The sequence below is a fragment of the Selaginella moellendorffii genome, unplaced genomic scaffold, assembly GCF_000143415.4.
Source record: "Selaginella moellendorffii unplaced genomic scaffold, v1.0 SELMOscaffold_52, whole genome shotgun sequence".
Classification (NCBI taxonomy): Eukaryota; Viridiplantae; Streptophyta; class Lycopodiopsida; order Selaginellales; family Selaginellaceae; genus Selaginella; species Selaginella moellendorffii.
In genome coordinates this window covers 316799-384572 of record NW_003314313.1, presented here as the reverse complement: position 1 = coordinate 384572, position 67774 = coordinate 316799, and the positions used below count along the sequence as shown (strand labels likewise).

General features: G+C 46.2%; 9 protein-coding genes and 2 non-coding genes across 17 annotated transcripts; 6 read left to right on the top strand and 5 right to left on the bottom strand.

Moving 5' to 3' along the window:
• Positions 1-903: 903 nt before the first annotated feature.
• Positions 904-5661, top strand: LOC9635613 (AP-1 complex subunit gamma-2). 5 transcript variants are annotated; one of them, XM_024687196.1, is made up of 21 exons: positions 904-1219; positions 1275-1327; positions 1388-1507; positions 1566-1902; positions 1970-2272; positions 2331-2472; positions 2531-2704; positions 2757-2933; positions 2982-3136; positions 3207-3297; positions 3346-3509; positions 3561-3615; positions 3667-3789; positions 3844-3939; positions 3989-4116; positions 4164-4268; positions 4329-4606; positions 4660-4851; positions 4914-5080; positions 5143-5247; positions 5299-5661. In XM_024687196.1, the coding sequence occupies exons 4-21, from the start codon at positions 1886-1888 to the stop codon at positions 5392-5394; spliced, it is 2568 nt and encodes an 855-aa protein (XP_024542964.1). In that variant the 5' UTR covers positions 904-1219; positions 1275-1327; positions 1388-1507; positions 1566-1885; the 3' UTR covers positions 5395-5661. The 5 variants fall into 5 exon arrangements, with proteins under 5 accessions (XP_024542964.1, XP_024542965.1, XP_024542962.1 ...); XM_024687194.1 differs by having other exon boundaries at positions 920-1062; positions 1127-1219; positions 1388-1902; XM_024687197.1 differs by having other exon boundaries at positions 917-1219; positions 1388-1902; positions 4660-4848.
• A 26372-nt stretch (positions 5662-32033) lies between these two features.
• LOC112350653 lies at positions 32034-32735 on the bottom strand. Its single transcript, XM_024687228.1, has 2 exons — positions 32277-32735; positions 32034-32210 (listed from the first exon to the last, which is right to left on the bottom strand). Exons 1-2 carry the CDS (start codon positions 32551-32553, stop codon positions 32179-32181), a joined length of 309 nt encoding a protein of 102 aa, XP_024542996.1. The 5' UTR covers positions 32554-32735; the 3' UTR covers positions 32034-32178.
• On the bottom strand, positions 32556-33390 carry LOC9635195 (50S ribosomal protein L29, chloroplastic). Its single transcript, XM_002982011.2, has 3 exons — positions 33278-33390; positions 32986-33212; positions 32556-32927 (listed from the first exon to the last, which is right to left on the bottom strand). The coding sequence occupies exons 1-3, from the start codon at positions 33279-33281 to the stop codon at positions 32760-32762; spliced, it is 399 nt and encodes a 132-aa protein (XP_002982057.2). The 5' UTR covers positions 33282-33390; the 3' UTR covers positions 32556-32759.
• Positions 33358-38212, bottom strand: LOC9635194 (protein transport protein SEC31 homolog B). The gene is made up of 20 exons (XM_024687225.1): positions 37993-38212; positions 37317-37927; positions 37206-37266; positions 37031-37153; positions 36885-36972; positions 36792-36828; positions 36635-36743; positions 36526-36583; positions 36385-36479; positions 36205-36324; positions 36105-36147; positions 35941-36050; positions 35759-35889; positions 35217-35706; positions 35075-35167; positions 34829-35014; positions 34472-34783; positions 33890-34424; positions 33618-33841; positions 33358-33557 (listed from the first exon to the last, which is right to left on the bottom strand). Exons 2-20 carry the CDS (start codon positions 37607-37609, stop codon positions 33465-33467), a joined length of 3201 nt encoding a protein of 1066 aa, XP_024542993.1. The 5' UTR covers positions 37610-37927; positions 37993-38212; the 3' UTR covers positions 33358-33464.
• Positions 38213-38334: 122 nt separating this feature from the next.
• Positions 38335-38408, bottom strand: TRNAI-AAU. Its single transcript has one exon. It is a non-coding gene; the product is annotated as a tRNA-Ile (tRNA).
• Positions 38409-38506: 98 nt separating this feature from the next.
• Positions 38507-38578, top strand: TRNAW-CCA. The gene has a single exon. It is a non-coding gene; the product is annotated as a tRNA-Trp (tRNA).
• Positions 38579-40421: 1843 nt separating this feature from the next.
• Positions 40422-42114, top strand: LOC112350620 (pentatricopeptide repeat-containing protein At4g02750-like). Its single transcript, XM_024687100.1, has 2 exons — positions 40422-41942; positions 42055-42114. Exons 1-2 carry the CDS (start codon positions 40422-40424, stop codon positions 42112-42114), a joined length of 1581 nt encoding a protein of 526 aa, XP_024542868.1.
• On the bottom strand, positions 42040-44244 carry LOC9635612 (probable arabinosyltransferase ARAD1). Its single transcript, XM_002982008.2, has 3 exons — positions 43091-44244; positions 42775-43034; positions 42040-42694 (listed from the first exon to the last, which is right to left on the bottom strand). Exons 1-3 carry the CDS (start codon positions 44199-44201, stop codon positions 42140-42142), a joined length of 1926 nt encoding a protein of 641 aa, XP_002982054.2. The 5' UTR covers positions 44202-44244; the 3' UTR covers positions 42040-42139.
• LOC112350619 (UDP-glycosyltransferase 72B1-like) lies at positions 44214-45629 on the top strand. The gene has a single exon (XM_024687099.1). It carries the CDS (start codon positions 44214-44216, stop codon positions 45627-45629), a length of 1416 nt encoding a protein of 471 aa, XP_024542867.1.
• Positions 45630-45641: 12 nt separating this feature from the next.
• Positions 45642-50658, top strand: LOC9635610 (photosystem II stability/assembly factor HCF136, chloroplastic). Of its 2 annotated transcripts, none has more exons than XM_024687227.1 (8): positions 45642-46240; positions 46294-46529; positions 46605-46735; positions 46806-46938; positions 46997-47119; positions 47181-47255; positions 47313-47428; positions 47486-50658. In XM_024687227.1, exon 8 carries the CDS (start codon positions 47582-47584, stop codon positions 49319-49321), a length of 1740 nt encoding a protein of 579 aa, XP_024542995.1. In that variant the 5' UTR covers positions 45642-46240; positions 46294-46529; positions 46605-46735; positions 46806-46938; positions 46997-47119; positions 47181-47255; positions 47313-47428; positions 47486-47581; the 3' UTR covers positions 49322-50658. The 2 variants fall into 2 exon arrangements, with proteins under 2 accessions (XP_024542995.1, XP_002982170.2); XM_002982124.2 differs by having other exon boundaries at positions 47486-47726.
• A 9318-nt stretch (positions 50659-59976) lies between these two features.
• On the top strand, positions 59977-61489 carry LOC9635608 (protein BOBBER 1). 2 transcript variants are annotated; one of them, XM_024687267.1, is made up of 6 exons: positions 59977-60434; positions 60531-60703; positions 60761-60809; positions 60866-61053; positions 61117-61200; positions 61264-61489. In XM_024687267.1, the coding sequence occupies exons 1-6, from the start codon at positions 60002-60004 to the stop codon at positions 61300-61302; spliced, it is 966 nt and encodes a 321-aa protein (XP_024543035.1). In that variant the 5' UTR covers positions 59977-60001; the 3' UTR covers positions 61303-61489. The 2 variants fall into 2 exon arrangements, with proteins under 2 accessions (XP_024543035.1, XP_024543034.1); XM_024687266.1 differs by having other exon boundaries at positions 60531-60809.
• Positions 61490-67774: the final 6285 nt, after the last annotated feature.

The window sequence follows — 67774 nt, the reverse complement described above, 5'->3', positions numbered from 1 at the left end:
GCCCAGACTGTGGAAAGGAAGAGGAGCAGTCCTCTGGGGTAGTGACCAAGGACACAGTCGTGTGGTGAGGAAGTCCCAGAGGACCGTGGGACTTAGTGGTCGGGCCTGTGGGTCTCGGTCCAGTGGCAGTGTTGGCAAACATGGCCAGGGGCAGAAAGGGACTTAGTGGGGACTGACAGAGGGATATTGGGGAAGGCTATTCCCCTTGTCGGTGGGCATCCTAAGGATGCTAAGGAGTGGATCTGAGATGACCACTCACGGATGGTTTGCCTAGTCTTGGGGAGCCAAGACTGTGATGCAAGTGGTATTGGACTACCAGTGTGGCAAAGGTGATTGGGCATGGCCTTAGCGTAACGGGCTGCTATGTCGGTGGTACCTTTGAGTGTCGGTCATGGGATCGGACACGTGGAGCACTTGGACCAGTTGCTTGTGTTGAGTGGCATGGATGCCATTCTCGGGGCTAGCAAGTCCCAAGTCCTGGATTGGACTTATGGAGGTTGTGAATGAGACTCCTCCAAGTGGTCGGAGGTGTGGTTAAGTGACTAAAGTAGAATGGAAAATTTAGTCGCTTACAATATACTAATATTAGCATACTGAAATTTTAATAGCCATTGGATTAGTTTCAAACTACACCTCTTATATATAAGTTAAAGTTTTTAAGTTAATTGATATACAGATGTTTTATATTCTTTTTCTATATTCCATGCACTCACAACTTTAATGATTTTTTTTTGGTAACAATGTCAATTCCACTAATATAAATGTTAGTAATATTAATGCCTTAATTATACACCATTTCCATCCCACTTTGCGTGCCAATAAATACAACTAGAAGTACAACCTTTTTCATGGATCGAGCACGGGATTCCCCGATTTGCCTGAAAGTTTTCAGCTGGTGGCCAAATCCTCTCGCAACGCGGCTTGTGGAGAACAGGCCCGGATAGACAATTAGGGACGTTTGCTACCTAGGGCTTGTTTGCCCTGGAACAGGGGAGCTCCATGAATTTCAGCGCGGCTCGCCAGCTCCTGGGCCTGGGCGATGGCGATGCTACCGCCGCCGAGGTCTCACTCTCATACTCTGCCAAGAAATTCCTTCCCTTGCTCGCTAGAATTTCTTCTCTACCAGGTGAAAGCCGCTTACCGGAGCAAGGCCATGGAATTCCACCCCGATCGCGTCGATGCGTCGCGGAAATCGGCCGCGGAAGCTCAGTTCAAATCGGTAGGGTCTGATTGATCGAAGGAAATCCCCCAAATTTCACTCGATTTTCACCTAGGTGACCGAAGCGTATAGATTTCTTCTCCTCAATGGCACAGGCAGCAGCGCCGGGTAATCAATCTCCTCTCTTCTCATCGATTCGAGCTTTTTCTCATCGATTTCCCGCGGCAGGAGATCCGCGCACGCCACCAGAGCCACGATCATGAGCCGGAAGCAAAGAATTTTGCGAGGGCTTCCATACATCACCATGGTGATTGGCACTGTCTCGTATGGAGCATTCGTGGCGTCCAGGTCTTTGCAAATCAGAATCTCTCTTTCCTTTTGTAGCTAAAATCTATGGAGTTGTCAGGAAATACCTGAGAGAATGCGAGGCCGCAAGAGCCAATCACCCCTTTCTACCATGACAAGGGGAAGAAATCTCACCATTCTTACACAGTTCTAGCGACTGTGGCCATGGATTCGCTCGTGATCCAGCTCCATTGCTTGCGTTCTCGCGCATTTTCTTTCTCTTTAAAATATATTTCTCTTTTCTCTGTTGAGCCCTAATTCTCTGTTCTTCAAGCGTCATGGACAGGGACGTAGGGCGCCCGTGATCTCCCTCCTCGTCGATCGCCGCGGCCAAGCGGAGCAAGGCGCCGACTAGCTGAGATCCACACTGCGGCCTCCAGGATGGGATCTAGGCTCCGGTTTGTTCGATTCGTTGTCTCGAGCTTAGGGTAATCGTCCTCACTCGTGCTCGTTTTCTATCGCCAGGGACATGATTCGGGCAGTCCGTGCTTGTAAGACCGCCGCCGAGGAGCGCGCCGTGATTGCCAGAGAATGCGCGAATTTGCGCACTGCGTTTAAGGAGGACGATCATGACTACAGACATCGCAATGTGGCCAAGCTTATGTTTATCCATATGCTCGGCTATCCCACGCACTTTGGCCAGATGGAGTGCTTGAAGCTCATTGCCTCTCCTGGATTTCCAGAGAAGCGCATCGGCTACCTCGGCTTGATGCTTCTTCTGGATGAGAAACAAGAGGTTTTGATGCTGGTGACGAACTCGCTCAAGAAGTAAGCTTGTGGATCCATTCCCAGATGCTGACTTTGGCTTCTTTCCTTTCGTCGGCAGTGACTTGAATCATTCCAACCAGTTTATTTCTGGATTGGCACTTTGTGCGCTGGGGAACGTCTGCACAGCGGAGATGGCTCGGGATCTGGCACCCGAGGTGGAGAAGCTACTTCAAAACAGCAACTCCTACATACGCAAAAAGGTAAGAGAAAGAAGTTTATGAAATCGAAAGGCAGGCTTTTGATTCTTAAGCAATGCAGGCAGCTCTGTGTTCGGTCCGGATCGTGCGTAAGGTCCCAGATCTTATTGAGAATTTTCTCAATCCTTGTACGAGCTTGCTGAATGACAAGCATCACGGTGTCCTTCTCGGTGCTGTAAAGCTTTGTACCGAATTGTGCGAGGGGAGTGTGGAAGCTTTGGAACATTTCAGAAAGGTAACGTTTTGGCTTTTCTCATCCGGAAGTTTTGAAAGTGCCGCCCTTGCAGCATACCATGACACTAGTACGCGTCTTGAAAAACCTGGTTGTGAGTGGCTACGCTCCGGAATACGATGTTGGAGGCATCACAGATCCCTTTTTGCAAATACGAGTTTTGCGTTTACTTCGACTCCTTGGGAATGGAGATTCCGAGTCCAGCGACGTTATGAGCGATATTCTTGCTCAGGTATCTTCTCATACCAGTCCCGAGTAGAATCTCATTTTTGGCTGGCAGGTGGCAACTAATACAGAGTCCAACAAGAATGCTGGGAACGCAATCTTGTACGAATGTGTGCAGACGATTATGGGTATAGAGGCCATTGGCGGTCTCCGTGTTCTTGCTATCAACATTCTTGGAAGATTTCTCGCGAACCGTGACAACAATATTAGGTACGTTATCTTGTGCGCCAGGTTGATTTCTCTTTATACTGGACCTCCAGATCTCTTGTTTTGCGTGCAGATATGTTGCACTTAATACGTTGGTGAAGGTAGTCTCGGTGGATACGCAGGCTGTGCAGAGACATCGTACAACCATAGTAGAGTGTGTGAAGGTAAATGCTGTCTATTTTGGATATACTAAAACGAGCAATCGTGTATAGGACTCAGACGTTTCAATCAGAAGGCGGGCTCTTGATCTGGTGTACGCGCTGGTCAACGAAACCAACGTCAAGACGCTGACGAAGGAACTGCTGGAATATCTAAAAGTTAGCGATCCAGAATTCAAAGCCGATCTTACTGGGAAAATTTGCTCTCTAGTTCAAAAGTACACTACACCGAAAATCTCTTTTGTCGCCTGCTGATTTCCCACTTACAGGTTCTCTCCAAGCAAAGTGTGGTACATTGACCAGATGATCAACGTCATGGTTGAGGTAAAATACGTTATTTTGTCTAAATTTTGAAGTTAGTGTTTTTTTTGTCAGGCGGGAAAATTTGTGAAAGACGAAGTTATTCGAGCACTTCTATTAGTCGTGAGCAATGCTCCTGATCTGCACGGTTATACTGTTCGTGCGTTGTACCGGGCATTTGCTCATTGGGACGGTCAGGTATTCTGTGGTTTTGAGATTATGTTATTAAGCCTCTGACTATATGGTGGTCAGGAAAGCTTTGCTCAAGTTGTTCTTTGGTGTATTGGAGAGTATGGTGAAATGCTCGTCAACAATGCGAATGAGCTGGAGGGAGAAGAACCAATCACGGTAAGCTGGATTACTGGATGTGACATAAAGTGAAGACACTGACTCTCAGGTTACGGAGTCGGATGCTGTGGACGTGCTGGAAAATGTTTTGAAAGATTTCCGAGTGAGCTCCAGTACGCGGGCCTTCGCACTTACAGCAATGCTAAAACTTTCTTCTCGTTTTCCCTCATGTGCAGAGTAAGCACCTTTGATTTCAGTTTGTAAGCTCAATTATTTCTTTGCAGCCGGATCAAGGAGGTGATGATGCAATATAAAGGAAACTTAATACTTGAGCTCCAACAGCGAGCCATTGAATTCACGTCCATCCTCAGCAAGCATCAAAACATAAAGTGAGTGCAACAGCAGCCATGCGTTTGGTAGACTTACGGGTGGTTTCTACCGATTTGCAGAGGGGCGTTACTCGAGAAAATGCCAGCATTGGATGCAACCGCCTACAGTACCAAGCGAGCCGATGCAGCCGGAGTATCGCTTGCAAATGGAAGAGCATCAATACACGAAACTGGTCCAGTGTCCACATCTAATGGACCAGGCTCACAACCAATCCTGACAGATCTGTTAGACCTCAACGTGGACGACACTCCAGCTCCTCCAGTCCAGCGGAAATCAGCTGGTGATGTACTCTTGGATTTATTGGGAGCTAATCCAAGCGCACCCTCTGCACCTCAAGGTCAGACTTACTACATAATATGTTAGTAGCATCTGACAATTTTGAAAACGCAGAACAAACTTCAGGAGGTGGCTCGGATGTGCTGATGGATCTTTTATCCGTCGGCTCTTCTTCACGACAACCTGTGATCGCAAGCAGTGGCCTGGATTCGCTCTCTCAACCGATTAAGCAGTCGTTTGTCGAAGCAAGGAAACCCACTGGTATGGATATGGACCTTCTTGGGGACCTTGGAGACAGTAATGGTGGTAACTAATCAATTGCTGTTTGATTATGTATGTATTAACACCACGTTTGTGTGTGTTTGCAGCTCCTATGTATCCGACCATCCTTGCTTATCAAAGTGAGGCCTTGAGCGTAACTTTCGAGTTCAAAAAAGTCCCTGAGAACCCCCAGTTGACCCTGATTTTGGCATCTTACGCGAATGCTTCTGGAAAGACATACACGGACTTTGTTTTCCAGGCAGCGGTTCCAAAGGTGAGCAGGAATTCGGATTGTGACAAGCCAACAATCTTTCCTTTTTGTGTTGGCTTTGTTAGTACCTGCATCTCCGGCTGGAGCCTGCAAGCAACAGCGAGCTTGAACCTAAGGGTGGAGAGAGAATCACTCAAACAATAAGAGTCGAGAACAGCATGCTTGGACAGGTTTGCTTCGTAATCTTCTGTAGAGATTTGTGATGAATTTGGCTGTGACAGAAACCTTTGGCCATGAGAATACGAATCAGCTACAAAGTGGATGGCCAGGACGTCCTGGAGCAGGGCCAAGTGCACAACTTCCCTGCTGGTTTCTGATAGGTATGGAGAAAACAATTTTGGTTCGTCAATAAAGTATTGTTTCTTTTATTTGATGGTTTCTGAGATGGTGGGCTCGTCCTTGAAACAAGGAAAACTCGAAAGCTCACCATTGAGAAGTTTTCACTCGAGGACGACGACTCCCACGTATTAGCCATGTTACAAACGAATTTGTGAAATTGAGAAGATGAGCGATTGCAAGCCAAGCCTTCATCACCAAGCGCTCTATGGTTTGGTCATTTTGCTCAATCTCCCGCATTCTCTCGAGATGACATAAAGAGGCTCCTTGCTAGCCATATTTGTCACGGCGCTTTTATTTTGGACGAGGAAAGATGGGAGTTTGTACGCGTTCCTGGATCCAAGCTGCCACTAGAGCTTGCGCGTATACTTCCTGCGTTTCCACAGCTATTCCAGCAACTGGTATTTCCTTTTCTTACTTAGAGCTGGTAGCTCTAGAAGCATGCAATGAGCATTCATGGGACTCTCTCGCTATTCCTTTGGAGCGGATCATGGACACACTGACTGTCAGCTGCAGCGTTGTCAACCATCTTCAGCACATGAAAGACTCAAAGGAGCTTTGGGTTGCAGTAGGTGACATTTGATTTCTTTTTTATTTTACATAGGCTACTTTTACTTTTTAGAATTATCTTTCTATATGATGAAAACACTAACTCATTAGCTTTTAGCTTTGTATATTATCACATTTTTTTGTAACTTACTCTGGATTGGTGTTTGAAATGTCAATAAAATGTTACTGATTTTTACTTGAGTAACTAAGGTTCTTTTGTAGGAAATCGAGGTATCTCTAGAGATTGTAATTTTTGTGCGAGAGACACCAAAATCTGTTTCTTCTAGGCACAATGAAAAGATTTAGATCTCAAGCTTGTCCAAAGCAAGCCTCTCTTTCAGAACTTCAAGGCACCTCGAGAAGGCCCGAGCTTCCAGGATTTCAATGACGCACAGAAAAGAACTGTGGAAAGCTACGTTAAGAAGGCAATTGTAAGTGGGGTAGATGGACAAAAGAAGCTCTTCAACCAGTATGAAAAGGTATTCTTTGCATTGATCATGTTTTTTTCTATAATACTACATCCAGGAACTAATGGAGCTGACTAGAAAATTCAGTGGCAATATCCTCGATTCCGTTAGAAAATATGGCAAACTAGTTACTAGTGTGGAAGAAGTTGAGGGATTGCCAGCAACATCTCTGGCACTTGCAGCAAAAGCAGCAGCTTCAGAGGTGGTTACTTCTAAACCCAATATAAAAGCTCACATATTTTTTTGTTTCTCAGGGCTATGAAGCTGCAACTCCAGAGCTTGGGCCTTGGCTGTTCAAGACCGATAAATCTAGTTATTTCTGAGTGATGAAGCATCTGAAAAACAGGAAAGCCCGAGAGGAGTTGTATGTGGCTTACAGAAACAAAGCTTCTTCGGGGGAGTTCAACAACACTCCTATCTTGACACGGATCTTAGAACTCCGAAATTTGAAAGCCAAACTTCTTGGTTACAAGAACTATGCCGAGGTGATTCAAGCTTTCCTTGTTCTTCTTTTGGTCTTATGATTCTCTTCCAGGTTAGTATGCTTTTGAAAATGCTAGAAAACCTTCGAAGTGGTACATGGGATCACGCTTTGCAAGGTAAAAGTTTTGGAAACGTTTAGTTTTTTTGGGATGATATGAAACTTTACTCCATGAATGTTCCAGAACTGGAGGCTTTGAAGGCTCTCGCAGCGTCCAATGGTGAGAATTATGATCTCATGCCTTGGGAACTTCCATACTGGATGGAAAGGCTACGAGAAGCTTGACATGAGCGTTTACAATTAACTGTCCACGAATTCATGAATTATTTGCAGGAAGAGTTCAGGCCATTCTTTGCATTCCCTCAGGTATTGGAAGGCTTGTTCTTGCTTGCAAAAAGACTCTTTTCAATAGAGATTGATGCTGCAGACAACCTCGTGGCACGTAAGTGTTTTAACTTTCGTGCACTTCAAGAGGAGTTGTGTGTCTTCTCCGTAGATTTGGCACGGCGACGTGAGGTTTTTCAGAGTGAAAGATATGGATACAAAAGAAACGCTTGTCTACTTTTACATAGATCCATACTCAAGGCCGCCGGAGAAAAGAGGTGGTGTGTGCCAAAGAGAAGTCGAGCTCTTGCACCAGAGGGTTGTGACATCCGACTCCCAGCTTGTATCATCTTTTGCAATCAGACGCCGCCTCTCGGAGACAACCCAAGCTTGATGACATTTGACGAGGTATATATTACATTTTATAGTCATTTTATAGCCATTGATTTGATTTCATGGTTGTATAGATGAAAACACTGTTTCACGAGTTTGGCCACGCTTTGCAACACATGCTCACGACGCAAGACGTGATATTCGTTTCAGGTATGCAAAATGTAGAACGAGATGCGGTAGATCTCCCCTCGCAATTCATGGAGAACTGGTGCTAATTTAGAAGGGTTATATAATAAATTTCCATTGCAGGGACACACTATCAAGCTTTGCCAAGCATTACAAAACAGGCGAGCTACTTCTTGAATCGCTGTTTCAAAATATAAAATCATCTAGAACACTGAGAGCTATAGACATGTTAAACCAAGTATGCTTGCTTTATATTTTTTTCTTTTTCTGATATTTCTGTTGAGTTGTATCAGGTTTTACTAGCAGCAGTGGATCTAGAGCTCCACTCCAACTTTTAGCGTAATAACTTGACAAGAAGTATACGTGAAGTGTATAATGAATTTTCACAGAAAACTCAGGTTCCACAGTGTATGCCTGGAGAACAATATCTCAACAGCTTCTTACATATTGTGAATGGTATGTATGTAGGATATGCCTGGGAACCATCTTGAACGAGCAAAGTAGCTCCAAGCTTCCCAGTGTACCTGGAAGCTAGCATGTTCATGTAAGTACTTTCACACAGAAACAACACGATAAGGTTGCTCTTGAGATGAATGAGATTGGATTATGCAGTGTTGCCAAATTTGGTCAAAAAACTCTTCAAAAGAAATAACACACAGGGAAAGATCACTCTAGTGTCTTTAATTTGTTGCATTTTTTGCATCAATAGATTGTCAAAAACAATTTGTAATTTGTTTACATTTGGTCCTATCAACCACATAGTGACGGCTTTTTTTATTGTCATAGATGCTCTGTCTCACAAAAGAGCATAAAGAATAATTTCTTGAATGCCTGCTTAAATATTCTAGTGTAATGTTTGTAAATACATACATGTATATATATGTATTGCTCAATAATACACTAATTATAATATTATAGTATATGGACAATCCATTTGAGATTGAATCTAGTCCATCCATTCTTGTATATAAAAAAAATTCTAAGCCCCAATTAGTATACTTATTTCTCAAGCACTTATATTGGTGGGGATGAGGGGCATTGCAATTTGTCCCTGAAGAGGTAATGCTTTGCTTTAGTGTTTAGGATTGTGTTTTTTATTCATATTTCTTCATTTTCTTTTAAATCTAGATTTGTATTATCTTTTTGCAAAATCTAGAATTCTAGTTATTGTTATACTTAGATCTACTCTTCTTTTGATATTCATTGCATTTGTATTTTTCTACTATGCCATGTTGTCATTGATTAAGGAGTATGTTACTTAAGGTTGTTAATATTACTCTATTAGATCAAACTTTTGGTGTTGTGGGGTGTGATGATATTAGTGTTACACCTATCTTTGGTGTATTACTGTTTTCAACTTCCATAGGACTTGATTATACAACTTATTTTATTCTCAATGTTCTACCATCTTTCATTGATATGGAGCATGATTGTGACATTGATTAGCAAGGTATGGATAATGCAATCTGATTCTTAAAAGAATATTCAAGATCAAGTTTATAGGAAGATAATGTGTATGAGCTTGAGTGGATTTCAAAGTGTGATAATGAACTTGATTATTATGGAGATAACTTAAAGATCAAATGGAGATTTTACAGGGTAGATGTCAATCCTTCAATTTACCATTTGTTCTTTTCTCTTTACTTTTTACTCTTTCCCAACCTTTTCTTATTTCTCGGTCTAAACCACTTTCTTATGTTCTTAGTGTTCCTTCTTTGTTTGTAATATTTCATTCTCTTGACACATTAATCATTTTTGACTCTTATGATTCTCATTCTCAATCCAATGTTGAGTTAAGTGTTTTTCTATCATTTTAATATTAATCTAAATATTGAGTATATGCATAAAGTTAAGAATTTTGTTTTTGTTTCGTTAGTAAAGTCTTTGATTAGTTTTAGTGTTGAATATTCCTTTATTCCAATGGTTCAGTCACTTTAGCTATAATTTCAGGTTGAGTGCATATCTCTACTTATGAATGCCACTGAGAGCCTTTGTTTTATCATTATTGCCAAGGAATTTATATTTCTCTTGAGTGTGGACGTTATTATGATTTTCCCGTCTTAAGTGTTGAATTGTGTGTTGAGGAAGTTGAGCAGTGTGAATATTTTGTTTATATTATGGTGGCCAAAGTATTTTATAATAAAAAATCTTTTATTTTCCAAGTTTTGAGCTCATATCCTTCTTTTGATTTTCCCATTTTTGCATTGTCAGCTATTGCAAATTCCTCTTCTGATATTTCTTTATCCACTTTTTCTTCTTTCACAATTTTTTTTCCTCAATTTTTCTCATTTTCTCCTTTTTGCTTCGACATTTCAACCTTTTTTTTCTTTGAAGGAGGGGGTAGAGGGGATGGATGGGAGTTCAGCCCTGATGATAGAGTGAGGACGAGGACAAATGATATGGATTGTAGAGTGAGGATGAGCATAGTGAGTTTGAACAAAATATCTAGCCTAACATGAAACCTAACAGATGCAATAATGGAGTGAGCCCAAATGTAACGCACCTTATCTCTCTCCCCTTAAGCCAACTGGAAAAGGGGCAATTGCTTGATGAGAGAACCCTTAGTGGCTATTTTATCCCCATTTATCCCCCAAGGTTCCAAGGATCCACGGTGACAGTATATCCAAATCTCATCCTTTAAGTCAACTGGAAAAGGGGCAATTGCTTGATGAGAGATCCTTCCATTGTGTAGACCAGCTTCAGAGATGTCAATGTCCTCATTGACTACTGACTAACAACCCCTACTGAGCCAAGGGGAACCAGTACCTCCATTTTCGCACTCAATCTACCAATCCTTCCATTACCTTCATTTTCGCACTCAATCTACCAATCCTTCCATTGTGTAGACCAGCTATTCCATGTGAGGCAACTAGTCATCCACCCGTACCGTAGTCCCACGGTGGATACCTTCGTCTGGGATACTCCTCAAGAGGAAAGACGTACGCATGGATGCCTAATACATACGATTTTCAAATTTAGGGGTAGGAATATACCTTGCTCAAGGGTATATTATATTTTAAGTAGCCACTAATCAATGGGAATCGAACCCGTGCCATTTGCTCTGATACCAACTGTAGCGCACCTTATCTCTCTCCCCTTAAGCCAACTGAAAAAGGGGCAATTGTTTGATGAGAGAGCCCTTAGTGGCTATTTTATCCCCATTTATCCCCCAAGGTTCCAAGGATCCACAGTGATAGTATATCCAAATCTCATCCCATAATCACATGCGCTACACCAAATATAAATGGTAGAGTGAGGAGAAGTATAGCAAGTCTAAATGGAGTTGGTGCTTCCAAATGTTTTTTCCTTTGAAGGGATAAGGAAGATATGAAGGGTAAATGGAGTGAGTTCAATTTTCCATATGCAATGCTAAACAAAGATGAAGAGACAAGTTCTACATATGGTCGTAAGTTTGAGTTAACAACAGTCTCAAAGAATTATCAACGGGTAAACTTAAATATGGGATGTATTATTTATTGCAATGGCATTTCATGGATTACAATGGTTTTTGAAGTTCTTTGCTTTGGTTCAAAATTATGGTTTAAGATTAGTTTAAGCATTTGGCATCTATACACGAAATTACAATTGGTTCATTAGGATTTTATAAATGACTGATACTTATACCTTAGCTTTGGGTTTTGTTTCAATCATGGTTGTTAGCAACTTTGTTGGTGGTTTTATGGGAGTTTTAGATTCTTGTGATAATTTATAATCGTCCAATAGAAGCTCCAGATGTTCCACCTGACTTATTGCCATCACCTTTTTTATCTTTTGGAGGGGAGGATAGTGTAAAGTTTATAAATATATATATATGTATATCTATGTATTACCCTTAATTATAATACTATAGCATATGAACCATTCATTTAGGATTGAATCTGGTCCATTCATTCTTGTAAGAGTCTAAACCCCAATTAATATGCCTATTCCTATATCTTGGGAAAAACCTTTACAAACTCACAATTAGAATTTAATCTTTATTTATGTTTACCCCAATGCTTTCTTTTTGCACTGCCTAGTTGTTCTAGCTAAATGTGGGAGGGTTGAAATGCAATCACTATTTACTAGTTAGGAAAAATCTGACTATGTTTTAACTAGGATCTAGTACTTAAATATTTATATTTTAGCATTTGCTTTTTACTAGAGCTATCAAAAGTATGATTGGACATAGTCATATGTATATATATGAGTAGGATATATATAAAAAACAATTCTACCTAGCATGATTATAATTATAATTGCAATTGCAAAAGTAGATGCCCACAAACAAAAGTTTCCACACCCATATTAAAACAATTCTAACTTGAGTGTCTCAAACATATTTAAATATGCATGTGAATAATTGTATTAATTAGATTTTAAACCCTTGCTTAATTAGTAATTAGAAGTGGGCTGGAAGAAGCCCATTGTTTGCTGTGTCTTCACTGCATTGCCACCACCTAAGAAAGACAAATAAAGTGCACCTAAATATTGAGCAAGACATGTGTTGCAATTTAACTTTTACCTACAATAGTAGCCTATTGATTTTAAAATGCCACACTAGATTGTTTTGATGTGTAGACACGTTTAATGTTTTGAAACTAGGAACATTTGAAAGGAATAACCTAATGCTAAAGAAGTCCTATCAACCTCCTATAGCCGAGGTAGATGAGAAAGAGTCTTTTTCTTTGTAACTTTACACTATCAAAAAGACATATGGCTCTAAAACATTTGGGAGGAATCTCTCAAACATAACTTTGGACTTCAATTTGCAATAAAGAAGCTTCATAAATTTGGAAAATACAAGTAAGATTTTTACAATTTTCTAATTGATCTCTCATGCTTTACTTAAATAGGTTGAGAAAGTTCATTATTCAAGATTCATAGAAGAAGTGTGCATTCCTAATGAAGAAGTAAATATTTTATTTTGTATATCTTCCTAAGTAGAGCAAAAGAAAGAAATTTAAGCAAAATGGAGTTATGCCTAAATGCTTTATTTCGTTAAAGTGGGACTTATTCAGTAAAGTGGGACATTAATTAGCATGTGTCCACATGCCATTTCCTAGTACTTAATTAATATTTATTAATATTTCTATCAGTTTTTTAATTTATTTTTTTATATTTCACAATATTATAACAAAAAATCATATGAAAAGTTTTTAATTTATAAATTATAAAGCTAAAACTTCAATTTTTTATTGTTGTTATAAAAATGGCATGTGGCCACACACCATAAGTGGGATAATGAAAAGTTCCACTTTAACGAAATAAAGCATCTAAGCTTAGGCATCCAAAGAAGAAAAATTCAACATAAGCAACACTCATCATGGACAAGTATAAAACAATTAAAAACAGTTATAAAATCATGTAATATATAAGTAACACTTAGATATATTGAAAAATCAAGCCCCACTCATTATTGTATGCATTTATGTTGAATTAACAATTTTTTTTCCTGCCTATGAATGTTTGTGCTAAATAGAGTTGAGAAAATGACATATGCTTATCCTTACTGACACCTTTGGGATTTGAAACTAAGTTATCTTTTATTCTCTTTTTATTCTACTCTTCTTATTCTCTTCTTTTTCTCTCCTTCTATGTTTTTGTCTTTGTTATTTTGTCATTGTTTTATAGGTAGGTGTGAGACACAACAAAAAATGTAGATGCTTTTTAGAGAATAAGGTGTGACTAAACCAGTGTATAAGTTCCACAAGATGGTGTTATTCCCTGGCATGGTGTCAAAGAGTCGCTAAGCTATGCCGCCAGGGCATATGCTGTGGCAATGGTGTTCCAGGAGAGATTGTTGCACAACGGCATCGAATCAAAAGTAGGAGTGGAACTCTAAATGAAGTGTTCAAGAGATGAGCACAAAGAAATCGGTGAATGAGTCTCTAAAAAAGGACACAAGAAAGACTGACATATGGCAAGTGTTGTGACATATAGAAGTGTTAGGAATGAGTTCAAAAAAGAGTCCAAGATGGAGTTCAAAAAGGAGTTCAACATGAAGTCTAAGATAGAGCCTGATATAGACTCAAGATGGACCCGAGATGGAGTCCAAGATGGAGTCTGAGGTGGGTCCGAGATAGAGTCTGAAGTCGAGTCTGAGATGGAGTCCGAGGTCAAGTCCAAGATGGACCCAAGATGGACCCAAGATGGAGTCCGAGATGGACCCGAGATGGAGTCCGAGATGGACCCAAGATGGAGTTTGAGATGGACTTGAGATGGTGAAACGAACAAAAGAGTGAACCCTAGGCCAACCTCCCAACCCTTAAGGCGTTATGGCCTTAAATCCCACAGGCCATGGAATGTTCTTGGAATATTCCTGTGGTTTGTGCCTTGCTCATGACCCAGCCATATACGGCAACCTCGAGAAGCTAAATAAGCCTCACATGAAGGGAGTCCAAGGTAATACGGCCATGGAGAAAAGATGTGCAAACGGCAACACCAACATTGCAACAAATGGTCACGAAAGAAAGAAAGTAATATGGCTTTCTCACATGACAATACGGTCATGGAAAACAAGAGAATGAGAATAGAACAAACGGCTCAAATCATATAATAATACGGCTATAAAACTCAATTCTCCCCTTCCTTAGGAATGTCATCCAAGTCATAACCAAAACTCGGAAACACTCTCTTCACGTCATCTTCAGTTTCCCATGTAGCTTCGTCCATGGAATAACCATTCCACTGAACTAACAACTCCTTAGTTGTTTTCCAGCGTGTTTTCACCAATCTTTGAGCAAGAATGTTGGCCGGACCAGCCTTCTCTACATCAATCTCTGGAACCTAGATGATGGACTAATCCACGATATCACTAGAGTGCAAACACGCTTTAAGCTTACTTACATGGAACGTTGGATGAATCTTCGAACTAACTGGCAAGTCCAAAGTGTATGTAAGATCCCCCACACGCTGTAAAATTGTCCAAGGCCCACAATACCGTGGAGATAACTTAGCACTGCCACCTCCTTTTAGAGACCGTTGTGCATCCGACAGCTTAAAGAAAACCTTGTCACCAACTTTGTACTTTTGATGATGACGATGCTTATCAGCCAATCTTTTGTCTCGCTCTTGAGCTTGCCTCATGTTCAATTTTGCCAACTCAAGCTTGTCTTGTATATCCTCTAGGAAATCACAAACATGAGGAACCCGAACCAAAGCCAAATTCAAACTCATAGGAGATCTAGGCTCATAGCCATACATTGCCATAAAAGGAGATATGCCAATAGCCGATTGATGAACGCTATTGTGAGCAAATTGAAGCAAAGGCAAGTACTTCTCCCATACTCCCTGTTGAGTCAAATTTCCCACAAAGACCTTAGCATATCTTCTAATAGCTAATTCATGCACTCTATCTACCCATCAGATTGTGGATGCTCACCACTACTCATGCTCAGCTTAATCTCTAGCTTCTCAAAGACCGTTTGCCAAAACTTGGATGTGAACTTGGGATCCCGATCACTCACAATGTCACTCGGCAAACCATAAAGACTGAATAACTGGTCTACAAACAACTGAGCAAGTTCAGAAGCTTTTATCGTTGTCTTCACAAGGAATAAGTGAACCATCTTCGTCAAACGATCCACAACAACCCAAATAGCATCATTTCCTCGAAAGGTTTTGGGCAAACCAGTGATAAAGTCCATCGAGATGCTATCCCACTTATTCTTGGGTACACGTAAAGGATGATAGAGACCAGCAAGCTTCTGATGATCAACTTTGACTGCCTAGCAGGTCAAACAACCACGTACGTACTTCTCAACATCTGACTTCATCCCAGGCCAAAAGAAATGCCTCTTCACCAACATATACGTTCTCAATACCCCCGGATGCCCAGCACTTGGCACATCATGACACTCAACCAAAATTCGTTTGATGAGTTTGTCAACACGAGGAACCACTAAATGTCCCTTCTTTACTAGGATTCCATCTCGTATTTCGAATGACACAAACTTGTCACCCTTCAAATCCGTAGAGGCGTCCCTCAACAAAACCTTCACGTGAATATCAGTGATAAAGGAGTCGAAGTCAGCAAACTCCTTAAGCTCATCCAAGAGATCGTTGGATAGCTTCACGAACGAGATAAAATTTACCATCCTGGATAATGCATCAGCCACCTTATTGTTACCTCCATGCTTGTACCGAATCTTAATAGACATTTCCTGCAAGAACTCTTGCCAACGAGCAAGGCGGCCTCAAAGATCCTTTTGTCGACTGAAATATTGGAGAGACTAATGGCCTGAATTCACATGGAAGTCCGATCCATATAGATAATGTCGCTATTCTCGAGTAGGTCAATTCCGCTGTGTGGCATCAAACCTGTGGCTCATGAATGTAAGAGAATGCCTAACTTGAAGCAATACGGCCCCAAAAGCACTATCACTCATATCATTGCCTATAATTTCCACCACAGTCACTTTAGCATTCATTGACCCCTTCAGAACAATCCTTGCTCTGATGTCTAGCTCTATGGCAACGAAAACAATTGCTCTCTACCTTGTCTTTCTCTCGGTGGTCCAAACAAAGTTTCTTAGCCTCACTCCCATCTTCATGTTTTGAGCCACAACGGAATAACGACTGTTTCTTCCCCGAATATGAAGAATCAGCAAGCTGGTCATCACGTTGACTACTCCATAGACTATCTCGTTGACTAGAGTTGACTGAGTTGACTGGCGGTTCGGGCGAAAAGATCTGAGCTTTAATGATAGCATTAGTCAATATTGCTGGAAAATCCTTCTTGACCTTCTGTTGCACATCCACCAAGCTCAAGCCTTTGATGAAACATTGCACCTTTAGCAGTTCATTATAGGTGCTCGTGAGATTAAGGCAAAGATCACGAAACTTGTGGGCATACGCATCCAAAGACAAAGTCCCCTACCGGATGTTTAACAATTGGTTCACGAGATCAACCTCTTCAAAATTCTTGACAAACGAAGCGCGAAAAACCTTTGTCAAATCAGTCCAAAAAGTTGGCTTTGGATTAGCTTTAATGTAGTTCTTCCACCACGAAGAAGCATGGCCCATAAGTTTCGTCACAAAGAAATCTATCTTCACCTTATCTTCACAAGAATTGTGAGACTAACAACTTTCCCACAATTCCAACCAAGAATCAACCTCTTGACTATCACAAACATCTAGTGATGATTTCCATACCATAATACCATAATCCTTGACGTACTAATGGTAATCACGAACATGAGATCGATTAAACCCTTGAGGGTCCATGTGAAGCAAGAAATCTTTAATGAGATTGACAGAATCCTTAACCTCCTTTATATCGCTTTGAACTTTAGAAATCTGGCATCTTTGCCACACAACGACATCATCAAGAATTTCGTCTTCATCATCATGGCCATCATCACTAACGCCATACTCCTCATCAAGATCAATATCTTGCTCACTTGCCATCCCCAAAAGAACGTGTTGCTCCGATACCAATGAAACGAACAAGAGAGTTGTCAAGACCCCCGACAAGATCAAGACTGGAAAATGCAAAAAGACAAAGAGAAAAAACTAGTGGAAACAAAGAAGAGGCCTTAGACTGGCATTGATTCAGATTGTGGAGAAATGGAACAAGGCTAACCTATATATACTATAGGTTGATGAAGCTCCACCACTCTTGGATCGAGGACGGCCTAAATATAGCTGAGGTCGAGGAGGCGCCACATCATCATCAGGAATATGGCTCGAGACTCAGGAATCGGGAAGTGTCTCGAGAGTCAGGAATAGGGAAGTGTCTCGAGAGTCAGGAATAGGGAAGTGTCTCGAGAGTCAGGAATGTGGTCTGCAGGTCAGGAATCCGGCGAGAGTCAGGAATGTGGCAAGAATGGGGGGATTCCTGACAGCACCCCCTTCTCAAGAACGAGTGGAACGAGGATGTGAACGAGAACGAAGAGGAGGATGAGATGAGCGGCGAGGGATGGGAGATGGAGAAAAAGAATGAGGACTGGGACGAGAAGGATAGCGGCGGTGGAAGTCCTGAACAAGGTCAGGAGAATGAATCAGGTTGTCCGCAGGTTCCCAAGTGCGTTCCTCAGGTCCGTAACCCTTCCAGTCGACCAGATAGTAGAGTTTAGACCGTGAAATCTTGGAATCAAGGATGTCCTGAACCTCGTACTCAGACCCATCCTCGAGCTGCACTGGTGGAGGCGGAGGAATGACCCGATTTGGAATAGGACTGGGAATATAAGGCTCAAGGAGAGAGGAGTGAAAAACGGGGTGAATTTGATATGAGGAGGGAACTGCAAGGCGATAAGTGACGGGATTAATGATGGCAGTGATAGGAAAAGGACCGAGGCGTTTGAAATCGAGTTTTGGACAGGGCCTAGTGGTGAAGATATTTCGCCTAAGGAGCCAGACTTTATCCCCGATATTGTAAGGGGGACAATCCTGACGATGGACATTGGCAAATGTTTTGTGAGATTCCTGAGCACGATGGAGGTGGAAGGAGATGGAGTTGTGGATTTCCTGGAGGTTGGAGATAAATGCCTCAGAGCGGCGATTTGAACGAGAGGATTCAGATGGAGAAGGAAGTGAGAGATTGAATCGGGGATTTCGGCCAGAGTTCGCAAAGAAGGGGGAAACTCGAAGAGAGGAGTGAACAGAGTTGTTATAGGAGAACTCAGCAAGGGGAAGGATATCGAACCAGTTATCTTGATGATAGTTGATGAAGCACCTCAAGAATTGTTCCAGCGTCTGAATCGTTCGCTCGGACTGTCCATCAGTTTGAGGATGATATGCCGAAGAGAGGTTGGCCTTCACTCCAAGCAGCTGCAAAAACCGTTGCCAGAAATGAGAGATGAACTGAGGCCCCCGATCCGAAACCACATCTGTAGGAATCCCATGAAGTCGGAAAATTTCCCTGAATACCAGTTTTGCCATGTCCTCGCCCGAAAATTCCTTGGTACACGGCAAGAAGTGCGCCATCTTTGTGAAGCGATCCACCACGACTAAAATACTGTTGAAGCCTCCAGAACTCGGAAGATCACTCAAGAAATCCATGGAGATGGATTCCCAAGGACCTGAAGGGACCGGGAGGGAACGAAGCAAACCTGAAGGAAGGTGGCGAGGTACCTTATTCCGGGCACAAGTGTCACAGGAGGTAACAAAAACTTTGATGTAGTCATCCATGTGAGGCCACCAAAAGTCCCGTGCAACAAGCTCATAGGTTTTCGCAATGCCGAAGTGACCAGCAGTCGGGCTATCGTGGCACGCCATCAGGACCAACCTTCGAGCATCACCTTCAGGAACGTAAAGCTTCTCCCCACGGTACAATAAGCCATCTAAGAACTCGAACTCGTCAAATCGCCGGCAGTCGGGAGTCACTGGGTGTCCAGCCTGAAGATGGGTGAAAATATTGCTGGCGAGGTCATCGGATTGGAGATCGTTTCTGATTGCATCCATCAAGGAGGAGTCCTGAGGGGCCAGGGAGATTGCCATAACTTGAAGCCGATCAGGACCGAGGATAACTTGATCCTGTTGATCAAAGGCAGGATTACCAGGCCTGAGACTGAGATAGGAGCGCCTTGAAAGAGCATCAGGAAGGCCTTGAAGCTTCTCAGGTCTGTACTTAATAACAAAGTCAAACCGACTCAGGAATTGTGCCCACCTTGCTTGACGACGGCTCAAAACTCGGGAAGTGGCAAAGTACTCAAGATTTTTGTGATCCGTCCAGACTATTGTTTGATGGTCTGCCCCCTCCAAGAAACGGCACCACTCTCCAAAGGAATCCATGATGGCAAGGAGCTCCTTGTCGTGGATTTCGTAATTGATCTCTGCAGGCTGAAATTTTCGAGAATGGAAAGAGACCGGATGAAGTTCGTGATCCGCTCCGAGTTGAGACAGCACAGCACCAATGGCAAAGTCGGAGGCGTCAGCCTCGATGAAGAAGGGTTGTGAGGAATCAACATGGATCAAGACGGGAGCAGAACTGAAGGCCGCCTTGAGTGTGTCGAAGGCCTGCTGGGCAGCAGCAGACCAAGAGAAGGGAACATCCTTGCGAGTGAGATGCGTGAGAGGAAGGACAATATCAGAGTAGTGATCAATGAATTTGCGGTAGAAGTTGGCGAAGCCAAGGAAAACCTGAACGTCCGACATTGATTGTGGAGGCTCCCATTCGAGAATAGTCTTGACTTTGGCAGGATCCATCGTGATACCCTCAGGAGTGACAATGTACCCAAGGAACTCCATAGACTGCTGATCAAACGAGCATTTCTCAAGCTTCGCGTATAGGCCGTGTTCTCGCAGCTTTGCTAGCACCTTGCGTACATGTTTGTCGTGCTCCTCCTGAGTTTTTGAGTAGATGAGGATGTCATCGAGGTAGATGATCACCATCTGATCAAGAAACTCCCGAAAAACGTCGTTCGCCATGTGTTGGAAAACTGCTGGAGCATTTGTCAAGCCAAATGGCATGACAGTGTACTCGAAGTGGCCATAGCGGGTTCGGAACGCAGTCTTCCATTCATCACCAGGCCGGATCCGGATCAGGTTGTATGCTCCAAGGAGGTCGATCTTGGTGAAGAAGCGAGCACCGCCGAGGCGTTCCAATAGGTCCGAGATCAGGGGCAGCGGATAACGGTTCCGAATAGTCACCTTGTTCAAACCTCGGTAGTCGATGACTAGCCGCAAGCTCCCATCCTTCTTCTTGACAAAGAAGACAGGCGCTCCAGCCGGGGACTGCGAATGCTGAATGTAGCCCGAGGCAAGGTTCTCATCCATGTACTCTTTGAGGGCCTTAAGCTCGGACGGGGATAACCCGTAGATAGGCCCCCACGGAGGTGACGCTCCTTCCTGTAAATCAATGGGACAATCATAAGGCCGATGAATAGGCAGTACACTAGCTTTTTTCTTGTCAAACACATCCCCAAAATCATGATACTTCTCAGGAAGACTGACAGGAGAAACATGCAAAGCAAAAAGGAAAAGAGGTTCTTCATGAAGGAGTTCTTTCATAGTGATTGTGGAGATAGGAGGAATCGTACGACTAAATGGAATGATGAGACGAGGATACGGTCCAGTGTAAGATGGAAGAGAGGAAAAAGAAGAGGGTGAAAACTTTGTAGAGTCAGGAACAGAACCCCGATTCCTGATTCAGACTCGATGAACAGCAGGGAAAGCCGTGGGAGAGATGAGCTGTAATTCCTTCCAACAGATTTGAGGCTGATGTAGTTGGAACCAAGGAAGACCGAGCACCACAGAGGAGGACTTGCTGTTAATGATGTTGAAGGCGATATCGGTGACGGTGGACCCGATGTGTACTCAAACGGGCAATGTTTCCCTAAGTCCAGAAGATGGAGACACAAAATGCCCGCCGATGCCTTCAACCCTCAAATCCCGTATGGTAGGAGAAAGAGGAACGTGATGTCGGGCAGCAAAGTCCGTGTCCATGAAGCAGGAAGTTGCACCTGAGTCCAGTAGCGCTAGAGCCTTGAGTCCTGATTGTCCGGTGAAAGAAAGGAGACATGGGACGCGGAAGTTACGGGAATTGGTGGTGGCTTTGATGAAAGGTGGTGAGGAGCTTGATAAAGAAGAAAAGTGATTTTTATTCGGGGAGTCCAAACAGACAGCTCCTACTCTGTTTGGACAGGGTCGTTTCCCGACTGCAATAGAGGTGGACTTTGAGGCAGAGTGAACTCGAGCAGTCGGGGAGGCTTCTTGGGACATACAGCTGCTTTGTGATTAGGATCAGCACAATAGAGGCAAAGATTATGAGATATTCGACGTTGCTTCTCAGTAGGACTCAACTTCCCTCTAATGAGTCGGGGAGTACCAGAAATATCCATCGGAACTGGAGCAGTAGGTTCAGGAGTATGCCCCGAAGACTCAAGCTGGGATTCCTGAGTCTGGGATGGAAAAATAGCGGCGCGGCGACTTTCCTGACGACGTTCAAAGAGACGATTGTCACATCGAACAGCTTTGTTGATGGCGTCCGACAGGTCCTTGGGATCCTCCATGGTGAGCAACAAATCCTTGACACCGTTGTTGAGGCCGAAACGAAATTGGTCAATCAGGGCCCACTCATCCCACTGAGTGTCCAAAGCAAGGAGTTGGAACTCTACAGCATAGATCGAGGTAGGACGAGACCCCTGAGAGAGACGTCTCATCTTTGTGGTAGCAGCCTGAACCCGATCCGTCTCGCCAAAACATGCTTCGAGCTTCTCTTTGAACAATTGAAGATCCATCAGCTCCGGAACCACGACCCCTTTCATGCTCTTCTCCAGAAGAGGAGAAAACCATGACAAGGCTGCACCTTCGAGCAATGTCCCAATCGCGCCGATTTGAGACTCGGGAGTGGGGTACCGCCGATGTTGAAGTGCGAAGATCAACTCCATCTGGTTCAGGAATCCGCGAAGCTCCGAACGCTTGCCTGAAAATTTCGCCGGGAAACTCACCTTCGATTCAGGAACTTTGCTGGATCCTTGAGCCGAAAGTGAAGCAAGTTCCTGCTGCATGCGAAGAAGGGTCGCCTTCAACTCGGTATTCTTAGACTGGATTTTTGCAAGGACTTCAGCAAAGAAATCAGGATGACTTGGAGACTCCATTGGCAAGAAGAAAGAAAAAAGGGGGAAAAAAGGCAAAGGTAATCAAACAATCAAAACGAGCTAAATCAAAAAACGAAAAAACACAATCTGAATCAAACTGTCAAGACCCCCGACAAGATCAAGACTGGAAAATGCGAAAAGACAAAGAGAAAAAACTAGTGGAAACAAAGAAGAGGCCTTAGACTGGCGTTGATTCAGATTGTGGAGAAATGGAACAAGGCTAACCTATATATACTATAGGTTGATGAAGCTCCACCACTCTTGGATCGAGGACGGCCTAAATATAGCTGAGGTCGAGGAGGCGCCACATCATCATCAGGAATATGGCTCGAGACTCAGGAATCGGGAAGTGTCTCGAGAGTCAGGAATAGGGAAGTGTCTCGAGAGTCAGGAATAGGGAAGTGTCTCGAGAGTCAGGAATGTGGTCTGCAGGTCAGGAATCCGGCGAGAGTCAGGAATGTGGCAAGAATTGGGGGATTCCTGACAAGAGTGAACCCTAGGCCAACCTCCCAACCCTTAAGGCGTTACGGCCTTAAATCCCAGAGGCCATAGAATATTCTTGGAATATTCCTATGGTTTGTGTCAGATGGAGCTCAAGATGGAGTCCGAGGTCAAGTTGAGATAGAGACCGAGATCAAGACTGAGACCGAGACCGAGTCTGAGACCAAGTCCAAGTCCGAGGGTGAAAGCCCAAAGCGATCAACTCCCAAACCCTGGGGGATTTGGGAGCTCTAAAAGTATAGTAGGGGGAAGACTCCAATAGTACTAGTTTGGCTAGGAAAGACCAATGTGACTAAGGAAAATTATACTTATTTGTTAGGTGATGATATAACCATTGAGGGGTAGCTTAGTGAAGTGTTCAAGCACTAACTATAGCTCCCCCAAGAGATCGAATGATCAATGCTCTCAATTCAAGTGTGGGTGATACTACTTACTTGGATACTTAGTGTGGCTTAACGGAACCTTGCTCTAGCCCCATGGCTAGGGCACCCAAAGGCAAAAGGTGGGAAGATTACTCATGAAGCTTGAGTAGGGCTACAATGTTCATCCCAAAATCCTAAATTGTGAAAAGGAAGAAGAATAGTTCTTTAGTGTAGTGATTAAAAATACGGTCATATGGTAAAGAAGTCCCAAAGGACAATGGGACTTAATGGTTGGGCTTGGGGGCCTTGACCTAGTAATAGTGTTGGCAAACATAGCTATGAACAAAAAGGGATTTGGTGGGGACCAAAAAAGGGATATTGGGGAAGACTATTCCCCATGTTTATGGGCATCTTAAATATGCTAAGGAATGGATCTAGAATGATCACTCATGGATAAATAGCTCAGTCTTTGAGAAATGGGATTGTGATGTAAGTGGTGTTGGATCACCAGTATAACAAAGGTGAATGAGCATGGCCTTAGCATAATAAATTGATATGTTGGTGGTACATTTGGGTGTCGGTCATGGAATCAGACATATGGAGCACTTAGACCAAGTGCAAAGGTTGAGTGGCATGGATGCCATTCTCGAGGCTAACACCAAAATAAAACTTATGGAGGTTCTAAATGAGACTCCTCTAAGTGGTCAGATGTGTGGTTAAGTGACTAAAGTAGAATAAAAATTTTAATCTCTTATAGCAGGGGCAAAAATGCAAGTACAAGCAAACAAAACTTTACTCACTTTTGACAACCACGGTGGGATAAGTTGTCACTTTTTGGCTTGAAAAACAGCTAGGAGAAAATCACTTGTGAATTCCAAATGTGCCCAACACTAAGAATCACAAGTAGATGTCCTTAGTGATTCCAACCCTAAACAATACTGAATGAAAGAGTTCTTTTTGTGATTGTAGTGGCTTAATGCCCAGACAATGCAAGAAAGATAGTTCTCAACCGTCACTAAAGCCACAGAGCATGGGATAAGTTTGAGATTGAAGTATGGCATATATTGTCAAGAAACTCAAGTTTAAATTGTTTCGTTAGCAATTTCTTGAGAAAAATCCAAAAAAAGAAGGAATGGAGTTTGTTTGATGTGGAAAACACCATCAACTATTTGAGAATTTTTTCCTTTTGAGCAAGTTCTCACTTGGGCTTTTAAAAGACACATTTTTTAGTAGTGTGTCACAATTTTTTTAGGCATACACAAGCAGAAAAATTGGGCATTTGTAACTCTTGTCTTTGACTCTAGCTTAAAGAGAGTTAAAACCAACTTTAGTAAAGAACAAATTAAGGAATTATTCACCTAAATCTTATGAGGATTTGACAAAGGCAAAATCATAATTGGAACATTGTGTTATCTCAAGGCTTTAATCCAAAGTCTTTTAGCTTGGACAATTACTCAGATACAGTTTTAAAGTAGATTTGTCCCGAGTTTAAGTCTCCTATGCATATTGCAAAAGTCTATAAGACTCGAATAAGACTCACAAGTCGAAAATTCAAAAGTTTTATAAAGGAGCTCACTCAACATATCAAGGGAGGCAATCAATTAGTTGACGAGCCGATACAACTAATAGAAGATAAAGAAACTACAAAGTATCGCATGCAAGTCTTGAGCTACCTAAAGACAATCATCAAGAAAGTGGATGGAGTCATAGGTGAGTAGAATCATCAACACCACATAATCGAAGAGCTCAAGAGCGCAATCCCAACTTTTATATCCACCAATATAGAGCGTATTAGCTGTCAAGACCAACACATCACTATACATGACCAAAAGAATCAGATCATGCGTTAAGAACTCGATAATCTACACCAAAGTGTTGAGCTTGTTACTATGAAAACCAAGCTCAACAAACTGGAGTAGGATTTAGAGAATCTGATTGCATAAAGACAGGCAGTAGCTTTGTCATGTGGGAGTGATGAAAAAGTAAATGTTTTATCTTATATATTTCCCAGGTAGAGCAGTTTAGGCAAAATGAAGTTATACTTAAACTTAGGCATCTAAAGAATAAAAGACCTGACTTAAGCAATGCTCGTCATAGATAAACCTGAAATAGTTAAGAATGATTATAAAATCATATAGTATATAAATAACACTTACATGTGTTGAAAAACAACCCCCACTCATTATTGTATGTATTTGTATTGAATTAACCATTTTTTCTCTCACTTATGACTGTTTGTGCAAAATAGAGTTGAGAGTGATATATATTTATCCTTACTCATGCCTTTGGGGTTTGAGGTTGAGTTCTCTTCTATTCTTTTTTTATTTTTCTTCTCTTTTTTATGTTTTTGTCTCTATTTGTTTATCACTATTTTGCAGGTAGGGGCAAAAACGGGAGTATAGGCAAAAAAAGCTTTACTCAATCTCAACATTAATTGAGTTTATATATATCTATGTGTGTGTGTGTGTGTGTATTATAATAGTGTTCATCTTTAAAAGTCTATAATGATAATAACTCCATTTTTTTATAATACTAAACTTCATAATACAATACATAAAAGTTGTAGTAAAATATACAATAAGATTACAATCACATTACATAGTTGAAACATATTGACTACTATAACATATTTGATTACTACATAATGTTGTTATAGGGCCTTCAGATCCACTTATAAGAGTTGAAATATACATATTACAATCTTGAGTCTAATTTAAAATTAAATATTATTTACATAAGATTTCTATTGGAACTTTGGTGCATACAAATTCATGGTGGCTCTAGTCCAGCTTTCTATAATTGCAGTGCCTAAACACTTCCTAGTATATTCTAGTTTATTCTACCATCTAATGGTTGATATTTAAAAATATTATTCTTGTGTTTATAAATTATTAGCATGTTTATAATATAAAATTTCATTTGATCAATTGAATCAATAAATAAGAATAACACTACTATTAAGCAAATGGAGCCTTGCTGCATGCAAGTGCAGTAACTTATTAAATATTGTACATAAAGATTTAATTATGGGCACTGATGGTGATGAATTATCCATATGGCAAGTATATGGCAAAATCATTACATGTTTTTTTTTTTTTTAATTCAAAGTCAGAGGGATGTGTTGATTTTATGATTGTGTGCGCACAAGTAAATGCATTGTGCTGCAGGGTTTTGTGTGGAGTATGAGGCTGTGAGCGAGTAAGCTAGGGCGATCAATTGCTAGTGATTGAGCCAATGTGAGCACAATTGAGTGAGGGTCGAGACCATGCTAAATTGAGGGCAAGAGCAAACCATCGATTGAGTGCCAAAGCACATAAGAAGGTTCTTCCAACCAATCAAGTGCTAGGGTGTGTGAGGGATTGATTGGGAGCTTGGGCTAGCTGAAGATGCACGGAAGCTGAAACACAAGTGCTACAACAAGCATGCATGGGCAAGTGCTTGCAAGCGCTTGTAAAGTAGAGCTTTTGATATGTCCTACTTCTTACTATTATCACCTACTTCTTCTTGCCTCCTCCCTACCAAGCATAGCTGTGACGACTTGCAAGAACTCACATTTGGACACAAACGCTTTTTATTTATCTTTTCAGTGCTCTAGGTATCTGCGGGATACACAAGACTACATGATTGAATTGATTATGACCTTAAATATTGATGAAGTATATGGAATAAGAGCCACTTATGAACAAATGGTGGAAATATGCCAATTTGGTGTTAACTGTTTATCATATTTCTCTAGAGAATATTAGAATTAAAACGTCATTACAACATAATTTCTAGAAAATCTATGTGCGGGTTTGGCTATTATTTTAATGTCCAAAAGATTTATTTTACATTTGCTGTTGGATTATTGAATAATCAAATTGATCAATAATTATAAACATGTATAAATCAAGATTAATTTTATTTCATATCAACCATTAAATGGTAAAATAAACAAGAATATCCTAGGAAGTGTTTAAGAAATTTTATAAATTATAAACATGTTTATAATTATAAATAAAAACTTAATCTAAATGAATAACAACCATTGATGGTAGCATATCCTAGATATTCAAGCATATTCTAAATATATCCACTACCTCTTTATAAGTTTGCTTAAACAAACAAAAAATGCACAATAGTCTTATATTTGTAAAAAAAAGAGACAGGTTATACCATGCAAGAGCCCATGACTTCCACACAACATGCCCTAATTGAATATATGTATTTATGACTAGCCAAGAATTCATGAGTTCTATCTCAATATAATTTTTTATCTTGTTTGTTTGAAGTTTTCATTTCCATTTTTCTTATTAAGCCTTTGCATATATAACTTTTTTAAGTTAGCCACCATGCTTGTTAAAACGAGGTCTATCATAAGGTAACTTATGACATTGATAAAACCACTTTCACCTTACAATGAAATTCTTTATAGTATTGTGTGATATCCACATTGGAAAAGGAATTGAGGGAAAATTGGAATTAATTGACCTATGTAGGATGTCATATTCTAAATTGAAAGCAATAGTTTTATAAGATTACGTCTTAAATAGTAGTTATTAAGCTAGCTAGATTTATATACTTACTATATTTGTTAGCAGCTATAGTCTTCTATATATCTCAGTGTAAATGCATGAGAATAGAATGGATCAGAGTACAAAAAAGAGTGATGAGTCTCTTTTACATTATAAAATCGAAACATCCATAAGAAGTTGAGACAAAGAGCACTAGACTGTAATATAACAAAAAATGCTCTACTCACACAGAATTTCTCAACACCCTTAAATAGACAGTGTTAACATGTGAAGGAAGTAAAATAAAATACCATAATCTCTTTAACATACCGCACCTAAGTTGCTCTCCCATTTCCTTCTCCACTGGAGGAACTACAACATTAGACTGGGCACTTCCAGCATGGTGTTCACGGTGTGTGTCATACCTCGGATCACAATCAGGCATGTTACATCTCCTGCCATGTCCATAGTTTTGGCATGCTACAGAGGAGGGGCTAGAAGGTGGTGTAACCATTCTGTTATTTGTCTTGGATCTGAAATTGTGAGGTGGTGTAGCAAATCCACCTCATCCACATGCTTACCTGGATCATTTTCTTGGTGTAAACTCGTATTAAAAGAGTCTGATGGACTTGAGTTCAACCACATATCAAGCATGCTGCCATTGAAATGTGGTGGGAGCATGAGAAACTCCACGTACTTCGCTGTGGCGCTATCCTTGTAGTGCATTAATGGTTGTTCAGTGGATAAAAGGGGTCTTGTAGCTAGTTTTTCTGCAACTTCCATCATCTCCCTATAGCGTAGGAAGATAGCATTCCTGATTGTTTGACTGCAGCCCTAATAGAAACACTTGTCTGGCTTTCTAAATGGCCCATTTTTTCTGCCATATAACAAACACTTTCAATATATAGAAAATAATATCAAAAGAAATACTGAAATATTTTTATAATGTTTGAGTGTGGGCAAGTCTTGCATACTCTATTTCTTCTCAAACTATTCATTATTATCCAGCTCTCTTGCAATTTTCATGCTCATGAGAGATACCTCCTCCACTTCCATGTTGGTAATGCTTTTTAGGACTGAAATCACCAGATTGGATATTTTACCTCATTTTAATGAATATTATTCCATAAAATAATTATACTTAGATTAATCTAATATGTATATAGAAAGTTTCTGGTTTGCTTAAGCAAAATGGTAGTGAATATACCTAGAATATACTTGGATATTCTGGGAAATTCTACCATATTCATTTAGATTAATCTTTACTTTAAAATTTATAAACATGTTTATAATTATAAAATTCTATTTGATTAATTGGATTAATAAATAATACTAAACACTACTATTAAGAAAATAAAGTGTTGCTGCATGCAACGCACAGCAAAATATTTGCATGATGAAGCAAACTGATATTTAAGAATCTTAATCAAATATATGGATATTTATTAATATTAATTAAAATAATTATTTAAGAATAATAATTTAAAATGTTGACTTTTTAACAGTATTATTTAAAATTGTTAATATTTATCAATATCCTTAATTGCAATTGTGTATCAATGTTGTTCAAAATTTCATGACACTCCTTTGCAAGAGACCCCAACATGTTTTTTAAATTTTTCTTTGATCTACTTTCACTTGCTCCGAGGGTTTGGAAAACTATTTTTTATGAAAATCCCTCATTAATGTTTCTTCTAGACGGTTGTTCTTTTTAATCTCTAAGAAATATCTCAACCAAGTACTAGTTCTATGTACTCAAGATAGCTAAATATTGATATCCCTTATTCTTATTATGAATCTGTCATGTTTGTTTTCTATCATCAATTTGATATTTTGAATTCTTTTATATTTAATTATCAATATCATCTCCCTTGGTTCTCCAAGAATTGAAGCTTCGCTTGAAGGAATACTATCTCCTAAATACATCTTCATCAGGAGGTTGATCATATACCTCAAATTGGTCTGACCTGCTAACATGCACATCAAACTCTGACTTGAGGTGGCAGACAAAGCCAAATTAAGAAAACCTTAAACCCTAAGAGGTTTGGGGATGGAGGCCGGGCTGCGCTCTCGTTTCACACCGACAAGGGAAGGGACGACTCGAGCCGTAAGCTAACGGCCGCGGAACAGGCCCAGGTATGTATACCTCCACCAACCTACGAGGACGAAAGTGTCTTCCCCGGAAATTCCAAAAGCATCCACACGGATTTTGCGTCGGACAATGTCGCCTCCTGGACGCTGGGAGCCTGGGATGGCTTCCTGGACGAGGTGCGAGACTTCTCGCAGCAGCTGCCAAGAACGGGCTCTTTCTACTCCAAACCCGACACCACCGTGGAGCCGATCTCGGACGCATCGGGTTTGGCTATGGACCTCCAGGACGGCTTGCATCGCCTGGGACGGAACATCAGTGCTTTCTCTGCTCAAAGCGTGGTGGGTTGGCCGGATATCTGCGTGGAATGGCGAGACAAAGATGATGCTCCAGCGCTCCTCGTGGGTATTGTGGAGCTCGACACTTTGCCAGCGTTTCCACCGTCACGTATCCGGGAGGACTCGGTCTCGTCACCGACATCACAGTTTTGGCCAGTATTGAACCGGCTGAGGGAGATGTTGGCTCTGTCCGGAGGCCTGCGTTATGGCTTCGTGACGACGAGGACAAAGTACTGGTTTTGCTATGGTGACGAGACCGTGCTGGCCCTGTCACCACCGGTGGATGTCGAGAGCGTCACCTTGGCTTGCTTCTGGTACCTCATGGCTCTTTCCGAAGGGAAGGAAGCGAAACCTCCACCGATGAAAAATGTGTGGAACGTAGGCCGCACTACTGATTTCACAGGCATGCAAGACGCGATGAAGGGCATGGTGAAAGATTTAGCCACGACGCTACTGGCAGATGGCAGCAGCAGCGGGGGCCAAGTCCACGAGAAACTCGAGTTTTGGTCGAGTCGAGAGTTTGAGCTGGGCCGCAGGCTTTACAAGTTCAACTGTGACATACTCTATGCCAAGCTGCGCAATGGTGGCGACGAAGTGGTGCTTAAGATCCGGGACCTCGGGAGCCATCGGAGCTGCTTGAGGGACGAGCTGGAAAGGTTTGTCAAGGAGGTTTTGGCGTACAAGAAACTCCGGAGAATCCAGGGGCGTGCCATACCACAGCTGAGGAGCTACGGGTTTATGAGTGGTGGCATGTTTGCTGTGCTTGTGCTGAGCTATGGTGGCCAGCGTCGCGATTTCCATGCTCTCGACGCTGCATCGGCTGGACGATATGGAGAAGAAGCTGCTCGAACCCTGCATATGATCCATCACCAAGGGCTTGTTCACGGCGATCTTGACACGAGCTCGGTGGTGGTGAGAAGTGAGGAGCCTCTGCGGGTGACTATTGTTGGACTTTCTCGAGCCCAGCCTGCTGCGACGGCCAAGGAATTTTCTCGAGAAATGGTAAGGATCAAGGCAGGTTGTGGAATGACAATCAAGGAAGCCCGGAAAGTAAGGCTTCACTATAGCGATGATGATGACACTGGAGATGACACCACGCCAAGTGGTTGAAGGAAGATTCTTAGATATTCTAAGAACTAATTTGCAGGCTTTTAGAGCAAGAAAGTTGTGAGTGACAAGTCAACAGGCAGCTCAAGTAGCAATAATAGTTACTGAATATAAATTACAATATTATGATACTATATCAAACTATAAAAATATTATACTTTAACATTCAACTATATTTCGCTTTTTTCAGTATTTCTTTTCCTTCCTAGCCTCAAGATTTTGCAACACTTTTGATTGGATACACTCCTTTCCAGCTTATGATTTTTAAATGCCAATGGAATCTACACCAATTGATCCACACAATCACATCTTTTTATGTGGGCATCCCAAGCTTCCTCCATAGCATCCATCCAATCACACGAAACACTAAAACCTTAAATCTTGTTGATGTGTCAAAAACTTGAGTGGCATGTTAATTGGCTGACGCAATGTGGCAAACTTGGGCATGTAATATTTTGCAGTAATTGATGCCTATCCTATACCCATCAAGATAAAGTCCAAGCCCCACATGTGCTCTAGTGGCGGTTCTGAGTGTGAAGTGACATAGTTGTTAGAGTGGTTGTCAGTGTGAAGTGACATTAGAATGGTTATCGATTGTGACTCCACTCAACTTACTTTGACTTCGAATTTCGAATTGACTCCAAATTGCTTGTGCCTTACGCAATTGAGAAAAAAAAATTGGCAGCAAGGTGTGAACCAGTTGCCACAAATGTGTTGCCATAAGCACCACCTGCATCACCTACCACAGAAACTCAAGCTCCCCAGCCTGACACCCGAGAACAGCTCGGGCTAGTTCTTTCACAATGCATGACACAATCTGCCTCCATGCTTCCATTGGAAGTTTTCTGGGCTCCTACAAAAACGCCTAGCATTTTTAAGCACTTTTATTGTAAAATTTCTTTATTCTGGATCACATCACACAGACACAGAACACATTAGTTAGAACACATTATTAGAATGCCAAGAGCAACACAACACTCAGGCAAACATTCAGTCCCCAGCACACGCTTTCCTCAAGGTTTTGCGTTTGTTTCATCTTTCCTAGCTGCAGCAAAAGCAAAGCAAAAGAGTGAGAAACAAATACAAGATAAGAAACAAAAAGTTCTAGTGCCTGGGTAGCCAGCAAATTTGCACACGTCCTGCCCGGTGCAAGCGACGAGTGCAGACCGCAGCGCCTGAATATCGTAGTTGGGGATGTACTTTTCGCAGTCGCAAACCGCAGAGCCCAGAAGGAGGAGCTGCACGCAGCAGCTGTTAGCCGGGTTGGGGAGCAAATTCCCGCAAGACGTGCAGCTCTTGTAGCTCACGGCCTTCGACAGAGAGTTGGAGCTCGCCGTCGCCACCATGTAAACCAGAAACACCACCACTGCCACCGACTTGCAGCTCATCGTTGGTTCAAAGCTCTGGAATTTCTTTAGAAAGAAAGAAAAGAGAAACCAAGAGGGAGTGTGTGCTGGGTGGTGTGAGGGGAGAGAGAGCTATATATCCCCGCAAGGAATGCCTCTCCACCACCCACACAGTATCCCCAGGCACGGACACTCCGAACGAAATTACTTACCAGACGCAAACAAATGCTGGACAAGGAGGGACCGCCTCACGCTTTGTCCTCCTCCGTCTTCTGTGCGTCCAAAATCGCTGCCAGCGAGGGTGGCGGCCGGTAGACAATGCTTCTCTTCCACTTGGCCTTGAGCTTCCTCGACTCGCGTGGTTTTATCCCGCGCTCAATCTCTCGCTCTCGTTTCACGGTGAGCATCCGAGCAATCTGCGGTAAGTAGGAGAGCGTGGGCTTAGCCGCAAAGCTGTTTCTAGGCTTAGCTTACCTTCTTTTTCATGTTCTTGTAGTCGCTGACACGGTAGTCCTGCCGGGTTACCTTCTTGCAGCGCATGAGAAAGAGCTCGCCCTTCAAATCCACCACCGTCTCGTTGATGAGCTCGTCCGACATCCCCCGGATTTCCTTGAGCTCGATGGTCCTCTTGGCCATCATGGAACTCTGAGCGGCTGCGCCCTCAGCCGCAAAGGTGCTGCGATCTGAGTCCTCTTCAATCCCTGCTAGAAAAAACCCACCAGCAAAGAGCTGAGAGCAATGCAAATCAGAATTCGAGCACACTTACGCATGAATCCAGCTTGAGCCTCAGTCCTGCCATTCCTGTCGCTGCAAGCGCCATAGCCACAAAAGGATGAGACACTAGAAGAAGAAAAAATTTGGTTTTTTTTTTAACTTTCTTCCATTACCTACCTATAGGTAAGGTAATTCTTCACAAATCAGGAAAACAAAAAAGAGAAAAACATCGAACCATCTCAGCGCATAGATTGCTGGTGAGCTTTAGTGATTCTCCGCACGGCGGTCAGCCAGACACCACATTCGTCCCACTCTCGCGATGTCAAGTCGCCCTGCACACAGAGAAAAGATGGATCGTCAGCTACATACGGCAGAGGAAAAGGCAAACTCACTAGTATCTCATGAGCCGAAGGGAAATTCCGACTATCCAGTGCCTGACAAAGCAGAAGTAGCTTCGTCTCGACATTTGGCGATACGTCCCCAGAGTTTAGCTTGGCGAACAAAGCTCCAAGCTTTCTGGAGTTGTCATCCACTTCACGTTTCTTTACAGGGTTGCTCATATCGGACGTTTCAGCGAAAAGCCTTTTGAACGTAGAAACCACAGGCTTCAATTCATCTGTAAAAGAAACCAAATGTAAAAACACGTTGTGTAAGGCGACATTACCTTTAACATTCTGTGTGTCAACAGTGTGGACAGTCGGGGGAGGGGCCGGCGCTGATGGAGCTGTGTATGTAGGCTGGGGTGCTGGGGCAGATTGTGCTGGTGCTGTATATGTTGCTGGAGTAGAATGTGGTGGTGCTGTATATGTTGCTTGAACTGTATAAGGAGTCTGTTGTTGTAAGTGTGAGATCAATGGTTGAGCAGCTGTCGGTGGACTAGGAAGGCGTTGGAGAGGAGGCTGCACAGGCTGCACGCGAACAGGGTTGAATCCAGCAACAGGATTGAATCCAGCGGGCGTATGAACTTCTGTTTGATGTGACGGTCTCGGCACCATAAAGCTTGAAGCAGGAGGCTGCACACGAACAGGGTTGAACATAGTTGGAGGCGGGACGTGAGGTTCTGTTTGCTGTGGAGGCCTTGGAACCATCAAGCTTGGAGCAGGAGCGCTAGGAGCGGGAGAAGATGGTGCATACTGACCCATCGTTGGCGTTGGCGTTTGAGTGTAATGCGGGTAGTCGTACGGTTGCGAAGAAAATCCCTATGAGCATACCACATTAGGACAGGTAACAACACATCTCGAAGTACCTGATTGTAACTCGGCGTATACCCAGTGTTAGGATACATGGGTGATTGACGGCTTGCCACTGGCGCTGGCGCGGGCGCGGGCGCTGCCACTGGCACTTGCGGCGGTTGCTGACTTCTCTGAATTCTGTCTCGAAGTATCGTCAAACTTTGAGGTAGTTCCCCGGGGACCAAAGAGAGATACGCGCCGGCAGATTCTACAAGTCCTTCACTCGCAAGAAGTTCACAAAAACTCTCTACTGCCTTTGCTAAGGCCGGAGTGAGTCGCTTAAGTTCGACAGCGACAGCCAGCACAAGTGACTTCTCCACTAAATCCTGTGATCCCAATGTTAGTAGCAAGAGACACTGAAACAACCATACCTGTAAATTTGTCGTAACATGCTTCCCATGATTTGGGGTGCTGAACGCGCGAGAAAGCACTTCAATAGTCTTCTCAACATTGCCTGCACATATATAACAGATTGTTGCTGCTTGAACATCGCCGCCAAGATCAAGCCTTGAAGCCAACGCATTAGCAAGTTGTGACCAGTCTTCACCACGCGCGTACTGCGAAAAAAAAAAAGAAAAAAACAACTGTAAATCTACTTCGCATAAAGCAAATAATACCGTAGCCAGAAGAGCTAATGTCTGCTTCCATGCAGCTAAAGGCCTGTTTGCGACTAATCCACTGAAATCTCGTGTTACAATCGCGGACAGAACCTGGCAATATAAACCGAGGTGAGATTTAGGAACACAAGGCATCACGAACCTTGAAATACGAACGTTGGTTTTTCTTCACATACTCATCCCGAGTTTTCTCTCCCAAAGCTTGACTTCCAGCATAAGCAATGCTCAAGGCATCGGCAATTCGGTTCATAGAAATGCATTGTGCCACTGCTCCCTTGAAGTCTCCAACAACCAGTGCCTCCTCGATTGCATTGTCCGAGTCCCTGCTAGTATCATCTACTTCTTGTTCTTCTGTGCCTTCTGCGGTGGTCTCATCTTTCCCGTTCATTTGTCCAGCAGCTACCTCGGGTTCTTTTGGCTCTTGAAGGTTTTCAAAAAAGTCCTCCCCATCGTCAATTGGTGTTTCTACAGCCGGTACGTCTGTTTGAATTTCGGCCTTCTCTTCAAACTCTTCGGCAAGTGCGTCGACTTCAGAAAATTGAAAGCCAAGCTGATTCAATAGAGCCTTTCTTCCTCCATCATCGTCAAACATCAGCTTCAAATATTCCCACACTTCTCGTTCTTGATCAGATCTGCTAAAAGCAAAATTAGGAATACTGTACAAGCAAAGAATGGAAGACATACTCTGCTTCAGAAGCTTTTCGATCACAAAAAGACTTCAAAAGAGCCCTTCGATCGCCATTGGTAACAGCTTCCTCAAATTCAGTCGAACGTTTAACCGTGCCTTCTTCGATCGCCAAACTATGAACCTTGACCTGTAAGGAAATTTCGAGTTGCGAATAGAGTACAAAGGTGAAGATGTCTACCTCCGAAGCTATAGAATTTTCAGCCTTCTTTTTAAACGAGACGAGCTTTCCACCAAAACCGAAACTCGTTCCCACTGGTCTCTTGAGCCACTTTGGTGCCTTCAAAACCACTGTAACGACAAGACGAAAGTTTACAATATTACCAAGACATGGCTCTACATTACCAGGAGAAGTACGTCCATATTCCTTTTCATTATGGTGACAGGACTGGAACAAAACGAGATTCTCTTGTATAACAAAAGAAATGTACATTCCATGACCTACCTCAATACTGTATATGCCAACTCTTCCATCATAAGATGAGGCGGATAAGATGCCAGGCGTCCGGGTAGACCATTGCACGTCAAAATTCCAACTGTTGCCTCTAGGTAACTCCCCGATAATCTTTCAATCAATTGCCACGAGTCAAGGAAAAACCAACACATATAAGCCAGGAAAGCTTACCTCCCCTGAAACGTCCCAGCACAATGTTCGATTGTCCTTTGCAGAACTTAGTAGCATCGAACTATCACTTGGACACCAAGCCAGTGAAAGGATTCCTGTAACAAACAAATTGAGGCATGCAACGGATGGAACAAATCGCACCTTTTGAATGTCCAGTAAGAACTCGCGTCGGATGATTCGCTTTTCTCAAGTCCCAAGCCTACAGAGGTATAAAACTCAGAACAAAGGAAACAGAAAGCGAAGCTCTTACCTGTAAACAAGGCATATTGTCATCGTCAACTGCGACAATTAACTCGGTTGGAACTTCTGGATTCCATTGTAACGCAGAGTATCGCAGTTTCGATTGTGGATCTGAGAAGCTGAAGAGGAACATGAAAACAAGAAATCAAAGTAAGTTAGAACCTTACCTCAAAACACTTTTTCGTTTCTTCAAGTCCCATACCACTGAAAAAGAAAACAACAGCAAATAAGGAAGACTTAGAATTCAGCGCCGAAAGTACCGCAAACGCCTTCATTTGATGTTGTAGCAAAGATATGAGAAACCTTCCGGTTCCATGAGAGGTGAGAAATCGACGATGCTCCTTTCCACTGTAGAGAAAATCACAGTACTAGACTGGTTCTGAGTTTAAAAAGAAAATAGAAAAACCTGAAGCGGTGGACATGGCTTCGGGGTAGCAGTATCCGTGAGATCCCAGATGTAGACCGTGCCATCAGCGTCACCAGACGCAAGGAAATTAGGAGTGATCGGGTTAAACTCTAGCCCAACGATCTGAAATTCCACAAACAGGGTTGAAAATCGAGCATAGCAACAAGAATGCTACCTTCTGTGTGTGCTTTTCTATCTTCGCCTCGGCGGCACTCTCGGTATTGCTCTGGAAATCGCTGCAAAGACAAATGTGACCTAGAGATCTAGCGCTCGATCGCTGGCCTACCTTACAAGCGCGGCCGGATTCCAGATATTGATGCTCCCATCCGCCAATCCGCCGGCCAGCAATCCCGCCTCACCCGCCCAGCTGAGGCGATTCAGCGGCTCGGCGGTGGCGCAGGATCCCACCAGCGGCAGCTCGACGTCGTCGCTGGCCAAATCGAGCTTGAAGAGCTCCAGGCACGTCGACGAGCTGAGCGAGGAATCCAGAGATCCGGCGACCGTCCCCGCGGCGATGAGATTCTCGCTGGGGCTGAACGCTGCTATGGCCGAGCGCGAGATCGTCTTGACAGCCGCCATGGCTCCGCTCGCTCGCTCGCTCGCTCCTCACAATAAGCCCTAGATCGCGAAGCCTCGATCAAATGCCGTCGATGCCATGGACGGCCCATGATAACATTCCAGAGAATATCCTCCTACCTAGCTACATTCTTCTCTCGTTGCTGGGATTCGAACCAGGCTCGTCCTTTGGCGCGTTTGGGAAGAAGGCGATGAAGAGGAGATTGTTAACGATGGTGATAAGGAAGAGAATGGCCGCGAATTTCAAGAAGAAGGCACTCTCCACCTCGGGGAACTGCGCGACCTCCAATTCCTTGTCGGATTTTCGTGGCGGCGGAGGAACTGATCGAAGCAAGCAAGCAACATCGATAGCATTGAGCATTTCGATCGAAGAAATCTCCTCTTACCGGAAGAAATTCTTGGAGGAGATCTGGTGGACGAGAGGCCCTCGAGCTGATTGTCGAGCTGCTGGAGCTTAATCTTGCGCTGTTCTTCATCGCTTTTGCTGCAACACCGCGCTGCTAATCCTCGCCTCCTCCTCGAGAGCGAAAACGCTGCTATCCTTGGAATAGCTACTAGCGTTACGAGCGACGCCATGGATGGATTAAACTCCGATTTGCTGCGGAACAACGTTTGAATCGTTTTTTTACTGTAATTTTGTTTGACTTAATACGTTTGACAATTAACCCGAAGTGAATATAAAGAAAATTCAGAATTTTTTTCTTATTAATAAAATTAAAAAGAATCATTGGCCCATGCAGGTTTCGAACCTGCGACCTTCGCGTTATTAGCACGACGCTCTGACCAACTGAGCTAATAGGCCTCACATGACAACATTGTCAAATTTCAGTTTACAATGCATCACAGATAGCTAATTTATGGTTTGTAGAAATATTAGTAATAATGTTTATAACAACTAAAGGATCCGTGGCGCAATGATAGCGCGTCTGACTCCAGATCAGAAGGCTGCGTGTTCGAATCACGCCGGGTCCGAAGAATTTTTTTTTTGTCTTTCTCCATTCGTTCTATAGAACCTCATTTTTTCTCTCGTATGGATCATCGCACCAACAAACATCTGATCCACGAGCTCGATGCTCATGCCAATCCCAATCGTAGCTTAGCAGCAGCAGCCCATCACGCAGTAGCGCCCACAGCATTTGCGCGCCATCCGAGCAGCACACGAGCATTCTTTCCGCAATCGCGAGAGAGCTCCCAGACCTCCAAGAACAAGCCACTCCCCCCAACCAAAGCCACTCGATTCCCACACTGGAGTAGCTCTTTGGGCTCGAAAGTCCAGGTGAGAGTCGAGGTGAAACGAGAACAAAGCCACGAATCGTCTCAAATCCAGCGCGTACCGCATCCCACCACCTTCGTCAACCTCGATCCAAGCACACGACCGTCCTCGAGCTTGAGATGTCGCTTCACCTCCCACGAATCCAATCGATCGTCGGACATGCTCTCGATCCTCGCCAGCTTGAATACGTGCTCTGTAGCGAGGACAACCGTGAAGACTTCCAGGATCCCGACCCCTCTGAAAGGGGAGAGGTTCCTGGGAGTGTGGATCTTCGTGTGTTCCCCCCGGAGAGGATTTCCAACGAGCTAGGATGTCGCGGGAGAAGCACAGCAGCGAGATCCCGGCCGAGGCAGCAGCGCACACAAATGTGTGATCTGGAGCATCCACAAGCCCAGCGAGTTATTGAAGATCGCCAGCCTCGAGAGGGCTCTTGCTCGGGCTCGTGCTCGGGCTGGGGTCGGGAGGAACGCCACCGCGGGCTTGCAGGTGGAGGGCTTCCACGGAGCTAGAACCATAACTAATGGAGGATTAGGGCTCTTACTGGAAGAAGACCCAGAGCAAATCTGGGAGAGTTTGCTTGGGCGGAAGGACAGGGCGGATGAAAATCTTCAAGCTCTTCTCCAGCATCCCCGCGGCGGCGTCCAGCCCCTTGGCGCTCAGCTTGGCGCACAGCGACACATCCAGATACTCGAGGCGCGAGCAGCCGCGGGCAATGTGGAGCAATCCTTCGTCCGAGAGCTCGCCCCTCTTCATCTCCAGGTGCTTGATCCCGCGCAGGGATCGCGATAGCACCAGCGCCTCGTCGTCGTCCCCTCTCGCCAGGAGCTTGTTCCGCTCGATCCGGTCGCTGTTCCTCAGCATGTTTCGCTTGAGCCGGATCAGGCGCGGGCAGTGCCGCCCTAGGGCTTCCAATCCGGCGCTGGAGATGTTGTAGCAGTCGCTGATGTCGATCGATGCCAGGAGCGGGCATTTGTACGCGAGCGTCATCGCCGAGGAATCGGTCACGCGGAGGCTGTTCCGGATCCCCAAGCTCACGAGCTTCGGGCACCTGTTGGATCGATCATCGAAAATATTTCCAGTGTTCTTCCAAGAAACCAGAGATGATACCTGTGAGCGATGTATTCCAGGGAGGAATCGCAGCAATGCATGGTGCGCAGGTCTTGGAGCATCCCGCGGCTCCGATCGACGACCTCGTGGATGATCCACTTGATCTGATCGTCACACTCGAACTCCCACCAGAAATCCTGCTGCACGCGCGCCAGGAACCACGGCTCTATGTCCACGCTCGTCCAGCAATGCGGCTCCTCCTTGCATGCCCTGTTCCATCTCTTGCAAACCAGTGGCGCGCTCAAGAATCTCTCCTCGAACGGCAGCCTCGCAAGGATCTGCGCCAGAAGATCGGGAAGTAGCTGCTCCCAGCAGGAGAAAGATTGCTCATCTTCCAGGCCATTTCCCTCCTCGTCGGCCATGATCTTGATCAAGAAACGACGCCACTGCTATCTAGCCCGAGATTGGGAAGGGCATTGTGATTGAAATCTGCCGATGGCGCTGCCGGCTGCCGCTACTCAGCATCTCGATCGCTCCCGGCGTCTCGATATTTCGATCCAGCCAGCGATCACACCGGACCCCGATATTTCGATGAATCCGCTCGACTCCCACCCGCGCCGTCGCCTAGATCTTGCCTGGGACCCGATCAAGGAGCTCTTCGCCTGCATTCTTCGATGCTGTGGGAACGCTCAAGATCTGGCCAAAGTGCGCTGGATCCACGCCTGCATTCGTCGCAGCGATCGACACCGCGACGATCCCGACCTCGCCAATCTCCTCCTCCAGATGTACGCCCGATGCCACAGCCTTGCCGACGCGCGCGCCGTCTTGGAATCGATGCGCGCCCCGGACGCTTCCTCTTGGACGATTATGATCGGCGCCTGTGCCAAGAACGGGCATCTGGAAGATGCCGAGGGCATCTTTGCGAGCATGGCGAAGAAAAGCATCGTGAGCTGGAACGCGATGATCGCAGCTTATGCGATCAACGGCCAGATCGATGCCGCGCGGCAGACCTTCCACGCCATGCCACAATGGGACGTGGTATCTATCACGGCTATGCTTGGGGCATATGCCCAACACGGGCATCTAAACGCCGCCAAGGCTCTTTTTAAAACAATGCCTGAGCGCAACGTGGTGACGTGGAACACAATGGTGACGGCACATGGGGTAAGTGGAGCCGTAGATGCCGCTGAATCGACGTTCCAGAGCATGCCAGAGTGGAACCTTGTCTCGTGGAACGCAATGCTCCAGGCATATGCCGCCAACGGGAATGTAGATGCCGCACAAGCCACATTCACAGCCATGCCAGTTCACAACATGGTATCATGGAATGCAATGCTGGGAGCATATGCCCATACCTTCCATCTTGATGCAGCCGAGTCTACCTTCACCGCAATGCCCTGCCGAGACACAATCTCCTACAATGTCATGATCGCGGCATATGCCCAGGGAGGGCATATCTACGCGGCAAGGCGAATATTCGATGCCATGGACGAGAGGAATCTCGTATCGTGGACAACGCTGCTCCACGCGTACGTCCACATCGGCCGTATTGAAGAGGCCAAGGGAATCTTTGACAAAATGCCCTCACGCAATATCGTGTCATGGACGGAGATGCTGCAGGGCTACTCAGGGGAGGGCCGTCTTGGAGCGGCCGAGGAAATATTTGATGAGATGCCACAACACAACGTTGTGTCGTGGACCGCGATGCTCCACGCATATGCCGGGAACGGGCATATGGACGCGGCAAAGGCTCTGTTTGATAGAATGCCACAGAAAAACACCGTGTCCTGGACGACCATGCTCCAAGGCTATGCCCAAAACGGGCATATCGAGGGAGCCACGGCCTTGTTTAGGAGAATACCCGAGCTCGACGTTCTCTCCTGGACGACCATGGTGACGATCTTTGCTCACTCTGGCTCTGGCTGGATCGCCATCGCGTACTTCCGGATCATGCTGCTCGAGGGTCTCAAACCCAGTAGAGTCTCGATCCTCAGCGTCATGGTCGCTTGCAAACACGTTGGTTTGGTCCGGGAAGGCTGCCGCTACTTTGTCTCCATGAGAGACGATCACGGGCTCTTTCCACTGGAGGAACACCACTCTTGCTTGATCGAGATCCTGGATCGAGCAGGCCAGTTCGAGACGTTGTCGAGCAGTAGCTTATTCAGTGCCAAGTTCTGCTCCTTGGTAAATGACGAGCTCCTCCAGCAGCTTCTCTAAATGCACTGGCACCGAGCGGGTGGCAATTGAGCGTTGGAGGGTCTTCTCCTGTCCCTAGCAATCGCCTCTCGAACACCCGGAAGCTTGGAGCGGACTTTCCTCCAGATCATGTTGACGGCTCCATCCTTGATAGCAGCACCTCTGCCGCCGGGAAAACCATTCTCGTACTCGAAATGGTGCTGTACACTAGCCAGGTTGTGACGCATCTGATTCCTGACCTTGCTGCTCAAGCTGCTCAGGTGCCGGACGAGCCACTTCGGCAGCAAAGCGTCGTGAACTGACACAAAGATGGCGAATTGCGTGTAGTCGAGCATGCCTTCGAACGGTAGCTCGATGCTGTCGCTGACGATCACGGGTATGCACAGGCTTGCCACTGCATCGAACAGACGGCAGGAGCTGGGCGTGTCGCCGGCAGGGTGGAGGCAAAAGTGAGAGTTTCTCATGCCTTGGACTGCTTGGACCTGGCCTGTTCTGTTGGGAAAGCCTTCCTCTAGCAACACTCCGGGCTCGCCATCGAGAACACTCCATAGCTGGTCCCGAACAAGTCCAGTCTACGAGAGAAACAAAAGGAAGAAAATGAGAAACCAAACACGATCTAGAACAATTAGATTACAATAAAAAAAGTACGTACTCTGTGACGATATCTTGCGCCCTTGAAGTAGAGAAGCGTGGTGCGAACAGCATTGTCTTGCGAGAGTGCTAGCGTTGGAAGAAGGTGAGTATATGGAACGATGACATCTTTGATCAACGAAACCTGAGTGTGATAGATGGGCTGGGGACTGCTCAAATTTCTAGAGCTCTTTGCATCTTCCATGTACCAGCCACCAAAATCCACAACGAGAAGGATGGAGTTGGCTATCTCGGCCCGGAAGTGGTACATGGCCATCGGATCTAATTCATTCATCCGAGAGTTTGGTAAAACGAAGATTTTGTTTGCGTAGGCCTACCTGTGAGAACGAAGACGTGATCTCTTCCACCCGAGCGTTGCCACCGCGAGGAGCTCGTCACAATCTCCATGACCGCCTTCTGCCTCTCGTAATCCTCATTGTCCTTGCGGTGCCTGAAATGCCCCTTCCCATTCCTGAGCTGTGCCTCCGCGCTGAGCGCTGCGAAGAACGGCACGAACACCACATCCGCCTGGTCTGGATCCAAAACCCTGCGGGCGAACGACGCATCGCTTCCCGCTTCCAAATCTCCCAGAATCCAATACTCCGCGCTGTACTGTCTGACGAGAGGATCGTCAGGGTACGCCGGGAAAGCATCGATCTGGCTCACAGCACTCCCTGGATAGCTCCTCACCAGGCCGTAGTTGAAATCGCGAGAGAGATTCGCAATGTGGACGCCAATGCCGCCGCTCCAGCTCCGATCGTCGTCGACAGCTGCCCGCTTCAAAGAAAACCCCGATGGATTGGAGTAGAACAGGACGAGGAATGTGATCTGAGACGCAACGATCGTGACCGCGGCGGAAGAAGCACCGCATCGGGGCAGCTGCATTCGATTCGAGAGAAAGAAATAGGGAAGAACCCTAGAAAATATTTTGGAGTCCACTCCACGGACTTGAGAGCCGGATTCCAATTTGGCCGTGAGTCCGTACGCACTGGGGTGTAAAGTCCATTCCATCCATCCACAGTTCCGTTTCGTCGTGGTCGGCCTCTCCAATATGCGATAATTTCTAGGGATTTTAGCCCCATTTCTTGGTTCCAAGAGTTCTAAACCCTCGCCCTGCCCAGCGGGGATCGTCGCGGCGCCGGATCTGGTGAGCTCCCCGATCTCCCACCTCCGTAATCTCGCTTCTCGAATCTCATTCTCTCCTCCGCCAGGTGAAAATCTTCCATTCCCACGCGCGGTGCCTCCGATCTGGATGCGCCAGTGATGGCCGCCGCTGTAGGTATGGCGCACACCATGGTAGCGGGATCCGAGCCCGCGGCGGCGACTAACACCAGCAGCAGCAGCAGCAATGGCGGCGGGGGAGGAGGAATTCCGGGTCGCGTGGATTGGGCAAACTGCCGCCGCAAGTCCGCGCACGTCGTCCTCTGCCCGCTCGTCCGCGTCGGCCATCTCAATCCGATGATGATCCTGGGGCAGAAGCTCGCGCAGATGGGGCTCTCGGTTACGGTGCTCATCCCCGGGAATCGCCCGCTCCGCCGAGTCCTCAACAACAATCCCACCGACGGCCTGGACGTGCTGCTCGAGGTGCTGGACATGGCCGAGGACGAGGACTCCTGGCAGCCCAGCAGCCGATCCATCGCCACCGGCGCGCGGCGGCTCCAGGTGGATATGTGCGCCGTGGCCAGCACCATGTCCATGTTCCAGATGCACGGCGAGGCCCTCCGCCGCAAATTCGACGAGATCAGGCGCTCGCCATCGCCGCCCGTGTACGCCGTGATGGATTACATGCTCTTCTCCTCGGCCAGCGATGGATTCCTGGCCGAGAACGCCAGCCTCGTCCCGATCTGCGTCTTCTGCCCGATCTCCGCCGCCAGCATCATCTTCCATATGTCGGCCTCGCAGCAGACGCTCCCCTCCAAGCTCGCCGATGGGTTCGTCATCCCGGGGCTGCCACCATTCCGCCCACACGACATCTCCGACTACTACCGCGAGACGTCCCACGTCTTGAATCTCCTCTTCTCCGAGCACAGCAATCTCCTGGCCGAGTTCCATCGCCTCATGATCAACACCTTCCACGATCTCGAGAACGGCCCCCTGGACGTGCTCCGCCTCGACGCCAAGGCCACCAAATCCAAGGTCTACGCCGTCGGCCCGCTCCTCCCGCCCGAGTTCTTCAAGCTCGATCTGGCCAAGCCCACGGGTGATCGCGCGGTGGAGGAGATCAAGGAGCACCGCGATCGTCTCGTCAAGAGCGCCGACGAGCAGCGATGCAAGGAGTGGCTCGACGGCCAGCCGGAGACCTCGGTGCTCTACATATGTTTCGGGAGCTGGATCTCGCTGTCGCGCGCCCAGATCTTGGAGCTGGCGGTGGGATTGGAGGCGAGCGAGCAGGGATTCCTGTGGGTGTTCTCGCGCGTCCAGGAGATGGAAGCTCTCCCGGAGGGATTCGTGGAGAGGATGGCGAGTAGCAACAAGGGCTTCTTCTACGTTGGCTGGGCGCCGCAGTTCGTCATCCTCAGTCACTCCTCCACGGGCGCGTTCGTGACGACGTGCGCGTGGAACTCGGTGCTCGAGTGCATCTCCCTGGGCGGCCTGCCCATGCTGGCGTGGCCCATCACCATGGACCACCTACCCACGTGTCGCTACCTGGTTGACGTGCTCCACGTGGCGGTGGAGGTGATTGGCGACGGCGACGAGCGTCTCGTGGGGCGTGCCGAGGTGGAGGCCGCGGTACGCGCGGTCACGGTCGGGGAGGAGGCCGCGGCGATGCGGCGGCGTGCCGCGGCACTGCGGCGTGCGGCGTGTGAGGCGGCGACGCAGGAGCCATTGCGGCCGTTTGTTACCGAGGTACTGCGCCACGCCCACCAGCCGCAGTAAAAAGTGGCGATCTACCTTTAATTCCGGGTGGTGGGTAAATTTCTTTCTTTTTTACCTTTTCATACCGGGCGGGGCAGCAGTGGAAAACAAATTTTTATGGGTATGATCTACTACGTCGAAAGGTTTCTACGTGATTTTTTTCTTGCTTGCGAAGGTTTCTACGTAGTGTTTTTTTTTTCTTCTTTTACGTACTTAAGCCTTGGATCTTTTTTCTTTGTGCCTTGGTTTGTTCTCTTGTTTATAATCCTCATCTCTTTATATGAGCGGTCTAGGGAGATCGGCTATGGCTGCCGCCTCGTCGCAGCAATTCGCAGGTCTCGCGCTCCCGCGCAATCGCTCGTCGACGGCGGCGTCGTCCCAGCGCGCAGCATTCGCAAGAGCGTCGTGTTCTTCCTCCAGCGATCAAAATCAGGGTTCTTCGGTCGGCTGTGGTGGCAGGCGGAGCTTCCTTGGCGGCGCCGCTGCTAGCGCTGGCTTGGTGATCGCATTGCCGACGCTGAGGTCGTCCGCGGCCGAGGAGCAGCTGTCGCAATGGGAGAAGGTCCCGCTGCCGATTGATCCCGGCGTTGTTCTTCTCGATCTTTCCTTCGTCCCGGACGAGCCGAATCGAGGTTTGTATCGGTTAATGGCGCTGAATTTTCCGAAATATCGGTGTTCCTGGCAGGATTCTTGCTCGGGACGAGGCAAACGCTGCTGGAAACCAAGGACGGTGGAAGATCGTGGGCTCCCAGGAGCGTTGCATCCGCCGAGGAGGAGGATTTCAACTACAGGTTTAATTCCATCAGCTTCAAAGGCAAGGAAGGATGGATCATTGGAAAGCCCGCGATTCTTCTCCACACATCCAATGCTGGCGAGACCTGGGAGAGAATTCCCTTGAGCTCTCGGCTTCCTGGCAATCCAGTTAAGTTCTAGCATCTAGAGAAGTGTTGTTCTTGGCGCTCTCATTCATACGCTCTTTTTGCTTTCCATTTCCAGGTGGTGATTCAAGCAACTGGAGACAAGCAAGCCGAGATGGTCACCGACGAAGGAGCGATCTATGTAACATCCAATGCTGGTTACAACTGGAAGGCCGCAGTGGAGGAGACGGTCTCGGCAACGCTTAACAGGTAAAGAGAAGCATTTTTTTGTTCCTCTAGCGATTGGAAGTTTATTGAGTTGTGTTAGATGATCTGCCAGAACTGTGTCAAGTGGAATCAGTGGAGCTAGTTACTACACGGGAACTTTCAACACAGTGAATCGCTCACCACAAGGTGACTACGTTGCGGTGTCTAGCAGGGGCAACTTCTATATGACCTGGGAGCCCGGCCAGGTAAATGGTTGTGATCTTAAGCTGCAAGTCACGGTGTTGATCTGTTTTCGTGGTTCAGCCTTACTGGCAACCTCACAACAGGAGGAGTGCCCGACGCATTCAAAACATGGGATGGCGTGCTGATGGTGGTCTTTGGCTTGTTGTTCGTGGAGGTGGTCTCTACCTTGGGAAATGCTCGGGTGTAAGTTTCCTTCTCGTTTATCTTTCTTTTTTGGATGTTTGATGTTTGATGTTTTAAAAAGGTGTGCGAGGATTTCGAAGAGGCCAGCATTCCAAGCAGGGGATTCGGGATTTTAGACTTGGGATACCGGTCTAAGGTGTGAATGTCAGCACTGGAACGATAGAATTGAAAATGTGTTTTTGTTTTCTACCAGGACGAAGCTTGGGCTGCCGGTGGAAGTGGCATGCTGCTCAAGACAACCGATGGAGGAAACACTTGGAGCCGAGATAGAGTCGCGGACAGCATTGCTGCCAACTTATACTCTGTCAAGTAAGCTCTTCTCGCTTCTAAAATTTTTAATCTCACTTCCGTCTAAAACAATCACAGGTTCCTCGACAACAAAAAAGGCTTCGTCCTAGGCAACGATGGTGTTCTTCTCCGCTACCTCAGCTAAGAATCTCCATCAAAACTATCAACTGGGCGATGGTTTCCCGATCGCCCAGTTCATCGGCAGTAGAGAATTTGCTACAGCAGCAGCAGCTCCAATCCCTGGCAGCGCTTGTAAGATCCCACTCGAGCTCCAAAGATCTAAACATCGCCAGACAAATTCACGCTCGAGTTCTAGACAGTCCTCTCTGGCCTAATAGATTCCTCGCCAATCTCCTCATGGAGATGTACGGCAAGGCGGGCGGCATGGACGAGGCGCGCGAGATATTCGACGGCATCTCCCACCCCAACACCCACAGCTGGAATATACTCATCGCGGCATATACCCACAACGGGCAATTTGATGCCGCCCAAGCTCTATTCCACGCCATGCCCGAGCGCGACGTCGTGGCGTGGAACTCGATCCTGGCGATGGAGGCGGCGCGCGAGGATTTCCAGGCGATGAAGGCGATCTTCAATGCGATGCCGGCGCCGGATCTCGTCTCCTGGAATGGTATGATCGCGGCATTCTCCCAGGCAGGGCACCTTGCGGCGGCCAAGGAGATGTTTGATCGCATGCCGCAGCGCGATCTCGTGTCCTGGAACACGATGATCCAGGCGTTCTTGCTGGCCGGGCAGATCCGCGAGGCAGAGATCATGTTTTGGGGCCTCCCGGACAAGAATGTGGTGTCCTGGAACACGATGATCCAGGGTTTCGGCGAGAAGGGGCAGATCCACGGCGCCAGGGAGCTCTTCGATGCGATGCCGTGGCGAAATATCATCTCCTGGACGGCAATTCTATCGGCGCACTCGCAGAGGTCGGATCTTTCCCAGGCGAAGGAGCTCTTCGACGCCATGCCCGAGCGAAATCTCGTCGCCTGGAACGCGATGCTAGCGGCATTTGCCGAGAATCACGATCTAAAAGGCGCCAGCGCGGTGTTCGATTCGATGCCGTGCCGCGACGTCGTGTCCTGGACGGCGATGCTTGTGGCATTGGCAAAACAGGGCAGTGTGGAATCCGCGAGAGAGATCTTCGAGCAGATGCCACAGAGGAACACTGTTTCATGGAACGCGATGCTGGAAGCTTATGCCCAGAATGGGCATCTGGAGGATGCGACCCTTGTCTTCGATCGAATGCCTCACAGGGACATCGTCTCGTGGAATGGAATGGTAGCGGCGTACACTCACAGGAAAATGGTGATCCAAGCCAAGGCCACCTTCGATTCGATGCCGCAGCGCAACAATCTCTCCTGGAACACCATCGCCGCGGCGTATGCCCTGGCGGGGAAATCCACCATAGCTCAGCGTCTCTTTGACACCATGCCAGGGAAGAACACCGTCTCGTGGAACTCACTCTCGGCAACTTATGCCCAGTCCGGGCATATCGATCGAGCAATGGAGATCTTCCACGGCATGCTGGCTGCTGGATTGGAACCGGACGAGGTCTCGTTCGTGATCATGCTCTCGGCTTGCAGCCACGCCGGGAAGCTCGATCGAGGGTGGAGCTACTTTGCTCTCATGACTGGGGAGTTTAAGCTGGTGCCTTGGGCGGAGCACTACTACTGCATGGTGGATGTTCTTCGGCGGGTCGGGCAGCTCAAGCTGGCTGAGAGTCTGGTCAGCAACATGCCTTTTGTTCCAGATAGCAAGGTTTGGGGATCTTTGGTAGCGGTGTGTGTGCCGCAAGAGCAAGAGATGGAGCGAGGGAATCAAGCAGCCAAGAACGCGTTTGAGATTGAGCCAGGAAATGCTGCTCCTTATGTATTGCTGTGCAATCTCTGGGGTAAGATCACTTGAAAACTTTTGAATTTTTGAAATTTTATATTCTCAAATTTTTTTAAACTTGGAAGATTCTTTCAAGATGGCAATGTCGTCCACTTTTTCAGTAAATTGAGATCGTTATAAATTCCAAGGCTCTACCAGAGAAGAAAGAAGATGTGTTGCCATGCTTTTGTCCCAGTTGCTGGTGCGTGTTTAGCACAAGAGAGTTACAAACTGCAAGAGAAAAGAGTAGAACTCCGTAGGCTTGGGTCCGTTTGGTAGATCTCAAGACACCCGTGAGATCTTGAGCGATTGGCGAATAAGTGTGATCACAGGCTTGGTTGACGCTGTTTTGCTCTGGCTTTCGATAGATTAAGCTGTAATTAAGCGATTCGATGCCAGCAGCTGGAAACAACCCAAGGATTTACATTGGTTCCCAAAGTAGCTCAGAATTCCACACCTTTGTATTTGGAGAAAACATTACGAAAGGTAGAATTTCCCCATTCTGCCAAAAATCTAGTTCGGAAGTTTACAGCGTCACTCAAGCGAAGCAGACGAAAGTTTGAGGCTCCAGAGAATCCTTGAGTACGCTCGGACTCCTCTTTTCTCTCAGCTACATCAATGAGAAAAAGAAAGTGATCGTCCGGATCGCAGCAAGCGAGAATGTATAGCACGTCCTGTCCCGTCCCAGAGCCTGGGCACCTCCCAGGCATCGCTGCCATGGCAGGAATGCTCTTGTCATGCTGACGCCATAGCTGCTAAGCCCTAGCTTTGCACTCCTCTTTCGGGCATTTGCAGTCATGAAAAGCCACAAGGATTTCTTGAAGCTTTCTCGCTGCTCCAACCCACGGCGACGGTCCAGAATGTCATTCCCTAGGCTTAGGGGGAATGAGCGGACACTCAATGAACGCAATGAAATGGGTCTTGCTTGTTGGCGCTCCGACATCGCAGCATATGACCAGAAAGGGGATTTTGCAAGGGCGTCTTGGCTGTTGTGCAAAATGCCTATGTACAGCAAAAGCCTTTTGGCATTTGCTTCAGAAAGGGAAGAACAAATGCAAATTCCTGGAAACACGTTCAGAGTGTCTATGGTAGTGGATGAGAACACGCGGATGATTCTGAAGCCTCAAGATTGGAAGTACAGGTTTGTTTCCCAGGAGTTTGTTCCTCCCACAGCAGTTCCCCCTCCTGGGTATTTGCTCCAAGCTGAAGCTACAAGGGACAGTGATATATGCAAAGGGGCATTGATTGTAATGCATGAAGAGTTTCTAAAACTCTTGGATATATGCATTACACATTACATGAAGCATGTGTTGCTTCTCAAAATGAGGGAATTCTATCCTAAAACAAATGCCAATCAAGTAGAATTGCAATTTCGTCACATAATGAAGCTATCCAGATTTGAAGACATCACTGAAATTAAAGACAAGAAAGGCTTGAGGGATAGCTGTACAATTGACCCTAACTGGGTATGGCCTCTCACACCATGCCAAGCTGTGGCTACTGCACGAGCGCTTCTTTACAAGGCTAAAGTGGAATGCTTCTCTGAACTCACACCAGAAGGTATTCAACAATATTTTGACCAATTCGACATGAGAGTTGTCAGGAATAAAAAGGTGCACTACGCTCAAAATTTGATTGTGCACCCTCAAGACTACAGGTTTCGTGAGCCAAGGTTTAAAACCATGATGACAGCTGAAGGATTACGTGCTGTGAGCATGCTTCAAGTAGCAGAAGCCACGGGACAATTGGAGCAAATGGGAAACATTGAAGTCCGCAAGGCTCTCATGAAAACCTTGCACACACAAGGAGTTCTGAAATAGAAGGGATTTTATTGTCTACCAGCAATCTGTAATCTGTGGAGGACTTCATGGTCCTCTAAGGAAATCCTTCTTATCGAAGTGGCTCCTTCTTCACCTCCTCCAGCATCCGCTCTTGGTGCTCCACCAGCCTCGCCACAACCGGGAGCTGCGACTCAGCCAGTGGGAGCAAACCAGGAAAGCTCGGAGCGCCAGCCTCCACCACCTTTCGTGCTCGCTCCAGAGCGTCCTTGGCTCTGAAATAGCTCTCGGCGTCCAGCTTGTCAATGGGAACAAAATCATACTCTCGTTTGCTCCCCCACACACACTTTGCCAGTCTCTTGAAGCGGAAATCCCAAACCGCGCACTCCCACTGCATATTGATATCCATAGCCACCGTGCGCACACCGTCCCTCCACTCTGTGAAGCTTGTCGAGCTCGTCGCGCTCGCGGCAAAGACTTCCCTCTCGGCAGCACACGCCAGCCTCTGCGCAAACTCCATCGCCGGCCACAGCTCCTTCGTCGGCAGATCGTCCCACTCGTCCAGCAGCGGGGAGAGGCGCGCCACCCATTCCTTGCCCGGTGCCGGGCCTGGGTAGTCGAAGTATGGATCCTCGTCCGCAATGAAGAAGTTCTCCATGAAGAGAGCCGGGTATTTCAGACCACGGGCGCTGCCAGTCGCGACACGGGCGAATCGCTGGTAGAAGGAGAAGTCGAGGATCATGTCCATGTGGTATTCGACGCGGAAAGAGAGACGCTCCATGAGCAGGTTGACGAGGGATTTGTAGCAGTTGTAGTCGTCATCACTTGGCTGTGCGACGCTGTAATATCTCCTCACCCGGACTGGACGACTCCTCCTCGCCAATGCCGCCAACGCCGCCAACGCCGCCAATCCAGCCGCCATCGTTGCCCCTGTAAATCTTTTAGGGCAGAATAGGAATTTAGGGTTTTGAATATTCGCCCCAGCTTATGGTCTCCATCCCCAAAAGACATAAAAATAATTGAAAACCAGAAAATGCCTCTGCTGCGTAACTCTTTACTACTCACAGACAACAGTGAGGAAACACGGACCTCATTGTTCTCCAAGTTATGGCTTCTCTCTTCAATACTTTGAGGAGGGATCATAGCCAGTGACAGCTTCCCCTCTCCCCATAACCAGTTTTTGCTTGAGCTAACTTCTGAGCAGGAAATGAATGTAGTAATATAAAATATGATCGGCAGTTGAAGACATTTTCTTGCCATTTTACCCTGCAAAATTGGGTGCTCTTTCAAAATGCCTTTTAAATGCAAGTTAGCAGTATACAACTATCAAGAAAGGAGGTTTTCAATCAGATTCAGACTAATGTAACTATCATCAACTCTTGGTCTAGTTGGCGAATGCTAGGATATAAATTCAACTATGGACCAGTGGCCAATTCGCAAAACATTGACGATGCATGATGTGGCTAAGCTCCAGGAAAAGCATATGTCTAAAATTCTAAAATGGCTTTACACAAATGGAGACTTCATTGGTCATATAGACTTGTATAAACTGTGAGTATGTAAATAATTGCGAGCCTTATAGAATGTGTCATATGGACAATGAGTAAATTGGTTTGTAATAGTTGCATTTTACATTATTGTATCATGTATCATATGGATTCTATGTTCATGCTTTGATATATGGGCAACTCAATATATAATTGTTTGTTAGCTGTTAACCACCAAACAATCACATGTAAATTACAACATAACATATACAATAAGTAACAAAAAAGAATAATCTGAGAGACAATCCATTGAGGTTAAATATAAAAAGAAATGACCCATGCACAAAAGTGTACCTTTTTTTTCATTTAGTTAAAGGTTTTTAAATAAAAAGTTATAAGTTGTATATAGATTTAGCTAGTGCAAATGAAGTTACATATTATACACATATTTGGCAGCACAAAAGAATTATAAATGACAATACTCTTGAACATAATGCATTGAGCACTTTTGGTATGATATATATGTTTTATGCATTATTAAGATTTTTTATTTTAATTTTTTTTGTGTAGTATATTTTTTGTTGTTAAGAGAGTGAAGACAATTATGTGTTAGCAGACCTTAAAATTATTGAGAAAGAAAGTAGATTTCACCTTTAATTCCTTTTAGAAAACATTTTCTTTTGAAATTATACTTTTTATTTAACTAAACTGTGCATGAAGAATACTTTTGTATCTAACCACTTTGTCAAAAGACCTTTATTCAAAATCACTCAGTTTTTATCACTCATTTCTTTGCAAAGAAAAATCATACATGAATAGCAAATTATGAGCACTCCCACCACCCAAAACTGGAATATGGGTAATTTAATGCTGCCCAAGCTCTATTCCACACCATGCCCAAGCGCAATGTTGTAATGTGGAACTCAATCTTGGCAATCAGGTCATGAAGGCAATTTTCAATGCAATGCCGGCACTGGATCTCGTCTCCTGGAATGCGGCATTAGTAGTGCTCCGCCCAAGGCACTAGCTTAAACTCCCCAGTCATGAGAGCAAAGTAGCTCCATCCTTGATCGAGCTTCCCAGCGTGGTTGCAAGCCGAGAGCATGATCACAAACGAGACCTCGTCCGGTTCCAATCCAGCAGCCAGCATGCCATGGAAGATCTCCATTGCTCGATCGATATGCCCGGACTGGGCATACATTGCCGAGAGTGAGTTCCACGAGACGGTGTTCTTTGTCAAAGAGTTGCTGAGTTCCGGTGGATTTTCCCACCAGGGCATACGCCGCGGCAATGGTGTTCCAGGAGAGATTGTTTGGCTGCGGCATCGAATCGAAGGTAGCCTTGTGTAAGTGTACGCCGCTACCATTCCATTCCACGAGACGATGTCGCATTCGATCGAAGACAAGGCTCGCATCCTCCAGATGCCCATTCTGGGCATAAGCTTCCAGGATCGCGTTCCACGACATGGTGTTCCTCTGTGGCATCTGCTCGAAGATCTCTCCCGCGGATTCCACACTGCCGTGTCTTGCCTATGCAACAAGAATTGCCGTCCAGGATACGATGTCGCGGCACAGAATCGAACAGCGGGCTGGCGCCTTCCAGATCGTGATTCTCTAGCATCGCGTTCCAGGCGACGAGATTTCGCTCGCGCATGGCGTGGGTAAGATCACTTAAAAATTTTGAACTTTTCATTTTCTATTCTGAGCTTCCGCGCCAGCCTCGCCACAACCGGGAGCTGCGACTCAGCCAGCGGGAGAAAACTGGGATAGCTCGGAGCGCCAGCCTCCACCACCTTTCGTGCTCGCTCCAGAGCGTCCTGTTGTAAACCAAGGAAGAAGAGAAAAAACTCTCTCGCTCAGATATAGTCATCGCTATACATACAGAGGTGAGAGTCGTGACTCTCCAGATCCACCACGTGTCACCACGTGTCTCAGCCGTACGGTGATCTCGGATGTACTACATCCTCACACCCCCACTCAGCCGAGATCAGCGTGCGAAGGCTGGATCAGAAAAAAGAAACTAACTAATGCTAAACCACTGGGAAACCTATCTCACTCCCCCCACTCAGCCGAGAAAAGCTGAGCTCATGAAATCAGCATCTTGTGGTGTTGAACAAGAGTAGCAGCATGTTCCAAGGTACCCAAGCTTGCACACAGCCCAGCTTGTATCAGGACCCGTCAGGAACCAGCATCTTGTTCCATGTCCCCCCACTCAAATGTGATCTCTCCATCAGCCTCAAGGCCTTTGCGCACAGCAATTCCCAGGAAGAACAAAAGCCTCGTGGCAGCATCAGAAAATCTCCAGCCCAAGGAAGCCTTCCCTTGTAGCAGCAGGGGCATCAGATCGTCTCCAGCGGTAGCAAGCAATGCCGCAACCCTTCCAATTCAAATCCAGGCCAGTCTTGATCAAGAACCGCCTCCATTTTAGGGTTGCCTACACAAGACAAAATAAACAAGAAAACTTCCATCTTGATATTTGCAATTCACAGCCGCTCCAGATCAGGGGGCTTGTCGTCTTCCTCCTCTTCCTCCTCCATTCAGCCCAGGATTTAATCCCTGATCTCTGATACCATGTTGTAAACCAAGGAAGAAGAGAAAAAACTCTCTTGCTCAGATATCGTCATCGCCATACATACAGAGGTGAGAGTCGTGACTCTCCAGATCCACCACGTGTCACCACGTGTCTCAGCCGTACGGTGATCTCGGATGTACTACATCCTCACACGTCCTTGGCTCTGAAATAGCTCTCGGCGTCCAGCTTGTCAATGGGAACAAAATCATACTCTTGTTTGCTCCCCCACACGCACTTTGCCAGTCTCTTGAAGCGGAAATCCCAAACCGCGCACTCCCACTGCATATTGATATCCATAGCCACCGTGCGCACACCGTCCCTCCACTCTGTGAAGCTTGTCGAGCTCGTCGCGCTCGCGGCAAAGACTTCCCTCTCGGCAGCACACGCCAGCCTCTGCGCAAACTCCATCGCCGGCCACAGCTCCTCCGTCGGCAGATCGTCCCACTCGTCCAGCAGCGGGGAGAGTCGCGCCACCCATTCCTTGCCCGGCGCCGGGCCTGGGTAGTCGAAGTATGGATCCTCGTCCGCAATGAAGAAGTTCTCCATGAAGAGGCGACACGGGCGAATCGCTGGTAGAAGGAGAAGTAGAGGATCGTGTCCATGTGGTATTCGACGCGGAAAGAGTGAGCAGGTTGACGAGGGATTTGTAGCAGTTGTAGTCGTCATCACTTGGCTGTGCGACGCTGTAATATGTCCTCGCTAATGCCGCCAACATCGTATCTTTTAGGGCAGAATAGGCGGTCTCGAAATTTCATCGCCATAAACACATAAAACTAATTGAAGAACAGAAACTGCGTACAAACACTGGAACAACGAAAGACTATGTAACTCTTTGCTACGGACAGACAAAAGTGAGGAAACACGGACCTCATTGTTGCTCCGAGTTATGGCTTCTCTCTTCAATACTTTGAGGAGGGATCATAGCCACTGACAGCTTCCCCTCTCCCAGGAATGAATTTCGCCACAACCAGCTTTTACTAGAGCTTGTATTCCTATGCACACAAAAACAGATGAGAAGAAACTACACCAGGAATGTAGCAGTAATTGTAGGAGTACCTTGCAAAAATGGGTGTTTTTTGAAAATGCCTTTTAAACACAAGCTAGCAAACAGACTACCAACATAGGAGGTTTTGAGTTAGATTCAAACTAATAAAGCTATCACTAAAGGCACTTTATACAAATGTGGAGCCTTTAGTTTGAATAGGTTACAGCAAAGGCACTTATACAGAGTCTTATGCACTATATAAATTTTTGTAGTAATTGCATCTTAGCAAGGTTGTGTAAACACTTTGAAACACAGAGGTGAGGCCCAGCTTGCCTCATGAATTCTCAAATACTAGCTTATATACTATTTATATTGTCTTCCTTTATAACTCTATTGTATGGATTCTATGCTTATGCCTTGAAACCTGGGGCAACTCATTATAGTCACGTGTTATAGTATGCATGTGATTTTGAACACATACACACAGGATAAATGTGGATTTGGCCAGTGTAAAGGACGTAGGAGTTGACAATAATGCAGTAGAAAATAATATACAATATACCAGTAGAAAATAATATGGTATATTGTTGGGGTACTCAAGACATGAGTTTTATTCAGAAGATGTTGACAAAAAATTAGGTTTGCTTTGAATATTTTCTTGCATATGTTCATCACTCTCTACCTTGCAACATATTGAGCATGTTTGGTGTGTTATATATGTTTTATACATCATAAGGATATTACTTGCAATTGATTTTCTTGTGATTCCTTCATGTAAATGCAGTATACTTTTTTTTTTTGGCTGTCGTTAGAGATGGGGAGTGACTAAATTTTTGTTTTCTAGAAACTTGCAAAAGTTTGTGATATGCCACAAAAAATTTGAACTCCTTTAATTTTAGAACTAAAGCACTATGCAAATTGTGAATGTGCAACTCACTTTGTTTGTCAAGAGCGATCACTGGCATAAAAGTTCTCAAGAGTAGTGTATCTTTATGTAATTAAGCTACTTTATCAAAATATCTTTGTTCTTTAGAAGGAAAATTTGTAAATAAAAACTTCCACTTGGTTGTGAACACTCCCACCTCAAAAAAATCATCTCTCCCAACCGCACGAAAATATTCAACTACATCTTCCAGCCCAACACCCACAGCTGGAATATACTCACAACAGGCAATTTGATGCCGCCCAAGCTTTATTCCGCCCCAGTGCAATGTTATGGTGTGGAATGGCGATGGAGGCAGGATTTCCAGGCGATGAAGGCAATTTTAAATGCGATGCCGGCAGAAGATCTCATCTCCTGGAATGGTATGATCGCAGTATTTCTCCCAGGCTAGGCAAGCCAAGGAAATGTTTGATCACAAGCCGTAGCTCAATCTTGTGTCAAAGAACACGATGATTCAGGCATTCTTGCATCCTGGAACACGATGATCCAGGGTTTTGGCAAGAAGGAGCAGATCCACAGTACCAGGGAGCTTTTTGATGCGATGGCATGAAATATCATCTCCGCAATTCTATCAGCGCACTCGCAGAGGTTGGATCTTTCCCAGGTGAAGGAGAGATTACACAGCAATACATAAGGAGCAATCTCAAATGCTTTCTTAGCCCTCGCTCCATCTCTTGGTCTTGCAGCACACACACCAATCCCCAAACCTTGCTATCTGGAACAAAGGGCATGCTGCTGACCAGACTCTCAGCCAGCTTGAGCTGCCCGACCCACCGAAGAACATCCACCATGCAGTAGTAGTGCTCTGCCCAAGGCACCAGCTTAAACTCCCTAGTCATGAGAGCAAAGTAGTTCCACCCTCGATCGAGCTTCCCTGCGTGGCATCACTAAGTAGACCTCGTCCGGTTCCAATCCAGCAGCCAGCATGCCGTGGAAGATCTCCATTGCTCGATCGATATGCCCGGACTGGGCATACATTGCCGAAGTACGGTGTTCTTCACTGGCATGGTGTCAAAGAGACGCTGAACTATGGTGCATTTTTCCGCCAGGGCATACGCCGCAGCGATGGTGTTCCAGGAGAGATTGTTTCGCTGCGGCATCGAATCCAAGGTAACCTTGGCTCGGATCACCATTTTCCTGTGAGTGTACGCCTCTACCATTCCATTCCACGAGATGATGTCCCTGTGAGGCATTCGATCGAAGACAAGCCTCGCATCCTCCAGATGCCCATTCTGAGCATAAGCTTCCAGTATCGCGTTCCTGTTTCTCTGTGGCATCTGCTCGAAGATCTCCACACTGCCGTGTCTTGCCAATGCAACAATAATCGCCGTCCAAGATACGATGTCGCCGCACGGCATTAAATCGAACACCCTTCTAGATCGTGATTCTCGGCAAAATGCCGCTACCTCGGTGGGTAAGATCACTTAAAAATGTTGGAATTTTTCATTTTCTATTCTGAGCTTCCGCGCCTGGTGCTCCACCAGCCTCGCCACAACCGGGAGCTGCGACTCAGCCAGCGGGAGCAAACCGGGAAAGCTTGGAGCGCCAGCCTCCACTACCTTTCGTGCTCGCTCCAGAGCGTCCTTGGCTCTGAAATAGCTCTCGGCGTCCAGCTTGTCAATGGGAACAAAATCATACTCTCGTTTGCTCCCCCACACGCACTTTGCCAGTCTCTTGAAGCGGAAATCCCAAACCGCGCACTCCCACTGCATATTGATATCCATAGCCACCGTGCGCACACCGTCCCTCCACTCTGTGAAGCTTGTCGAGCTCGTCGCGCTCGCGGCAAAGACTTCCCTCTCGGCAGCACACGCCAGCCTCTGCGCAAACTCCATCGCCGGCCACAGCTCCTTCGTCGGCAGATCGTCCCACTCGTCCAGCAGCGGGGAGAGGCGCGCCACCCATTCCTTGCCCGGTGCCGGGCCTGGGTAGTCGAAGTATGGATCCTCGTCCGCAATGAAGAAGTTCTCCATGAAGAGAGCCGGGTATTTCAGACCACGGGCGCTGCCAGTCGCGACACGGGCGAATCGCTGGTAGAAGGAGAAGTCGAGGATCATGTCCATGTGGTATTCCACGCGGAAAGAGAGACGCTCCATGAGCAGGTTGACGAGGGATTTGTAGCAGTTGTAGTCGTCATCGCTTGGCTGTGCGACGCTGTAATATCTCCTCACCCGGACAGGACCACTCCTCCTCGCCAATGCCGCCAACGCCGCCCAATCCAGCCGCCATCCTTTAAGGAAGAATAGGAATTTAGGGATTGGAATATTCGCCAAAAAACCAGTTCTCGAAATTCACCATCGCCACAAGCTAACAAACGAACCAGTCACGACTGAAAATGCAAAAGCTTCACACCCCAAAGCAAATGGCTGGTTTGGGGTGCAGCATTTCTAAACAGACCTGAGAAGTCGGCATTGTTGTTCCCACTCAAAGTTGACTTGGAGGGATCATAGCCTCTGATAGCTTCACCTCTCCCAGGAATGAATTTCGCCACGACCAGCTTTTGCTCTTGCTGCTCCGGCACGCACACAAAAACACATGAGAACTTCTGATGAAGCAAGTTTATGCGAAATTACGCCAACCTGGATGATATATGATCCGCAGCAGATAATCTTGTAGGAGATAACCTTCAACCCCTGCTTTCAGTGTTTCCGGATCGCCCACAACGATTTGCACCGAGCGTGCCAGCATCCGATAGTCAAAGCTAGTCCCAAATCATAATTTTAGCAAGGAAAGGAAAAACAAAATGCCTCAAACATTTTCCCATTGAAGGCAAATGGCACCTGGGGATCGGTTCTCTCATGGCGAAATTTAATTAATTCAACGTGGCGAGGTTTTCTCATGTCAAAATTTAAGTAAAAATTATCGACCAAGATTTGTTTCTAAAGACGGACGGCTGCGATGATATTTAATTGTTTTTGCTTTTAGGGCTAACTAGTTTAGGGCAGGGCGATGGCGATCATCTCTGAGGTAGAGGAGGAGGCCGAGGTCCCCAAGCCCGTCGCCGCGGCTCCTCCGTCGGACTCCGGCAATGCTGCTCACGACAAGATTTTGGAGGCGCTGCTCAAGGAGCACAATGATCAGCCGCTGGAGCTGCTCAAAACGGTAATCGGCTTTCTCACGCGCCGCTCGGCCGCCTTCCCCGACGAATACTTCGAGAGGCAGCTGTCGGAGATCGTGTCTAGCGCCAAGAGGCGGCGCGTCGATGGCAAGAAGAAGAATGCGGTGCCGGTGCCCGAGGCGGCGCCGTCGCGGGATTTCGAGAGCGAGCACAAGCATAAGGCCAGCGGCGGTGGATCAAGTGGCAAGCAATCGGCGTCGGCGGCTGTCCAGGAAACCAAGAACGAAGTCAAGGAAGTGGAGAGTTCTGACTCTACCGGATTGAGTAAGTTTATTTTGTTCTTTGCTTTAGTTGGTTCTTTGCTTGATCCTTTCGGTTCTTGGGTTTTTCTTCCCGCTTACAATATTTGTGTTCTTGCAGAGATTAATGCTGGAAATGGTGCCGATCTCGAAAAGTATTCGTGGACGCAAACATTAAGTGAGCTGACGGTGCAAATCCCCGTTGCAAAAGAGATCAAGGCGCGAGATATCGTCTGTGACATTAAGAAGAACCATCTGAAAGCTGGGCTCAAGGGTCAGCCGCCAATTCTCGAGGTGAGTGAAGGGATTCTCTTTCCTATTCTCTCACACTGTTGCTTTTTCTGTTATCAGGGCGATCTCTATGCATCCGTCAAGGTGGACGACTGCTTCTGGAGCATTGGTATGTGTTGCTGGTTGTTTATCAAGAGTTGGATGATTTTCTTGCTCTCAATCTAGATGCTGGCGATGGAAAGAAGGAAGCGGAGAAGTTCCTTTCTATCCTCCTCACCAAGACGAACAGGATGGAGTGGTGGAAAAACGTTGTGAAAGGCGAGCCAGAGATTGACACTCAAAAGGTTGAGCCGGAGAACAGCAAGCTGGGGGATTTGGACGCAGAGACTCGGCAGACCGTGGAGAAGATGATGGTATTTCATTTCATTTCTCTCTTTGTTCGCTGCTTGGCTTACTTCGTCTCCCTCGTTTTGCAGTACGACCAGCGGCAGAAGGCGATGGGATTGCCAAGCTCCGAAGACCAGCAAAAGCAAGAGATGCTCAAGAAGTTCATGGCACAGGTGAAAGCTTTTCTGTTTTGCGTTTTGGGATTTCTTTTCTCATTTTGGTTTTGGCTGTGGCAGCACCCGGAAATGGATTTCTCCAAGGCAAAAATCTGCTAGAGAGTAGAGACCGTATGAACAGGCGCCAATTTCATAGTTTTAAGCGAATATTCTAAGCCCTAAAACATTCACTTTTCAAATTTGGGAGAATATTCTAGTCCTAAATTCGAGTCGTTGACAGCCTCCAAATGCAAATTGCAAATTCACTTGATAATTTGAGAAGCAACTGAAACTTTCCTTTTGCCTTGCTGAATTTCGCCAGGCAGCATCTTCAAAGTCTCAGGATCAGCATAGGCCATAGAATATAGTAAGGAAAGAGGACAAACAAATGCCTTAAGTACTTGCCCATTGGAGCCAAATGCTGAGAGGAGAAGAGACTTTTCCTTATCTTCATATCTAGGGCTTTTAAATGAGAATTAAAACTAACAAGGAGTGAACCCTAAGCCAACTTCTTAACCTTTAATTCTGTTGTGTGGCATTAAACTTGTGACTTATATATGCAAGAGGATGCTTAATTTGAAGCAAGACAACCCCAATAGCAATGTCATTCACATCTGTCTTGACCACAAGAGTCTTAATCACCAAATCATTGTTTTTACATTTTATTACATTCACTTTAGCATTTTTTAACTCTTTTAGGACAGTCTTTATTTTGATGTCCAACCTTGTGCTAATGAAAACAATTACCCTCCACTTTATCTTTCTCTTGTTAATCCAAACAAAGTTTCTTAACTTTATTGTCACTTTTATTCTTTGAGCCATGACATAATAATAATAATTTCTTCCCCAAATATAAAGTATTAATTGGGTGGTCATCAGGTTGACTACCCTACCTTCTAGACAATCTTGTTAACTGAGTTGACTGATAGTTTTGGTGAAAGGATCTTGAGCCTTAGTAATAGCATCTACTAAAAAATCCTTCTTGACTTTCTATTGCACATCCATTTTGATAAAACATTATGCCTTTAACAATTTATTATAAGTTCCAGTGAGATTAAAGTAAAGAGCACTAAACTTGTGAGCATATAACAAAGTTCTTTGTCTGATTTCTAGCAGTTGATTCATAATATCAACATCTTTAAACTTCTTGATAAATAAAGTATGGAAAACTTTCATCAAATCACTCCAAGAGATTAGCTTTGGATTATCTTTGATATAATTCTTCCACTACCAAAAAATATAATGTAAGCAACCAAAGATAATGTTGTGTAAGAATTAAACAAAAATGCACCCTTTTTTCAATTGGTTAAAGGTTTTGTAATATTTAAAATTAAACATCAATTATTGACTCAATTTTCACCTTACCCTATCAGACCAACAACAATAGTAATCACAGGCATGAGATTGATTTAACATTTGGGGGTCTATACTTAACAATAAATCTAGTGACCTTGCCACACAATGACATTATCAATAGATCATCATAGCCATCATCAGTAACATTATACTCTTCAAGATTTATATTCTACCAAAAGATCGTGTTACTCCAACATTACTGAAATAAACAAGGTGTTATGGCTTTAATCCGGTAAATTCGCAGATTGGGGCGCCAACGAACAGAAAATTTTTCAAATCAACCCAACACTATATCCGCGCTTCTGCCCTAAAAGATTGCATTATGGCGGCTGGATTGGCGGCTATGGCAGCTGGATTGGCAAGAGGGAGTCGTCCTGTCCGGGTGAGGAAATATCACAGCGTGGCACAGCCAAGCTGGAAGGACTACAGATGCTACAAATCCCTCGTCGGCCTGCTCATGGGGCGTCTCTCTTTCCGCGTGGAATACCACATGGACATGATCCTCGACTTCTCCTTCTACCAGCGATTCGCCCGTGTCGTGGATGGCAGCGATATCCGACTCCTCAACCAGCGGATTCGCGTCTTCAATTACCCGATTCTCTTCATGGAGAACTTCTTCATCGGGGAGGGCGATCCATACTTCGACTACCCAGGCCCGGCGCCGGGCAAGGAATGGGTGGCGCGCCTCACCCCGCTGCTGGACGAGTGGGATCGTCTGCCAACCGAGGAGCTGTGGCCGGCGATCGAGTTTGCGCAGAGGCTGGCGTGTGCTGCCGAGAGGGACGTGTTTGCCGCGAGCGAGACGAGCTTGACAAGCTTCAAAGATTGGAGGGACGGTGTGCGCAGGGTGGCCATGGATTCCAATCTGCAGTGGGAGTGTGGGATGTCGGATTACGGCTTCAAGAGTCTTGCAAAATGCGTGTCGGGGAGCAAACGAGAGTACGATTTCGTGCCCAGTGACGAGCTAGGCGCCAAGAGCTATTCCATTGCCAAAGACGCCCCGGAGCGAGCACAAAAGGTGGTGGAGGCCGGCGCTCCCATGGATCCTAGTTGGCTCCCGCTGGCTGTGTCGCAGCTCCCGGTTGTGACGAGGCTGGTGGAGCACCAGGGGCGGATGCTGGACGAGGTGAAGAAGCGGCCACCATATCAGCGACTTTCAAAAACTCCTCATGCATCACGATCAAAGCACCATGACATATGTCATTCTTCTCTGCTAACTTCGCTTGCAGCAGATACCTAGGCGGAGGAACTGCTGTGGGATCAACACTCTCTTCGGAAACGAATCGAAACTTCCAGTTTTGTGGACTCAAGACCCTCAGCGTGCTTGCATCCACCACCATGGAGCGTGTTATTAAGCTACGGGTTTTTCCTGGGACGCTAACGCCAAAAGGCTTTTGCTGTACTGGGGTACACCAAACATGCTCAATATGTTGCAAGGTAGTTTGCCATACAACGAAGATGCCCATGTCAGATACATCATGTGCTGAGCACCAAGAAACAAAACTTCCAGAAGGCGTGTCTGATCCTTTCCCCCTTCGTCAAGCCTAGGCAATAACAGCCTGAAGCGTCGCAGCGGAGCGAAGAAGAGTAAAAGCCTCCAGCAATCCCCGCCCGCAAATCCCCTAGGGTTTAGCGATCGATGCATCATGCAAGGAGGCGCTCAGGCTGCCGTGCTCTTTTACATTCTCTCTTTGCGCCGGGATCACCACCGTCTTAGACTCTTAGCTAGAGTTGCAGTAAAAGAGATTCTCCAGCAGCAAAAGAAAAGGCCGTCGGAGTTTCTAATTACAAAGATGTGGCATTTACGCAAGAGAGCTCACGATCAGCTGAAGAGATGAGGAGTTGTAAACTACAGCTTGATCTCGAAAGCCAGAGGAGAACAGCGTCAATGTGCTCGTCGGCTGCCCAATGTGCTACCATCCCAAACGCCGAGTTTACAACACTACTGGTTGTCCGGGTTTTCATTCGGAAGCTCCAGCTGCAAGGATACAAACTTAAGGTAAAGTCTCTTCCTCTTTCTAATGGGCAAGTGCTCGAGGCATTTTGTTTAATTCTGAATTTTGTGAGTACGAAACGCTGGAGTTTCTGCCTCGCTCGGTGGGCGATTTGGGAGGGCCGGAGGCGGTGGAAGCAGCGGTCCAAGGTTGCAACAAGATCATCTGCTGTGCCGCTGCACGATCGATTACAAAGTTAACAAGTAAGGGAGTCCAAACTCTATAGGTTCGCGTAAACTTGCTTGCTCAGAAGTTCTGATGTGTTTTTGTGTGCGCAGGAATACAATCATAGGCTGACACAAACTCGTGCTGGGTGGAGCAGCAATGGTTGTGGCGAAATTCACCAATGCAAAAGAGGTGAAGCTTTCAGTGGCTACGATCCCTCAAAGTATCAAGTGAAGTTTGGTGGAACTTTGGATGTGGACGAAAGCAACAATGCCGACTTTGCAGGTTCGTGTTTCCTCACTTTTGCCAGCTTTCGTTGTTCCTGCAGCAGAGGTGGCGGTGAACGTTTTACTCCTACCATTTGGAGATCAAACCCGGACAATCCAGTAATCACCATGGATCTCATGCTCTTGAATGATAAGGCAAACTTTCTCAACGTGAGCATTGAAGCGATGAGGATGACAACGAGCACAAACCACGTATCCTCCCATTTCAAGCATGCACTTATAGCCACAGGAATTCAAATAGGCCATCGAGAAACTCAGCCAAAGTGATCCTTGGACAAGTCCAAATGCTTTTTTTATCAATCGAACTCAAATGATAATTTCATCGAGGGAACTACTTGTCAGAGCATTTGTAAGCAATAGTTTCCCCACGTAACCTTCTTCGACGTTTGATCTTGTGCCAGGAATACAAGCAGTCTGGCACAACCTCGTGCTGGTCGGAACAGTAATGGTTGTGGCGAAATTCACCAAAGCAAAAGAGTGAAGCGGGTACGGTCCCTCAAAGTATCAAATGAAATTTGGTGGACTTCATCGCTCTAGAATGGCACCTCTTTGAGCTCTACGGTGAATGATGCGCTCGGAACCCAATTTAGCAGCTATAGCCTTCCTCTTCTCTCGGTCTCATGGATGCTTGCGTTTGGCTCCCGGCCTCTTTTTTCTCAGCACAGGGACTAAGCTCGAAGTTCGTTGATCTCAGGCTGAGTCCCCAAAAACAAACAGGCCTTACGAGCCGAGCAGCTTGAGACATTGGGATGCATGCAATGACGACTTCAATTTGTGATTTATAACCCAAACCTCTAGTTTAAAAGTTTGGGCGAAATCCCTCAATGGCGGAAGGAATCTGACCGTATTACAGCGTCGCTGAGCCAAGCTGGGACGACTACAGATGCTACAAATCCCTCGTCGGGCTGCTCATGGAGCGTCGCGTCGAATACCACATTGCATGATCCTCGACTTCTCCTTCTACTGGCAGCTTCTACTACTTCAATTACCGAATCTCTTCTGGGAGAACTTCTTCATTGGGGAGGCCGATCCATACTTCGACTACCCGGGTCCGGCGCCGGGAAAGGATATGGGTGCCGCGCCTCTCCCCGCTGCTGGACGAGTGGGACGATCTGCCAACAGAGGAGCTGTGGCCGTCGATGGAGTTTGCGCGGAGGCTGGCATGTGCAGCTGAGAGGGACGTATTTGCCGCGAGCGAGACGAGCTCGACAAGCTTCACAGAGTGGAGGGACGGTGTGCGCAGGGTTGGCCATGGATTTTAATCTGCAGTGGGAGTGTGGGGTGTGGGATTTCGGGTTCAAGCCTCTCTTCCCGCTTTTCTTTCGTTCGTAATATATTGCGGAGAAAGACAGACTGAGAGGAACACTTCTTCGTTTTCAGGCTCGGACAGCACACAAGTGAATGACCATAACTTTTGTACACCCTGCTATACAAGCCGTATCATAAATCTTGCATAGAGCATTGTATTTTCGTATCTGTCTACAAAGCCGCTCAGACTCAGTACAAAGTCGTGCCGTGGTGGGTGGAGCAGGTTTGTGGCGAACTTCAGCAAGGCAAAAGCTCGAGGTGAGGTGAAGCTTTCAGCATGCCGACTTCTGACAACCAGATCATGCGCAATCATATATAATATACTGCTGATCCCGAGAGAGTTAACAAGGAGTCCAAAATCTATCAACGCAACCTTCGACTGCTGCTCTCAGCGCCAACGAGGCAGCCTCCAAAGGGTCGGGATCAGCATTTCGCACCAAGCCAAAGAATTTAGCAAGGAAAAAAAATGCCTCAAACAGTTGCCCGTGCTAAGAAGAGCTTAACTTTAGCTGGAGAAAACCAATGATTGCTTCTGCCCTAAAAGATTTACATTCCAGTAGTACAATGGTGGCTAGATTGGCGGCTGGTATGGCGGCGTTGGCGAGGAGGAGTCGTCCAGTCCGGGTGAGGAGACATTATAGCGTCGCACAGCCAAGCGATGACGATTACGATTGCTACAAATCCCTCGTCGGCCTGCTCATGGAGCGTCTCTCTTTCCGCGTCCAGTACCACATGGATATGATCCTCGACTTCTCCTTCTACCAGCGCTTCGCCCGTGTCGCAGATGGCAGCGACGCCCACGTCTTCAATTACCCGATTCTCTTCTTGGAGAACTTCTTCATCGGGGAGGGCGATCCATACTTCGACTACCCAGGCCGGGCGCCGGGCAAGGAATGGGTGGCGCGCCTCACCCCGCTGCTGGACGAGTGGGATCGTCTGCCAACCGAGGATCTGTGGCCGGCGATCGAGTTTGCGCAGAGGCTGGCGTGTGCTGCCGAAAGGGATGTATTTGCCGCGAGCGAGACGAGCTTGACAGGCTTCAAAGATTGGAGGGACGGTGTGCGCAGGGTGGCCATGGATTCCGATCTGCATTGCGAGTGCGGGATGTCAGATTACGGCTTCAAGAGTCTCGCAAAATGCGTGTCGGGGAGCAAACGAGAGTATGATTTCGTGCCCAGTGACGAGCTAGACGCCGATAGCTATTCCATTGCCAAGGACGCCCTGGAGCGTGCACGAAAGGTGGTGGAGGCTGGCGCTCCCAGGGATCCCAGTTGGCTCCCGCTGGCTGTGTCGCAGCTCCCGGTTGTGACGAGGCTGGTGGAGCACCAGGGGCGGATGCTGGACGAGGCGAAGAAGCAGCCACCTTGTTACATGCGGCCACCAGGTTTTCGATAGATTTGTTATACGAGGACCATGAAGTTCTCCACAGAGCCTCCAAATCCACAGCGACCTTAACGACCTCCAAACAGCGTCCTTGGCTGT

Coding starts and splice junctions, on each gene's coding strand:
- LOC9635194 (XM_024687225.1), bottom strand. CDS start 37,609: ATGGCGGCTGTCAAGACGATCTCGCGCTCGGCCATAGCAGCGTTCAGC. Junction 36,051..36,104: donor ATATGGACGTACTTCTCCTG/GTAATGTAGAGC, acceptor TTGTCGTTACAG/TGGTTTTGAAGGCACCAAAG. Junction 35,890..35,940: donor AAAATTCTATAGCTTCGGAG/GTAGACATCTTC, acceptor ATTTCCTTACAG/GTCAAGGTTCATAGTTTGGC.
- LOC9635195 (XM_002982011.2), bottom strand. Junction 32,928..32,985: donor ACAAGAACATGAAAAAGAAG/GTAAGCTAAGCC, acceptor TACTTACCGCAG/ATTGCTCGGATGCTCACCGT.
- LOC9635612 (XM_002982008.2), bottom strand. CDS start 44,201: ATGGCCGACGCGGACGAGCGGGCAGAGGACGACGTGCGCGGACTTGCG. Junction 43,035..43,090: donor TCACGTCTTCGTTCTCACAG/GTAGGCCTACGC, acceptor TGAATGAATTAG/ATCCGATGGCCATGTACCAC. Junction 42,695..42,774: donor GCGCAAGATATCGTCACAGA/GTACGTACTTTT, acceptor TTTCTCTCGTAG/ACTGGACTTGTTCGGGACCA.
- LOC112350620 (XM_024687100.1), top strand. CDS start 40,422: ATGGCGCTGCCGGCTGCCGCTACTCAGCATCTCGATCGCTCCCGGCGT. Junction 41,943..42,054: donor TCATGGTCGCTTGCAAACAC/GTTGGTTTGGTC, acceptor TGGATCGAGCAG/GCCAGTTCGAGACGTTGTCG.
- LOC112350619 (XM_024687099.1), top strand. CDS start 44,214: ATGATCCTGGGGCAGAAGCTCGCGCAGATGGGGCTCTCGGTTACGGTG.
- LOC9635610 (XM_024687227.1), top strand. CDS start 47,582: ATGGTTTCCCGATCGCCCAGTTCATCGGCAGTAGAGAATTTGCTACAG.
- LOC9635613 (XM_024687196.1), top strand. Junction 2,934..2,981: donor TGAGCGATATTCTTGCTCAG/GTATCTTCTCAT, acceptor TTTGGCTGGCAG/GTGGCAACTAATACAGAGTC. Junction 4,269..4,328: donor AGCAAGCATCAAAACATAAA/GTGAGTGCAACA, acceptor ACCGATTTGCAG/AGGGGCGTTACTCGAGAAAA.
- LOC112350653 (XM_024687228.1), bottom strand. CDS start 32,553: ATGAGCTGCAAGTCGGTGGCAGTGGTGGTGTTTCTGGTTTACATGGTG. Junction 32,211..32,276: donor CAAATTTGCTGGCTACCCAG/GCACTAGAACTT, acceptor CTTTTGCTGCAG/CTAGGAAAGATGAAACAAAC.
- LOC9635608 (XM_024687266.1), top strand. CDS start 60,002: ATGGCGATCATCTCTGAGGTAGAGGAGGAGGCCGAGGTCCCCAAGCCC. Junction 60,810..60,865: donor CGACTGCTTCTGGAGCATTG/GTATGTGTTGCT, acceptor CTCTCAATCTAG/ATGCTGGCGATGGAAAGAAG. Junction 61,201..61,263: donor TCAAGAAGTTCATGGCACAG/GTGAAAGCTTTT, acceptor TGGCTGTGGCAG/CACCCGGAAATGGATTTCTC.